This window comes from Indicator indicator, chromosome 1, assembly GCF_027791375.1.
Source record: "Indicator indicator isolate 239-I01 chromosome 1, UM_Iind_1.1, whole genome shotgun sequence".
Taxonomy (NCBI): Eukaryota; Metazoa; Chordata; class Aves; order Piciformes; family Indicatoridae; genus Indicator; species Indicator indicator.
Genome location: NC_072010.1, coordinates 45,990,895 through 46,062,983, shown reverse-complemented (window position 1 = coordinate 46,062,983; position 72,089 = coordinate 45,990,895). Strand labels below are relative to the sequence as shown.

Here is a 72,089-nt window from a genome sequence, read left to right as displayed (position 1 = left end):
CCAGGTGGGGGTTGGTCTCTTCTCCCAGGCAACCAGTGACAGAATGAGAGGACACAGTCTCAAGCTGCACCAGGGGAGGTTTAGGTTGGATGTTAGGAAGAAATTCTTCACAGAAAGAGTGATTGGCCATTGGAATGTGCTGCCCAGGGAGGTGGTGGAGTCACCATCCTTGGAAGTGTTTAAAATAAGACTGGATGAGGCACTTAAGTGCCAATGATTTGGTTGATTAGATGGTGTTGGGTGATAGGTTGGACTTGATGATCTCAAAGGTCTTTTCCAACCTGGTTAATTCTGTGATTCTGTAATTCAAAATCAGCCTGAAAAAAAGAGGACAAAGGAAAAGAGTGCTTTACTGTGAGCCTTCTTGAAAACAGCTCCACTGTGAAAAGCAGAGGGACATCCTGTTATTTCCCTGCAGCCGTCAGAAAGCTCAGATATAGACAGCCATTTCCTAAACAAGAAGAAGTCAATTAAAATCAGATTTGATGGAAAAAAAACCCCAGATGCAGGGTGGGTTGAGGCAGAGATGTAAAGGAACCTTCACAGCTCAGATACTCCCTCAGAAGCTAGATTTTGTGAAAAGGCTTTTACAGAGCTGTAATGTTGGCTTTGCTTTGAGCCATCTACAAAAAAAAGATTGGTTTCAAACAAGTAACATAGCCCTCGGTACTGTTAGTATCCTAACCTGGATAAGTATCCAACCTGGCCAAGAGGGCCAATGGTATCCTGGGGTGCATCAAGAAATGTGTGGCCAGCAGAGCTAGGGAGGTTCTTCTCCCCCTCTACTCTGTCCTGGTGGCACCACACCTGAAATACTGTGTCCAGCTTTGGGTACACCAATTCAAGAGAGACAGAGATCCAATGAAGAAAGTCCAATGGAGAGCCATGAGGGCATCTCCCCTGTGAAGAGAGACTGAGATCCCTGGGGCTGTTTGGTCTTGAGAAGAGAAGACTGAGAGGGCATCTGATCAACATCTACATATATTTGAGGGGTGGGTGTCAAGTGGAGGGTGATAATCTCTTTGCAGTGGTGCACACTAATAAGACAAGGAACAATGGATACAAACTTGAACATAGAAGGTTTCACCTCAATATGAGGAGAAACTTCTTTACAGCGAGGGTAATGGAGTACTGGAACAGGCTGACCAGGGGTGTTGTGGAGTCTCCTTCTCTGGCAATATTAAAAACCTGACTGGATGCATTCCTGTGCAGACTACTCTAGGTGATCCTATTTTTAGCAGGGGGTTGGACTCAATGACCTCTGGAGGCCCCTTCCAACCTCTAACATTTTGTGATTCTGCAATTCTAAGCTTTCTCAGGCACAGGGTCTGAAAACAAAACTGAACTAAACAAAATTCCAGCTAACCTTGATGTCTAAAATGAGCAAACTGATGGAAAGGAAGAAAACAAGCTGTCCACAGCCTGGAGAGTGAAGAGCTGTTATGGTATCATAAGTCTTACTGAAGTACAATGTTGATCTCAGTCTTACTCGAATCAGTGAAATGATTTGCATTGACTTTTAAGGAGCTGTGTGTTAAGACTTCCATTATTGTGGCATATCATCTAGTACAATTTTGTTTAGCAACAATTAGTAGCTTATTCATTAATTATCACATTCTTTAGGACAGGTTTATGTAAAAATAGGAAATTCAAATATCCTTCTAAAAACTTCACAGTAAATGCTGTTTTTTCATCTGGGATCTTTTTTTCAGATTTCTTTTGCCTTTTACCCAACACAGAATTTAAATACAAATCATATTTAATACCCGATTGAATTGCTTATTCAAAACATGAGGATTTAGGAAGCCAGGCTATTGATGAATAATATTACAAGATTACTAATAAGACATCTGGGAGGGAGGAAGGGAGAAAAGACAGAAAGAAAGACAAGGAAGGAAGGAAAAGAGAGGAAGGAAGGAAGGAAGGAAGGAAGGAAGGAAGGAAGGAAGGAGAGAGAGAAAGAGAGAAAGAGAGAAAGAGAGAAAGAGAGAAGGAGAGAAGGAGAGAAGGAGAGAAGGAGAGAAGGAGAGAAGGAGAGAAGGAGAGAAGGAGAGAAGGAGAGAAGGAGAGAAGGAGAGAAGGAGAGAAGGAGAGAAAGAAAGAAAGAAAGAAAGAAAGAAAGAAAGAAAGAAAGAAAGAAAGAAAGAAAGAAAGAAAGAAAGAAAGAAAGAAAGAAAGAAAGAAAGAAAGAAAGAAAGAAAGAAAGAAAGAAAGAAAGAAAGAAAGAAAGAAAGAAAGAAAGAAAGAAAGACAGAAAGAAAAGAAAGAAAGAAAGAAAGAAAGACAGAAAGACAGACAGAAAGAAAGAAAGAAAGAAAGAGTTAGTTCTGCCCTGAAGAGATCAGTTTGTTCAAACATGGACAAAGCAGTGTACACCAGATTCCTTTTGCCTGCAATCTCAGCATATTTACTGTGTTTCAAACCTTAACACCTAAGATCATGACAGGAAAAATAAGGAAAGAGATGGGGAATGAGGGAAACCAGGAGCCTGCAGGCAAAGCTGCAACTGCAAAGCTAAAAGAACAATATGAGCATTCCAACCTACTGCTGTAAGCTCATTCCCACAAATAGAGCAAATCCTTTAACGCTCTTCACCCCTTTTCAAGTTTCCTAACATAAATGCACTGCTTTGCAGTGATGTCCCTCACTTTACTGATGGGCTGTGCTATGACTGTGTTTACTTGAGGCTTTTTTCAACACTCTGTGCAAAAGGGGGAAATGAAACAGCAACAGTAAATGTTGCCTTTTAAGTTCTCATCCCAAGTGTATATTGAAAGAAATCTCTCCAAGGCGAAAAGGCATTTCTTTCAAATTCACTATGAGATGGAGTCTGAATAGCTAAGAATTCAATGTTGTGGATCACCCAAAAGTATTGAGACTCATTAAGGCTAGACCAGCTTTGACTTATATTTGACATGTAGGGGGAGGAGAGAGGGAAACCACATTCAGAGATTTCCAACTGGACATAGTGCCTGAATTCAGCTGGAACACAGACTGCCCTAACATCCAAAGTTGTCAGCTCTTTGAAATGGTCTGAAAAACATGTTTCTAAGCACAGGTGAAATACCAGACTTCAGAGATCTGTGTGATTAGGCTAAGCAGAAGGGAGCAGAGCAGCACTTAACAGTTCAGGGTACCTTATTATAGTGCTGTTTGGATACAACAATTGTACCTCTACCTTTCTCTGTCAGACAGACTTGCTTTTCACAGAGGCTTCAGACTTCATCTTCAGCAAATTCTGAAGTTACATGGACCACTTGAATGTAAAACACCTGTTGGTTGTGTCATCATCATGTCATGTACCACTCACATTTTCTGCTCCATTCACACATTGGTGGATATTGCATTGCTTTCTCACCCAGCTGTGAGGAGCAGGTCCCTCCAGCCTTTTTCCTGCAGAGGGAGCGGTTGCCCTGGGATTAGCCTATGTTCCCCTGAATCTCTTTCTCCTCCAGAGGTGGAGATTATAAAGCCTGTTATTTAAGGTATCTCACCCACTGAGTACCAAAAATAAAATTGGAGAGACATTCATAGTCTAGTCCTTTTCCAAAAGTCAGGCTAACTATTATTTTAATAATGAACAGCAATTTCCTTGTGTTACCCATACAGACACATGCCAGTTATTCTTCTCCTCTGCCCTATGTAAGAGAGAAAATTGCCAGAGCTAAAAATGGTGAAAACACATCCAATGATTGATTTGTTTGGAATACTTAAATGTCTCACCTCCTAACCTTCAGAGGATTGCCCTCTGACATTTGTTTATCGTATTTGATACCAAATGCTGGGAAAACCCCTGTACTTTCATTGTGAGAGAGCTCTCTGCTTGTCTGCTATCCCTGTTACAAACACTTCATACCAGAATTGTCCTGTGAAGAATTAGAAACCACAAAGCTTCCTAGGAACTACATCATACATAACAGCCATGGCAGCAGGATGCTGTTCTAGTTTTCTTTTTTTAAAACAATTGTCAAGATGCCCACTGATTTTGCTGGTGACAAGATTTCATTGCATGTACACAAAGACCATGTTTGAGTGCTGCTGAAGTCTCATTTTCATTCCTCATGAGAAAAATAGTAGGAATTTTTAAAATCCTAAAACCAGCTTTGATAATTCAGTGCTGTCTTATGTCCCTGGAAGAAAATGTTGTACATTCTTGTGGGGCGTTTTAATGGTGGTCATTAAAATCTTTTTCTCCTCATCTATACTCTGATACAGATTGTGGTAGCCTAACTTTTTTATGACAGATAAAAATGCTGAATGTGTCCATTATGCAGAGCATCTCCTGGATAACAAAGCAGGATGCAAATTCTATGGTTGTTAGAAAAAATTTGAGTGAAACCAATGCCAGAAAAACAGTAGTTCCAGCAAAAGGCAGAAGGCACAGAGAAACAGCAATAAATCTCAACTGAGACCACCAAAATAATGCTTAAGAGCAAAGTAGTTTATGTACAGGCTAGATGAGGCTCTGGCCAGCCTCATCTAGTGTGGGGTGTCCCTGCCCATGGCAGGGGGTTTGGAACTAAGTGATCCTTGTGGTCCCTTCCAACCCTGACTGATTCTATGATTCTATTCTACAGAACTGATCCATTTAAAGTCTCTCAGATGTGGCTCCTACCTGCATTGTCACAGTCTCTAAGTGCCCACATGGGAAGCTAATTAACTGCTCAGTGGAGCTCTTTACCATGACATTCATAGTATTTAATTTTCACAAACATCCAACTGTTACATAGGTATTGTTTAAAGCATTGGACTTACAGTATAAAGATAGTTTGAGACCTGCTTATTTGAGAACATCTTTTGTAGTCATACAATAGATATCATGACTATGGTGCAACTTCATTAAGCCCCAGGGTGGGGCACTGGGATTTGAATCTAGGAGTCAGCTCCAGAATCAGGTGTCTCAATGCAGAAACCTGCGGAAGCATCCACACTTGGTGTTAGTGAAGATCTAACCAATACAGCCAAAAGGATCAGAAAAGCAGATGGTGAGCAAAAGTGCCTACTTTGTTAACACAGATTATATATATGTGATATATATATACAGGTACTTTTAATAAAGGATAAAGTTACCTCAGCATTTGGAACACAGCCTTGAACACCTATTCAAATAAGTATTCCCATTCATGATTAAATGCTTTTAGCCTCTCTGCTTGACATCATCTGTGCTGTTACATTACCCAGCTAGTCACTGATACTTTCCAGACACTCCCTTGCAGAGTATTTGAAAAGGTTTTCATTTGCTTTTCACATTATCTCATCTGGCTTCAAGACTGTTTAAGGTGAAGCATGTGAAAACAATGTTCACAGCTGTAAACATGAACTTGGGTGAAAGGCAGGGAAAAACCCTGGGAAAAAAACCAAACCCCACGTGGGCAGCAAAGCATAAACAATGTGACAAGACTTTTCAATATACTGCAAAGCTCTGTACATGTCTGTTCAAAAATGACTGCTTCCTTGAGCAGCAGAAGGGTCCTGCCACTGACTGCCTATGGGTTTGTGGCCTCTGCCCCCAAAACATCTCCACTACCACATCTCCAGCTCTCCACAGTCCCTGTGATATCTCTGCGAAGAGCCTGGGATCGTCGAGAGACACCCAGTTGATGCATGTCAGTCAAGGCATGTAGCAGCTAATTCTGGATCTGTCTCAGCTTTTTATATATTCAAAGCTTTCAGTGTGGACAGTGATTTGGGCCTTTTCTGTCCACTCAGCATCTTCACAGAACCTCAAAATATGTAGTTACTGTGAGATTTCCACATCTGCCAGGTTAAGTGGATGTTAAGCAACAAATGCCTCATAGAAAAGCTATAACCCCACAAGCTTCAAGTGTATTTCTGGAGTCCCTGGGAAACACTTCCATGGGTTATGCCAATGACTAGAAGAATGACAGATGCTCCCTACTAACCTCTCTCTTCCAAAAGGGAAGAGAAAGGTGGTAAGGGAGAGGCTTAATGTGCTGGAAAAGAAAACTAAACCAGCTTTAATAAAAATAATAAAACCAGAATAAAATATATACAAAGCAAATATTGAACCTAACCACCCTGATGGCAATCACCTTCACCACTGATGCTGTGGGTAGGCATTGGGGAAATCCCAGACTGGATTCTGTGGACTCAGGAATTGGATTCAGGAGTTGGATTCTGGAGCTGGATTCCAGAGCACATGGAGTGGAATCAAAGACAGAACAGACAGGGTCCTCCTCAGATGTCAGTCATTGAAGAGCACAGCTTGACCATTGTGATCCTTCAGTTTTATATCAAATAACACATATATGGACTAGAATACCTTGTTGGTCAGCTTAGAGTCACCTGTCCTATAAGCTCCTCCCTGCAAATGAGGCCTTTCACATTCTATATCCTCAACATGGTACACAAGATCTAGCATTGACCTCAGTCTGCATACCAATCTCACAACTAACTATAAACTTCAAACATTATCACTTCTAGAAGCAGACACTGTCTGCAAAAATATGCTGTTAACTTCATAAAGTGCAATTCCTTAGAAAAGACTGAGCTGAAAAATAAAATCACTGAACAGATTAGTTCTATTCTAACTCAAACCAGAACATTTGCTCATCCTGAAGAAGGAGCACCTTGGGAGTTGACAGTTTTTGTGGTGAAAAGTATTTAATTTGTACAAAATCTGAAGGAAAAATTATGTGTGATGGTACATTTGCTAGAGGAGGAAAAGTCATATTAAAACAAATGGCTAAAACATAAATGCTGGGTTTTGTCTGCTAGACATTGCACAGGAAAGGTAAATCTTCATATTTCATGCAGGAGTTTCTGGATTTTTCCATGGGGAAAGGCAACAAGCATAGACTTGCCTGTGGATCCAAAAAATCAGAAAGCAAAAGAGAAAAACACAGAGAAGGAGAACAGAGGAATTATTCGATTCCTATTGAAGGCAGGAAGGTAAAATTTAAAGTGGAGTCAGAGTCAGTTTGAGGAAGTCAGTGTTAGCAGCCAGCTTTGCTATTTATTACAAAAGAAGAGAAGAGGCAGTTTCCCTGAACACAACAGGAGTCAGACAACAACAAGCAACAGCCTGGCTCATCAGAAAGCAATTCTTGATCAAGGGAAAGTTTGTTTTCTCAACATTTTTTCCATTCTAAGGGAGAATAGTGCCATGACCTCTAGAAAAATTGCAAGACTTAGCTACCATCATGAATATTCAGTGGCTCTGTGATCACAGTGCTTGTGTTGGATGAAGAAAACTCTAGGACTGGTAGCATTCTGGGATTCCTCTTACCACACCTCTGAGTCTACAAACTCTTCTGGGATTTACCTTTGTGTAGTTTTGCCCAACAGTGTAGACCTAAAGTGCTCCCGTTTGAAGTTTCACTGAAAGCCCTTTGGAAATTTGCTTTAAATAATTGATACATCTCTATTTATATTTCTTTTCCATTTCAGTTTTTTTTTTTTTTTTTTAAACGTGAGATTTCGCTACAGCTCCATCCCTCTTTTTTCACCTTGAGGAACTCTTTTCTAGGCTTTTCTGGAGACTACAAGCCTGGGTCTGGCTTTAAGATGTCTCTTTTCAGACACATTCACACCTTTGCTCATTATGCCAAACAAGACCTTTGTGTGCAAAGATCCTTAATATGCTAAAGAGAAAATGTGGCAGGAGGGAAAGGCTGACCGATGTAGTGGAAATGGAGGAAGAAGCAGAGTGAGGTAGGTGCTTTTCACCACATGAGTTAGAGATCTCTAAGCAAATGCCAAGAGCAGATTTTTTTTTTTTTTACATAGAATTGCACAAATTTTCAGCAAAAGCAGCAATTTTGACCCATATAAAACTTCTTTTGGTTTTGTGGGGTTTTGTCTGTTTGGTTGGTTGGTTTGTTTTTTTTTTTACCTGGGGCAGAAAAGGAAGGAAATTATTTTCACAGTTTTTTAATAACTTAAATGAAAATTTCCCCATCTCTTTATTTGCACTCCTTATACAAAAATGTCATGCTGTGATTTGCTTCTGTTAGGTTTGCTGTAAAGCTAAAATAAGACTTTTCCAAAATTAAATAAGCAACAAAGAATTTTTGCATTTATGAACACATTTTGCCTTCTCTTTCCCCACACACAACATACCCTGCATTGAGGCTATCATGTGATGTATTTTCACACCTAGAAAAAGGTTATTTGTTGGGGTGATCATTAATTTGTTATTTGTGAGATCTGTGAGGGTCTTTCTGTCAATGACCTTTTCATAAAACCTTTAAACAGAGAAGAAAATTAAACTCTCAAGCCCCATAATTTTGCTGCACCTCAACCCACACAACCATTCCAAGGAAGCAATCACCCAAGATGTGGTGAGCTGTACTTACTAGTGAGGTAATGGCTTTGTGAGGTGAGAATTTACTTTCAAGAGTAAGCAGTCAGCTGTTTGGGAGCATATAAATCAGGAGAGGAATCTGCTTCTTTCAAGTTATTGTTGTAACTCATCTTTATATGAAGAGAACCAGGTAGCGTTAGGTGGAGATACAACAGAGGTTAGCTGAATCAAATGGCTCTGTGCTTGCAGAGCTTTCCTTTTAGTTAATCACGATTTTGAGGGGATGTTGGCAGTGCTGATTGTATCCAGGAATGTCTGGATTTGCACAGCAAAGAGGCTTCTGGGCCTGTACTGCAGGCAGATAAACACTGAGAAAATGCAGTCGTGTTTAGTGAACAGATTAGTAGAGAAAAGACAGATGGCACTGAATGAACTAACAGCACTTTTTTCTTTTCCAGTAATGAAGAAATTACAGACTTTTCCAATCCAGTCCCTCTGAGAGGTTTCCCCTACACCCACGAAGACACCATGACTCTTATTTTCTAAGTCTCCATTCAGCACAATGTGTATGAATTTGTGCATGACAGCTGCAACCCACTGATGTCTTGTTGCTGGACTGGCAGAAGATTTCTGCCAGCAGAGAGGCTGAGAAGGAGATCTAGGCTAGAGACTCTTCATAGTATTCTTTCATCACTTACTATTTTACTGGAGTCTGGCATTTCTCCTCTAGAAAAACTGTCAGGTGGGTTTAATCTTTACTACTCCATGGAGAATAGCACTGAGCCATTCAAGCGATGACATTATGAGAAAGGCATTTTAGGCAGCTCACGGACATCAGTTATTAACATTAACAGGGATCTCCCATTAACAGGGATCTCCCATTAACAGGGAGAGTCCATACCTAAACACAATTGTAATAACTTCCTATGTACAGCTACAGGATAAAAGAAAGACTGGTAACACCTGAGGGTGCTGATCTTCTAGACATTATCAGCACAGCAGTTACACACTGTAAAGAAGTCAGCTCTTCTCTCCACAAGACTTAGAGAGATGCCATGTCATAAATCTGGGCATCACAAATGTTTACTTTGCCTGAAAGTCAAACAGCCAAATAAACTAAATTGTCCCACTCCCCAGTACATTTGTTTTCATTGCAGCTGTCTTCTCTACCTTGAAAGAGATTCCCTGTACCATATGGTAGGCAATGCTAAGAAAAAGGCTAGCAATAGAGACCCTTTATGACACAATGACTTTAAACAGTGAAGAAAGATCATCACTTTATTTACAGAGAAACCAAACAACCACACAAAATTTCAATCATCAGAAGATCACCATTTAAATGAAAGTAACTCCGCAACAGTCCCTGGCCCACGATAAAAATCACTGTACCATTATGATGAGAAATGTGCAAAAAATTTTCTCCACTGGAGTACCATGGTGCACTGAGATATTCACAGCAATACAAAAACACAGAGAGACTAACAACTTGATGATTTTTAAAGAAGAAAATCCAATAGTAGCTTAGGAGCTCTACAAGAGAAACAGAAAGACTCTGGCTTAGCACTGTCATTGAGCCTGAATCACAGGATGCAAAACTGAAAGGTTTTTAACAGAAACTAAGCATGCTTGTTAAATACTGCAAGTACCACAACTTTAACTAAATTCTAAAACATCTTATGTATTGGTGAACACTGTTCTACTCTACATATATCATATTCTAAACAGCAAGTACAACCTTGCATATTATTCCACTATTCTGATTTATGATTTCAAGACTGTGTCTTCAATTACAGTCCAGAACATGGGTCCATCACAATTCACTTGGAGGATTCTCCTGCTTTTCTACAATGGGTCCAGGGTCCTGCCCTGATTGACAAATTTGACTCTCTAAATGCTGAAATAATTTCATGAACACATTTCCAGGAAGCTATCCCCACTGCCTATTACCAGAAAGTAATTTTCAACATGCCATACTCTTGCCAAATAATTTTGAATGGATCTAAGCCTTTTTGCACCTTTGTGCACCCCTCAGAATTACAGTATTTGAATCATGCCATGTACAGTTAATTCATATCACCCTGAAACTATATATAGAACCTAATGACTAAAACCACATCGAGCTGTAAGAATTTTACTGCAAATATCTTACAGATGTGCAGTGCCTCTGCATAGTGGAGTGTGAAGGGAAGAGTGAGTGAATGGCTTCAAAAGAGATGCAGGGGATCTCAGTGAACATCACAAGCATCATCAAATAATAAGGAAGATAAAAAAAAAACATAGGGATTTGTACTTAAAATAACTTTCACAGGCAGACAAGAAGACTTAAAATAGTAATAATAGCCTTTCTATACATCGTTGATTAATTTACAGCCTCTGTCTGGCAAGTCCATTTGCAAAATTAGACATAAAACTTATGTATGATTTAACATATTACTCATAAGATCCCATAAAGTACAGCAGCATTCACTGCATTAAGACAGTAATCTACTTAACATGTACTTTAGGACACAGCAAATTAAAAGGTATTTCATGACAAAATTTTACAGAATAGGCTGCCACAGTAACTAATTTTAAAAAATCTCTGTCGATTATTAAACTTATTACTTACCAACTTACTAAAAATAAAAGGAGGAAAAAAAACCACTTTAGGTAGCTAGCATACTCTATGTTTAACAGCAGGAAAATGAAAATTATCAGGAAAATTGCTAACTTTTAGTTCATAGTTCACTTCATAATTGGAAATAAGTAACGAAAAGAAAAGAAGAAATGAAAAAACAAAATAAGAGAAAAGAAAATGAAAACAAAAGGGAGAGAGGAGAGGGAGAGGAGAGGGAGAGGAGAGGGAGAGGAGAGGGAGAGGAGAGGGAGAGGAGAGGGAGAGGAGAGGGAGAGGAGAGGGAGAGGAGAGGGAGAGGAGAGGGAGAGGAGAGGGAGAGGAGAGGGAGAGGAGAGGGAGAGGAGAGGGAGAGGGAGAGGAGAGGGAGAGGAGAGGGAGAGGAGAGGGAGAGGAGAGGGAGAGGAGAGGGAGAGGAGAGGGAGAGGAGAGGGAGAGGAGAGGGAGAGGAGAGGGAGAGGAGAGGGAGATAATGAAAGGAGACTTACTTTTAGAAGCAGACGATGCCCTTTAATTTGGGACAACAGGGAAAAGAAAAGCTTTTCTTTGTTGTTGATAAGGACTTCTCTGCTTCTGTCTTTGAGATGTACATGAAAAAATTACAAGGACATTTTTTTAGGAAACTGCATTTAAGTGTTTCCTGACATTGGTTCCGTGACATCACACATGAAGAACAAATCTTAGCGATGAACTAAAAGAAGTCTTCATTATGTACACTGCCCAATTTTAAGAGGAAATGACAAAGTAAAAGAACAAGTAGTTTATTTTTAATACATGTTCATTGCCAGTTAACCCTGATATAACAAATAAGTAAATTTGAATTATTGAGTTAATTCCCTAAGGCTGAGAAACGGTCACTATCCTTCACTTTCAAAGACGTTAAGAAGCAAGCTGAGGATTTGGGCCAGGCATTTCACTAATATGGCACATCAGTAAGATTGAAGAGTATACTTGTGCAGGTATCCAGAGTTTACTGACTCATATCTCTGATGTTATTTGCCAGCCTGGATTACATTTTGAAAAGAAAACATTAAGTCTGATGTACTCAGAAGTGACCATTAGAAGGCAGGTAGAGGCAATACAGGCTTCATAAAGTATAATGCTTTGGTAAAACTCAAAATATTGCACCTTACCATCACATCTGAAGAATTAATTCATATGGAATCTCTGCTATAAACTGAATGACTGGAAGAATTTCCTTCTCAGACTATTTTGGGGCAAGATCTGTAATGACCTGGAAAACAGAATATACTCAATCTGAGCACAGTCACACATATTTTGGAGGGGTATTCTTGTGACTTCATGTAATGAAAGGAAATAGTAACTGAACGTTCTTGGAAAACTCAGATCAGCATGGGACATAACTGTGTTACAAAGAGGCCAGCAAAACTGTGGGAGTGAGGTGGAGCTGTGAGAAAACTGAATACCAGATGTAGGCCTCAACTAGATAGGAATATGATAAACACCAACCTGTACTTGTACAGAGAGAAGAAGTCCTAATGCATAAGCATCTGACACAAATATGGCCAAAAGCTGAATTTTTATAACATGCCATAGAAATAGATGGGGAAGGATCAAGAACATTCCCACTATCCTTAATCCTGCCAAAAATGAGGGAATTTGCCTTGTAAAGTCCCCTTTTTCTCCCAGCGCATCCCACACATTGGCAAATCCCACAGTCATCCTGCCTGGGAAGAGCTCTGCCCCAGTCCCAAAAATGGCTATCCAATCAATCCTGTGAATCCTTACTTGAAACTGCCTTTTTTTCACCTTTTCTTTTTTTTTTTTTTTTTTTTTTTACTTTTTTTACTTTCCTGCTCTGGCAGGGGGATTGGCCCTGATGATCTCTTGAGGTCCCTTCCAACCTCTGCTATACTGTGATACTGTCATAATTCCTTTGCTCCCCTGAATACATTTAGACATGAATCACCGTATTTTCTTTCAACCCTTTGCTAGGCCAAACAACTCTAAGAACAATGGGACAGTCATGCACAGAGAAATTTGAATGACTCAAAAAATATTGATGTGAGAGTCAGACAGCCTCCTACAGCACCTGCATGTATTATAACAACCATGCAAGGTGTATAACTACCTAAGATCTACAATAGCTTGATTGTTGAATATAATTTAGAAGACTTATATGCTTCTCTTCCATTTATTAGGATTCCAAGTGTACGCAAAGGAAATACAATTGATGGTTATCTGAAGTCAATCTAAAAGCAAACAAAAAAAAACCCCAACCCTCAATCTCAACAAATGAGACTGGTAGAAAGTAAAATAGAAAGTAGCATGTTCATCTAATTGAATACTATACTGAGCTATGAAATCAGTTCATTAACTCCAATAAAGTTTCTCAGCACAATAAGGCAATTAAGTATAGTATTTTTAAAAAAAATCTTAACACTTGTTCACTAAATATATTTAAATGGCATTTATGGAAAAGAACATGACCTTTTATTAAATGGTCTGAAGGAATTTAACCTGAGCAGATTAGAATCATGCTGGCTGACAAGACTTTTGAGGTGAAAGAAGGTTATTAGGTTGTGTCAAAAAATGTGTAGCCATTTGTGCTAACAGGTGCAGCCTTGTAAAATTATTTTTATATTAAATATTTCCATAAGTGGCCAGTGTGGTCTGTGAACCTCACGGCTTGGAATTCTGATCCATGGCCTCTGAGTTTAGGATCAAACTAGAGCACACAAGGACAACAGAGAACTCAATGTTTGGATGTACTTTGCATGAAAACATCCACTTACCCTGGGCAGTTCTTAAGCAAACTAGAAAGACTGAATCAGTTGTAGTCATCAAACAGAACAGCAGCCGAAGCCAACTCAGAGCAGAACAAAGGTTTCAGCTTTTTAGTACTGTCTCCTTTTTTCTTTTCCACTTCCTTCATTTTAATTAAAAATTAATTAAAAGGCATATCTAACTCTTTAATCACTGTATGGATCTGCAAAGCTAGAGGCTTTGCCTCAAAAGCCACAAGGGAAGCAAGGTCAAACCTACAACGAGCTTGGATACGAAAACTCAGAGAAAATCTACCATCTAAGCAAGAAAGTGTCAATTATAGATAGTCTAAGGCCAACATTGTTTTCATGAAACAGAAAAAAATTCCAGATAAAAGTCCCTAAAGGTCAGCTTTTTCATCATTCTAGTGCCAGTGGATCAGCTACTATTGTCAATGAGTCAGTCCCAAACAAATTATCCAAAGACAGGTCTATAGAAAAGTGGCTATTGATTGAAATACAAAAAGAAGGGTTTATTCCAGCCTAAACCCCAAGAATTCAAACCTATGAGATCCTCTGTTGATGTATATAGTTTTGCATCCAGTTGTCCATTGTGTTATGCAAGCCATATTTCTATCACATAGTTCTCCAGTAAAGTGAGGGGTTTGCTAAGCTAGTTGTATCATCTTTGAGAGAGGAATTAAATGAATCTGTTAGAAAATGCCAAAAATTGGTTTATGTCATATTATTATTTTTTAAGTTCTATTTGTTTATTTTTTTTTAACCATCCAGGTCATAGCTCCAGGTATGATAAGGAAAACAGTTTTCAATGACTGCTAGCAGTAAAGACAGAGAGCTGCCTTTCTCTGTTCTGGGTCCAGCCCTTTCTTGCTGTGATTTGCCTTCATTCAAATTTCTGCAGTCAGCATTTACCATCACACTCCTCGCAGTTCCACCTAAAGCAACACACTCATCACAGAACCACCTAAAGACAGGACAGAACCCTGTCTTCTTGAGGATAGGATACAAGAGATGACCAACTCCCTTGCTAAACAGCTCATGATTGTACTTCTTTTACCTCAAATTTATATTGTTCCTCTACTACCTGATTTAGACAGTCAAAGGGTCAAAATGTACTGCTCCCTGGGAGTCTCTGACAGGAGAGGTAGCTTCTGCTGAAAATAAATAACGTCCGTGCTTTGCATGGTGACAAAGAGATACACAGCTGATAGAAATCAGGAAACTCCAAGAATGCTTTGCATTTAAAGCAGGTGATTTATGAAACCTACAAATTGATGTGGTTACAAGGTCAATAGGGAAGAGTTCTCCTCAGCATACTGATTGCAGAAAAGTAACTTGACCCGTACCTGAATCTGTAAAGTGCTGCTGAAGCAGGGCTGAAGGGAAGAAATAATAACTTAAGTATCAAGTCACATGTAGGCTAGCTGCCAAAGAGACATCTCTCCTCCTGCCAGCAACACAACTCTCGGTAGGTAATAGCTGAGCCAGCCTGACAGTGCAGTAGAAAAATGAGGCAACAGCCACCCTTTGCCATCCAGTATGGCTGCGAGAAGCCCAATGCCTCCTGCTTGGCAAGTGAAACGCGACAGTTAATTACTGGCATTATAGGGAGAGGTTGATAGAAGCCGAACATCAGTTTTCCTCCTATTTCAGCTGTCTGTAATGCAAAAAAAATTACTTTATTGATGGAATGTGAGCATGGAGAAGATAAAGCCAGCAGCCATGGTATAGCAGAGCATCCAACCCACTTGCCCAAAACTGCTAGTGAAGAAAATGCACCAGAAAGTGCTGTTCTGCTCAGAAGAGCGACTGGGTGAACATCACACTCTGCCCAATGAAACCCACGGGGCAAACACTGTACTAGCAGAAAGAAGATATTCCATTCTCTAAAGCTGGAGGAAGTGGGACAGTAGAACTTGCCTGGGATTTATCTGTCCTGGCTGTTATCTGCCCATTCCTTCATTGAACAGTTGGTGTAGCAACTGTTCAATGATGAAAGCAATTTCGATCTTTTACAGCTTCTAAGTGTTAAACCAGCTCTCAGAAGTTTGGGGTTTAATATCTGAGCAGAGAAATGAAACAAATACTACTCCTCCTAATCTGACACAATGCAGCAGAGAACTTGTCTGGCAAGAAATTTGAGTTCCAAAACCTACCACTGCTGGAGATAACATACTGCAGTACAATCTCCCCATCCACATAGTGAGTGTCCTCAAATCAGAAAAAGTGTGCAAAGAGGAAAAATTTTAGATCTTGGCCAAACTTAAACAGAAGCACTTATTTATCATCCTTCTGAGCAGTTTCCTTACAAGTTGGTTAGTTGACTACTCAAACCTACTAACAGCTAATGGGTGCTACATCCAAAAAATTTAAGTCCTCATATGGAAAATAATAATCATACAGCTACACAGATTCATATTATCAGTATCTAGTAAAAAAGTAGAAAAAGTAGAAAATATTGCTCACAGACTACTTTTTGAAGTAGTGAGGGATCACAAACCCATCACTCAAGAGTCTTGAAACACAGGTTGTCTCAGATTAATTTTATAATTTAAGAAAGAATTCATCCTTGGCATTTCTTCTGGTGAAACAGCTATCTGTCAAGAGTTCTTCATGCTCTATTAGCTGAAGAAATGACAACAGAAGTTAACTTTTTATTGAACCATCCAGTTTGCTTTTTGTTTTTTCTTGAAGGGGAGTAAAGGTCACCTGGTTTATAAAAATTACCGATTAGACAGTTTGAAATCAGAGGCTTCAAGAACATCACAGAGGAGACATATAGTCCAACAAAATAAGTGAGCACTCAATACCTTCACAGAATCACAGTATATTGTTTCAAACACTCAGATCTCTAGCTACTCTCAAGCTTACAAAAAAACCCCAAACCAACCAACCCTGGTGATACTTGTACAAGACTGCTACAGAACCTATACAAAAGCCTTAGTGATGAGAATTACAAGGTAGTAGTAATTTAATCTGCACTGCACATACATGTCCAGCTGAGGCAAACTGGTGCAGTTCTGCTCACAACAGATTTTTCTAATGCCATTCAGCAATACAGCCTTTAGCATTTAGCTCAGTCAAGGTTCTCACTTCACAGTTCCACTAACGGGCCTTGCTGATCCAAGGCATATTCTTGTTCTAACTGGACAGGAATGCAGTAAATCTCCAGTGGTGCAGGTTCTTCTTTCATGCAATCCACTGGATTTTATTGAACAGCAGAACACACCCATGGGTTTCATAGGGAAATCTTTTTCCCAGGAGAGAGAATGGCAGAGCTGTTGCAAAGAGTCTGTTCCATCACAGGAGGCAAAAGGCAGGAAGACAAATCCCAGCCTCTCTTTTGTTGAGTGCTCTGCTTAAAACCAATCAGGCACTGTGGGAATCAGAGAGCTGCAACTGATCTACATGTATTAGAACATCATTGTAAATGCATTTGTTTTGCTGCTTCAGCATGAAGCCTGATCAAGAGATAAATATATTAGCTGAAAAGTATAACTGTTATTATTATCATGGAAAAGGAAAACATTCAGGCTGGAGAGAGGAAAAAAAAAACAATACTTGGACTATGAAAATCAGTGAACTTGGGGGACAGACCCAGGAATATTTTTACTGTTGTGTATTTATGCTTTTATAGACATACTTCCAAGGTTATAGCCTGGAGACATTGAAGGAAAGAATTCAAATGTTTTCTAGTGCTAGGTCATAAGATACTTTGGTTTTAAAAGATTAATGAAGTTAGCACCTCCAGTTAGTATTTTATTCACAATTCAGTTTTATAAGTAATTCATGATCTGGCAACAATATAATGACTAAATGATCATGTGAAGAGAGCTTCTGAATAGGCAGGTTTCTTGGCTTTGAGTCTAAGATGTTGTAGAGAAATAAGATTTAAAACAACATCAGTGCATGTGACACCAAGAATACACTACATAATAAGGTATCTCCCAAGTGCAATAGGAAAGAGACCATTAGCATAGCTGGGGTAAATGGATTTTGAAGCCTGTATACATCCTTTTGTTTTCTATCTACTCATCTTTCCAGTACCAAACTGGTGTTTATATGCTTACTTTTTGTTTTCCATTTACCACTACATCACTAGAAGCAACAGATTAAATGAAGACGGTTAGGTGATGGTGAAACCAAGCCACTTATGTAACACAGAATGTTCTGGACAACCTGAATACCTTTTCACATTGACAATTATTACCATCAGTCAGGATTTACCTTTCCTTTATTGCTAAGTTCACACAGTGCTCAGAGAGAGGAAAAAAGAAAATCCTGAGGGTTGAAGATGTCAGACGTGCTATGAACTATCGTGGGCAACAGAAAATTCCAAAGGATACTGAGTCAGACAGTCCAAAGCCAAAAGCATCCAATTAGCCCAACAGTAAAGGGCAAAGAAATGATTTGTAACTTCTTTCTTTTACTTGCTGATGTCCAAAAGTACTTGTAAGCATTCAAACTGTTGATAGAGACTTGTGCTTGTTCATAACATGATCTTTGCATAAAATGTGCTGACTAGCATAGCTTGTGGCTGCCATTCTGCAGCATGCTGTGCTAGATGGCCAGGGTTTACTAACAGACAGTACTGTGCCTAGATGAAGGCTTTACAGGCTTCAATATGGCTTTTCCTAAACTGTTTTGGAGTTCTCTGATTTGGGCATACAGGAGAACGCTGTTAAAGTTGCTGGCATTAATAATGAGGTGGAGCACATACCTATCTCATAAATACGATACTTAGTAGGAATGAGATTTACCTGAAATACAGCATCACATGCAAGTAAAAAATTATGTTTCTCTGCAGGAATCTTATTTATGTAGGCATCAAGACAGTAACTCTTATCTCTACAGAGCTAGTGTGAGGAAAGTTGGATCCTTCCTATCAATACACACCAAACACAGCAGGAACTAATTGCATTTTTGCAGCTGACAGATCATACCGAGAAATAAAAATGGAATGTGATCTTGTCCCCTTTTTAACTAAGACATGTCAGACAGGAATCTCTGACATGTGCTTCCCCAGGACTGAAAATTTAGCAGGAGCCACACAAGAATTTTTGCCACAAGTGCAATTCAATGCCTTACTAATTATGCCACAAGATTTATAGAGCCAAATTCCCTTGTGGATATAAGCTCTCATTTGAATCTGCACATTACACAAAGAAATTCTTAGGGAGCTTCAGATTTTTAACACTCTTAATGATTATTTCCCCTCTGTTCTAGATATTCGCATGGGAGAGTTTTGTGTTGCAATTCACTGGAAGAGGGCCAGTCTATACACATGATCCTCCCATGGAGGTAACTTTGCATTTTCTGACCGATGCGAGCAATAAGACTTTACGTAAAGGTATAAGAGTGGAGATTTTATCAGTCACATGTACAATCTAAGACAGAAAAAGAAAAAAAAAAATAAGAAGTTAATCCTGTGCTAAGAGCCTAAATCAATTTAAACGAATGGAAATCAAATCATAAGCCAGAAATCTCATTAAAATAGCTAAAAATAAAATTAACATTTTTAAGAGTGCTCATTAACCACTGGAACAATTTATGTTGACATGCGATAGATTTTCCATCATTTGCATACCTCAGATCTACACAGAGCTTCTTTCTAACAAAGAACACTACTGTGCACACAGAAGTTGTGTGTTCAATCAGGAACTATGGGGTTAGAGCTTCTGGTCTTTGTAGTGGTATAGGAAGATTAAATGATTGCTGTAGTCTCATCTGACCCTGAAATCTGTGAATTTTCATCCTGTAAGGGCCACATGCAATTGATGCACCAATAAATGCCACATCTGGTTGACTGCCTAGGGGCAAAAGAAAATTCCAGTTCAGGGAATCAGAAACACTTGCTCTGGCACAACTACTTGGAAAAGGCTATTTAAGATGGCACCATACTGTGCTGACTGCAATCTGCCTCTGACTAGAGTGTGTTTATGAACTGCCCATTCAACTCCACTATCTTTTCCTTTCTTTCATTACAATAAACAAAGAGAATCTGTGTGCACACACACCCTTCCACATATCTTTTTGTTTGCTTGGTTGTTTTTTCAGGGTCGTTTTGGTTTTCTGGTTGGTTTTGTTTCTTTGTTTTTTGGGGGTTTTTTAAGTGCTTTGTACAATGTTAACTGTGAAGTCAAACCTACAGAAGCCAATGATTCCCACTGCATGACATCTCTTTTGAGTGTTTGTTGCTACTTAACTGGCAAGTTGGGGTTTTTTCAGTAGGTTGAACCAATTAAAAATATTCTTCACGTTTAATAAACTGATACCCTACCACTCACCTCAGAACAATCCTTCTGTGAGCAAGAGCTCTACCTAATCATCCTGTGTTGGTTTACGCCAGTGCTGAAGAGCTTCCAGCACGAAGCTGCTCTTTCATGTAATTTTGCCTGCTGCTAATAGCCTTCCCTTACAGCCATGGCACAGGTTTTGCTAATCCATTACAAATGGTTGGTTGGAATTGAAAAAAAATGCTGCAAGCAGAACAATTTTCACATTGGGCTCAAATTGTCAGATTTTAAACTCTCTTACCCTCTGTAATTGATAAGGTGGGCCATGTTGCATCAGCTATTACCAAAGAGAAGCGCTGAACTTATCACTTGGACCCTCCTCAGGGTTCACCTGTGCAGTACTTTCCTGAAAAATGAGATTGGCTCTGTCCATTTCTGGTATCAGCATGAGTTCTGAATTCACACACCGGGCTCTAACAAGGAGCTTGCCTCATAAATCTCACTGCTAACCAGCATTGCCTGCAGTACTAACAGCTTGCCTGAAGAGATGAATGCATAGGTAATTGAGCTTGAAATTTTCTGAGAAATCTTCTATAAAAACCAAATTCTTATTGAAATATTGACAAAATTCAGAGTATATGCAGTTCCTTGAATTTCACTCTGAGATGTTTGATTTTTTTTTTGTTGTTATTGTTCTTATGGAATAAGCCCACAGTGAGTTCATACTTAAAGTTACAGAAAGTATTTTCTATTTTTGAAGTACCCTTTCATTTAAACATCATCCTGTGCCACAACCACTGTCCATCGCCCACTAAGTTATAAATCCATATTCAAATGTGCACTCCAATTAATTATCTGATAGCCTGCAAGTTTAGACTTGCAGGCTATCAGATAATTAATAAACAAATGAAGGATAATTAATAATCAATATAATTAATAATCAGATAATTAATAAACAAATGAAGGATTTAGCTGAATCAGTTTCTGAGACATTTTTGGAAGAATTCAGTCAGTAGTAAGATAGGTAAGGACAGGCATGTAAAAAAACAGATGAGCTAGGGTCCATATGCCTGTTAAAGTCAGTGAAGCTTAGACAAGCAAATATCTCACCCAACAGTGAACACCTACTTAATAGCCCATGAAATACCACCTTTGCCCCAGCCTATAGGGAGTTGACCTTGATTTAGTTGCTTGCTCATAAATCTCTGCTGCCCTCTGAGATGTTCTAAAGCATCCCATGACACCTGCCCTGGGAGCTGCATGAGTATCTCTTAGACTTGTACCAGCCCCAGCCCTGGGTGGATATCCTAGACACTTGACAACATCCTAAGCAGCACAAGATACCTGAGAATAAAGAACGTGGCAGATTACTAAATCCAGTCAGACTTTAATAGCAGTGCAGAGGCCTAGATCATCTGTAGATGAGACCTGTATTTAAGAGTTTTAACCTTAAATAGAGTGTCTGAAACTGATGAACTGACAGAGACCTCAGCGTCTTCCTTGAAGAGCAGCTTAAAAATGAATTCAACAAAATCACAGAATGTTAGGGGCAGGAAGGGATCTCAAAAGTTCGTCTAGTCCAACCCTCCTCTGCCTGAGCAGGATCACCTAGGGTAGTCCGCACAGGAACACGTCCAGGCAGGTTTTGAATATCTCCACAGAAGGAGACTCCACAACCCCCCTGGGCAGCCTGTTCCAGTGTTCTGCCACCCTCACAGTGAAAAAATTTTTCTTCCTTTTTCCATGGAACTTCCTATGCCTCAACTTCCACCCATTGTCCCTTGTCCTGTCATTGGGCATCACCAAGAAGAGCCTGGCTCCATCCTCTTGGCACTCACCCTTCACATATTTATAACCATTAATGAGGTCACCCCTCAGTCTCCTCCCAGCTAAAGAGACTCAGCTTCCTCAGTCTCTCGTCATAAGGGAGATGTTCCATTCCCCTAATCATTTTTGTGGCTTTGTGCTGGACTCTTTCAAGCAGTTCCTGTCTTTCTTGAACTAAAGGGCCCAGAACTGGACACAATATTCAAGATGCAGCCTCCCCAGTGCAGAGTAGAGGGGGAGGAGATCCTCTCTCCACCTACTAACTACATGCCTTGTAATACACCCCAGGATGGCATTAGCCTTCTTGGCCACCAGAGTACATTGCTGGCTCATGGTCATCCTTCCATCCACTAGAATCCCCAGGTCCTTTTCCCCTTCACTGCTCTCCAGCAGGTCAGTCCCCAACCTATACTGATATCTGGGGTTGTTCTTTCCCAGGTGCGAGACTCTACATTTGCCCTTGTTGATTTTCACTCAATTTCTCCCTGCCGAGCTCTCCAGCCTGTCCAAGTCCCCCTGAATGAAAGCACAACCCTCTGCTGTGTCAGCCACTCCACCCAGTTTGGGGTCATCAGCAAACTTGCTGACAGCACTCTCTGTTCCCTCATTCAAGGTCGTTGATAATATACTGAATAGTACTGGTCCCAGTATTGACCCCTGATGGACCCCACTAGATACAGGCCTCCAACTAGACTCTGTCCCATTGATGACAATTCTCTGACTTCTTCCCTTCAACCAGTTCACAGTCCAACTCACTACCATACTTCCTCAGTTTAATTGCAAGGATGCTGTGGGAGACAGTGTCAAATGCTTTACTGAAATAAAGATAAACCACATCCACTGCTCTACCATCATCTATCCACCTGATTATGTTCTCATAAAAGACTAACAGGTTGGTCAAATATGACTCCCTTTGGTAAAACCATGTGGACTGCCCCTAATGACCCTCTTGTCTTTGGTATGCTTGAGAACAGCACCAAGGCTAAGTTGCTCCATTACCTTTCCAAGGATGGAGGCAAGGCTGACCAGTCTATAGTTACTTGGGTCCTCCTTACCCTTTTTGAAGACTGGAGTGACGTTTGCCTTCCTCCATTCCAGCAAACCCCTCCACTAGAAGTCACCTAGTTTATTTTTCCTCACAGGGAATGTTCTCTTTACCTCTATCCCTACTTAGTGCTGGTTTAAGTAGCAGTTAATTAATGAATCGGCAAACAATCAAATTAGTCTGCTCACATTCAGTTGCACATGACACTACTCCCACGAAGCTAGGTGGAGAGAAAGGCCCAAGAGAAGTTAAGAGAAAGTTCTCTCTATAACTCTCATTACACTGAAACTTTAGTATCATTTAGCAAAAGCAACCCTTTTTATACAAGACTTTTAACAACTAGGGAAAAGGCTTTTTATTCTGCAAGTTGCACTCACACACTGCCATCTTGTGTTGCCAGTGAATAATCTGCTTTGCTGAGCTTCAAAGCCCAACATGCTTCAAACACTGTAGCAAGGATCAAAATACCCGAATAAAACAACATTCATAGAGGTTTTCTCGATCCTACTTCCCTCCAGGGGAAAGAAAGGAGGAAGGTGTTTTCATTACTCACATTTGCCAACTCAAATTATCAAGTGCAGATTTGAAGGAGCCTTGTTAAACCAGGCCTTTAACAAGTGTGAGAAACTCAGCAAGAGTTTCAACTTCAACTCTTCGTGCCCCACTAAATCCAAAGATCCATTTATGGTTTGCTCCCAGGCAATCCATTTGGTACAAGCTAATGAAATAACCCAGTTTTTCACAGACATTTTGTGGGAAAATGAAATTGGAGCTTGCATGGAAATTCTTGACATCATTCAGGAAAAGTCAGCCTGGCGCAGAGAACACTCCAGGCTGTGGAACAGCAATCAGGCAGCTCTAGCAGCATTGCAGACCACAGCTGCTATGTTTTGTTTTCTACCTCCATTCTTAACCCCAAGGTGATTTCCCTGCCCAAACAATTTCCAGGGATAGGGATGTGCTCGATGCAAAAGATGGCATAGCCATCCCTGACTTTTCCGACAGCTTTGCTGCAAAACACAATGCCAGGAGAGGTGAAATCATGGATAGGCTAGGAAAAATTCACTAGTGCCTTAGAGGTTGAGAAATTTTGACCTGTGGCAAAAGAAGTTGGGGGTCTGATACTTGCCTATTATAAAAGAAGAATGAAAACTAGACAATGTAGAGAGGCATCTGTACCATCTCCACTAGGTAAGTGCCTTAACCAGGAGCCTGATCTGCACAGCATCTTAGTGGGCTCCTATTCTGAACAGTTCTTAGGGAAGCTTCTTCCACAAGCAGTAGAGAGGACCTCAGGCTCCCAGATACGTGCATGGACAGGCAGTACGAATATCCTTCTATCATCTGCATTTGAGAACTAGGGTCTTCATACTCCAGAACTCTCACCTGCAGCTTGCTGTGGAATTAGTTACCACAACAGTGGAAACACATGAAGTATCTTTACCAGCCCACTTCATGGAAGACGATATGAATACCAAAAGTCAAGGCCAGATTACAAAGGTGGTTGAACAAGGAGATGGGCAACTGTAGGTTGATAAAGAACTCTAGATTTGGGGGTTTTAAAGCAAAATTTGAAACTAATGTTTGGCACTTTGCAGTTCAGCATTTATTAGCAATAAGTTCCTCAGTGTGAGGCAGAAACCATCTGTTCAGAGAAAAGATCAATAAACCAAGACAAACTATGATACAGCAAGAGTTTATATAAGCAGAAGTTACAGGAGGGCCTGAGAGGTGAAGTTTCCCTATCACACCAAAACAGCATAATCTTCTCTTGCTACCCTCAGCTATCATAGCCATGAGTTTTCTCCTCAGTCTCTTACTGGTCCCTGACATCTCCTAAGAGGAAGGAGTGCTCTTAGCTGCTTTGGCAGTCTCACTGCGGCTACTGCCACTGCCATATACAAGCTTGAACTCAGAGCCCCATTGTCTTCCTACACCTCCCAGCTGTCCTCTTCAACAGTTTCATCCACAAAATGCTCCTCTGAATTCTTCTGATCCACTCCACATCCCGTTTTTAATTCTCTGCCTCCAAGGACACAGACGGGTACATAACTAGGGATGAAATGATCTGGGGAAGCCACTGACCAAAGCAATTTTGGAGCCACCACTGAACAGCACCGTATTGCACATTCCAGCTGCATTTTAAGGAGGAGCAGAATCTAGTCCAGAATATTTTCAGCTAGTTCTGAAAATTTCTACTCCTGGCAAAGAAGCTTTGGGGAACTTCCACCTCTTCCAATTGTCACACTCCAGCGATGAGAGTACAGGACAGAGTCAGTCTCACCACTTGTATTAAATGCTGAAGGGAAAAAGCATGACGAGTTTGACAAGAGAACTATATACAAAGTGTGATGTCAATTGTAAAGGAAAAGAGAAAAGCACTATTGTTCTTGCCCATGTTTAGGTGGACATCTTAATGCTTCCACACACAGAAAAAAATTCCCAAGATGAAACTTAAACTATTATATATTTCAGCAAATAATCTTAGACACGTTTAGCTGGACAGAAAGAAAAAACAAACCAAACCACATAAATGCAACATCAGAAATTTTATTTACAAATATACTGTAATTCAACAGCCATTCTCCATTCAGTTTGTGGAGGAAAAAGTGATAGTTACATTTTTCCAAGTGGGAAAACTCTCCCCTTAAATGCATTCCACAGAATATTATGCCAACACCACTGAGCAAACAGATTATTCTTCGTATTTAAGTTTTGGAAAAGCACATAATTTTAGAAACCAGCATATGGAAAGCAAACACATTTGTGTGCATTTAAATGTAGCTTCATATTAACCTAGAGAATTCACTTTCAGCATATGTCAAAATATAAAGACAGCAATTGCAAATATATATTTATATTAGCTATTTCTCTAATGCTCATTTGAAGAGCTTAGAAACAAAATACTCTCTTTTTATACCATTGGAAAGTCAACTAGTTGATTATAAGCCTCAAAAATATTAGGAAGTTATTACTGAAAATATACTTATTCTCCCTTGTGCTCTCTGTACTTGAAGCTGAAAAAGTGAAAGCATTTTCCCAGATACTTCCTTAATGCAATTACTTTCTTATAAATAAAAATAGTTATATGAAGAATACAATGCATTGCTATGAAGACTAGACAAGCAAGAGTTACTCTTAGAAAAAACACACACACAATACATATATTTATAGATCTACATCAGCAGCAATCACCTCTTCTTTTATCTGCAACAGTGGTTTCATATCTTCACTTGCTTCACATGGAGGTTGGTTGTCCAGCTGTTAGCGAGAGACAGAAGAGACTGTCATTGAAGTGCAGCTACTGAAGAATCTTTATGATGAAAATTAATATTTTCAATTCAAAAGCAGTCAGATAACGGTATTTCCAATACCTATTGATAATGTTAACATGAACTAAGGTACACATTCTGAATCTAACACCCCAAATTTAATGAACAATACAAATTTTAGTTTAATCCAATTACAGCACTGCAAGTAGTTCAGGCCAATACTCCACAGAAACATGCACCTTACCAAAACTGTAAGAATTATTTTTGCTATTAGCATAGAGACAGGGTGATAGTTTTTCTAAATTTATCCTTCAGTGGTCAAATTAGAATTTGCTAAATAACAGTAACAATATTTAAAAAGAACTTTTTGTCCTCCCTCTGTGCGTATTTGTGGGCATCTGCCAATACGTTGGTGTTTCTCTGCAACGTTCCACGTCTAAACCACAAAACGAACATAAAAAATGCAAAAATATCACATCATAGAATTACACAGTGAATACTAATAATCCTACAGTTTATCAAACCTTTTAGCCAAGATGTTCACGTTCCAAACTAACAAATAATTAGCCAGGTTGATGTCAAATGCCAGCTCCAAATAAAGTAATTTGCATCACAGACCAGTGCTGTGTCATGAGTGTATGTTCCTGCAGTCATCACCCAGCTGGGTTTTTTTTTTTTTATTATTCAAATAGCTAATTTCAATTACTAATTTCAATATTTTATTATGTACCTAGAAGTCCTTACAATTCCTGATTTATTCATATCTCATACAGTTATTTTTGAGGTGCCCATTGGCCAAAGTAGATGCAATCTGAAGGGAAGAGGATATAGTAACTTCCTTATAGATCAACTCTGCTTCTGAAAGGCATTGCTGTGGCTTTCTGGGCTGTAATATCAAAAAGAGACTAAACAGCAATTTATCCATGGTACAATTTTTTGTTAGTACCAAATCACTGAATTCCTGAATACTGTCTTGGCAGAGGATAATAAAGCCCAGATTTTTTTCAGTATTAGTCTCATCCAACTCATCCGGCATTTTTCCCTCCAAAAGAAAAGACAAAGACAAAATAACATGAGCAGGGCTCCATATTGAATCTCCCACACATCTGGGTGCTTTGAATGGGAACACTGCCACTTTTGTGTAGTCTTGTAGTCAAAACAGAGATAAATAGGTTGGACTTGATAAGCTTGAAGGTCTTCTGCAACCTGGTTAATTCTGTGATTCTGTGAAATTCTCTGAACATGAAATCAGACAGATGGAAGGGGGTGATCTCTTCTTCCTTCCACAGTGGCATCCTTGCACCTAACGTTAGTCTACGTGAAAGTAGCGTTAGCATCAAGGAGAGGTGTGGGATTTGTAGCTCATGCACCACACAAGCATTTCTGTGGGACAGGCAGCTTTTCCTCTTTCCCTAAGCCAAAAAGAGCCTGAAAACAGCAACAGTATCAAATGCAGAGCTTCTCTTTTTCTGAGCTAGGCTTCTCAGCCAAGCAGATACCCAAGTGCTATTGCACAAGTATCCTGTTCCCTTCACTGCCTTCTGATTCACCACGGGAAACACGTGCTGGGCTCATGAAGAAACGCAGACATGTTTCCCAGGAAGTAATTCATAAATGCTTTCCCTTAGCTGAATTTTATCATTCTAGAGAATTCTGTATTTGTTTTATAAAAACAGAGCCACATAAAACACCTGAGAGTTGTCAAAATTAGGAGGTTGTCTACCATCATCTATGACAGCAGAAGAAAAACCAACTCAACACCATTATTCAAAGCCTTAACATCATGCTCCAGTAAATCAGAATTCTGCAAACCATAAAAAAAAAGGAAAAAGAATTATACTGCACCTTTTAATTAAGATCTGTAAGTAAATCAATTCCTCCTGAACTTGTACCTAAATGAATAACCAATCACAGACCTATAATTCAAATAATAATAGCATCACAAAAAGAAACCAGCATTTGTGCCACGTGCACAGGACAGACTAATAGCTTTCCAGGTATGTGTTAGGATGGAATTAAGTATGTGCTTAGACTACTTTCTTTAAAAATGTAGGCAATTTTTCAAAAAGAGTTCTCTGTTACCAAGAAAAGTGTGTTCAACAACTGACAACTCCTTGACATCCCCTTCTTGGATCTATGAAGAAAGAAGGATGACTATACCACGTTGCTGCTTAATGACAAAGTGGCAAAATCAGCTACCAGAGAGTTAGAAATTGGGAGTGACTAGCCTACAAAAGACAGAAACTGGCAATGAAACGTTGCTGAACCTATTTGCTAATGTACCAGCTTAAAGCTAAACATGAGAGCTATCAAAGTGGTTCAGCTGTGCAAACACTCGAGGCTGTAGAGCAGAGAGAAGCACTACGGTCATGCACACTGCAGTTGGACTGCCTTACTTTTAAATCTGATATAGCAGTCGTTGCAGAAGAGTTTATTGTTTCGGATCCTGACTTCAGCTCCTGCTCTGGATCCCCCAAGGTCGCATCCACAGGCAACACACTGTGTGACAGAAGAGTAATTAGCAACTCTGAACAAAATATTAAGGAATTAAAACGCTGTTCAAAAGCAACTTGGAATAAGCTCAACGAAGCTTGAACCATAGACCCACAATCACTAGAAGCAAATGTGTAACGATTAGTAGATCAAAATGCAACCAACCCTGAGAAAGTATTTTAAGGCAATGACTGGACAATGAATAGCTGATACACCAATGAAGCAAACAGAGAGCAGACAGTTTTTAGAAATTAGTTCATTAAATCTAACCTGAACTTTGGTTTCTCTGAAAACAAAAAACTGACTCACCACAATAAAGACAAAAAAAAATTTGTGGTCTAGATGGCAACAGCAATTTTGGCACAGAACACCTGGGTGTGCTCCTTGCAGATTTCCATGTGGCACTGTATGCTACCTATATCCTCAGCACTTTAGCACTCAAAGCAGCAAATACTCAGGAACTCCCAATTTTCTGGGTTTGCATCACAGAAACAAGTCCTTACTTGGAGAGAGGGGGAACAATTTTTAATTTATTTTGTTTTTTAAATAAAAACATGAATAAGGGGCTTGTTAGCTTTTACACTGACAAACTCTTTATAGTGGTTGAATGTGACTTTGCTGTGAATATGACCCCCCTGGAGGGAATGTAACCCAAAATGTAACACTCTCCTCCCTGAATTTATGAAGCAACATATTCATCTAACTACAGCGGGACAGAAAGTTTGCCTGCTTAAATGAGTAATGACTCTTTTGGATGGCAGCCTGTTTAACAGCTCATTAATTTTCAGAGATTTGAAAAATTATTTGAAATTTGGTATTTTCTTATAGAACCATAAAATGGTTTGGATTGGAAGCGACCTCCAAAGGTGATCTAGTCCAAAGGCCCTGCAGTGAGCAGGGACATCCTCCATTAGATCAGGTTGTCCAGAGCCCGGTTGAGCCTGACTGTGAATAGCTCCAAGGACACGGCCTCAATTACCTCCCTGGGCAACCTGATCCAGAACTTCCTTCTAATGTCCAACCTAAATCTACTCTTCTCTAATTTAAAACCATTGCTTCTTTTCCTATCAAAGAGACGTTATAAACAGTCCCTTTCCAGCCTTCTTGTAGGCCACTTTCAGGTACTGGAAAGCCTCTACTAGGTCTCCTCAGAGTCGTCTTTTCTCCAGGCTGAACAACTCCAGCTTCTTCAGCCTGTCTTCAGTGGACTCCCTTGCACAAAACACACGTTCTGGAGAAAGGGAATGATGACCATTCCCCATGGATTACTCCTGTCAGGTTCAGGCAGATAGGACCAGAAAGATCTTTGAGTCAATACCTTTTAGGATTCCAGACAATGCATTTGAGCTGGGCACAGAAGTGCTCTGAATCAGACACAGAAGTCTTTTTCTTAAAGCCATGTGAAAATAAGCATCTCCAAATCAGACTAATTCCTCATTTTTTTCCTAAGGCAGGGGAACTAGGGAGTGCTTTTACATCTTTTTCAGGAAGGTGTTTATTCTTTCAGCTCTGCATATGGCCTAAACTGACTGGAAGTCACATAACCAAGTCTCAGCGCTGAGCAGGACCTAACATACCTAGCTTCTGGCTAGGTATAATCAATTTACTAGTACTAAACACAGCTTCTGTGCAGTGATGGGCTTTATCCTGCCAAGCTGACCACTGCCTACATGCCTTTGCCTGAAAACACCACATGAACACTGTCTGTTAGGATTAGCTTAGATGTGATGGGTCATCTCAAATGATTCAATTGCCAAGGTCCAGGCTGGGATGTTTGGTTTTTGGTTGGTTGGTTTTTTCAAGGAGCTGTTTTCTCTGGGATTTTTTTGCTGCCTATTCAAAGAAGGAAGAACTTCAATCTCACATGCCCATCTTACTTGTCAAAGTCCTACTAGTTAGCTCTGGTGTCAACGAAATACTTCTAGAGTTGAGTGCTAAATGCCTGCAGATAGGCCTGCCTCATGGAAATATGCATGCAGCACGCTATCAAGAGTAGAAGGCAAAGCAGCTGATTAGTAGAGCCCCTGTGACCATAACATTGAGTAGCCATGCGTGCTCCTGATTAGTTCCTGTTTCTTCATGATGTAACTCCCAGCTCTCACCTTAAAGCACTGTAAATGATAACAAAGACCAAGAGACTCAATGATCATGGCTGCTCCTTTGCCCAGAACGTTATTACAGTATGAACAGATTTTCTTCCCACTGACTGACCTAAATATAGAATGAAAATCTTTAAAATGAGCTTGAAAAGGTTTAAAAGACAAAGAAAAGTTATCAAAGACTTTTTCAGATTAAGAATACAAACACACTGGTAAAAAGTGGAGTTTAGGGTTTCTTGAGAAAAATAAACTGAAAATTAGTATTTTTTTAGAGTAGATATGAAAACTAGGGGAAGCTGAAGTGTTATAATTTAGATCAAAGTTATATAGGAACAAATGAAGAAATTTTGTCACATTCTTGGGAAATATTTCATTGTATAAAATACTTCACAAAAATAAAAAAATATTAAGTCTGCAGAGTAGGAATATAGGTTTTGTGCTCCTGCTTCATTTGTGGGGAATTATGCTGAAGGCTAAAAGTTTTAGCAAGCACCCCTGCCAAGTCCCACCATCTGCACCTTGTTAGATAACAGAAGGCTAGTCCTGGACACATAATATTAAGTATCTGAACATAAGTCATATCGAGGTCAGTTTCCATAGATTTACTGAGATGTTAGCAAATAGAAGTGAAAATGAGATAAGCCAACACCATTATGAAAGTAACTTTCTTACATTCTAAAGGATGTAGGAGCCTAGCTTGGAGGGGGGGGGAAGGAAAGGAAAAGAAAAAAAATAGAAAAAAAACAGGGAAAGAAATACAAAAAAGGTTAATTTATCACTAAATATCTGAGAGTTCAAGAGCTAGGGAAGCAATGTTCACACTGCTGCTATTAAATGTATTGTATCTACACATTGGGATGATTCTTTATAGTATTATCCCAAGGTATTTTTCAAATGTTTCAAGCACATAAAAGAGCAGAGTTATCTACCCCACCATAACTGATTTCTGTTTTGTTTCAAAGCATGTTGCAATTCTTGCTTTCTCCTCCTAGATTAAAATCAACATTCTACTCTGTAATTCTCCAGGGTCATGGGTTATGAGCATTCCTGAGTGCTCCTTGAGATGATATTGACCACATGCCAGGAAGGGGGGAGAAGAGACCAAGATGAGGGCCATAAAGCGTGGGTTTCAGGAATCTTTTGTTAAAACAAACCTAAGAAAATAAATGTCAGAAATGCCATCTGGACTAGACTTTTACTAATCATTTTAGTAACCAGCACACAGCTTGGAGACTGGAGATTTATCATTTCCAGTCTCTTTGGGTTTATTTTAATCGATGTCAAGCAGCAGTGACAAACCCAGGGAATTTTCTGAATGACTGGAGCAGGGAAGTAACATCAGCCCTTGTTTCCATCGTCCCATCCAGTCAGAAAACTCCAGGTACTTTTCAGACTTAATCAATGTTAATCAAGAACACTGCTGTAGACCACCATACATACAAAGTCCACTCTTTAGTACAGCCCAAGATTTCTACTTTCACAGTAGAAAGGAATCCACTGACCTGCTTCGTGTCTGGGACCCTGGCTGGGAAGCAGAGAGGGGAGATTGAGCCCGGGGAGCTGTCTGGGACATAGAGGGGGCTCTTGCAGAGGTGGTCACAGGAGGTACTTTGCTGGAGGAAGGAGTGCACATGTAGGCTCGGTTTGAAGTGGACACCGGGCGACTGAAATCTTGACTAGAGGACAGAGATGAAGAGGAAGCAGACTGGTTCAGCCATGAGTGGTGCCTCCAGGAACTTGTTCTTGAAGAATCAAGATTGTCCAAAGACTCCCCTCTGTAAAAGAGGTACACACAAAAACATAAATGGCAGTATGGCTGGAGCTACATTCTGACTTTTTGAAAAATGAAACCATTATCCTATCATCTAAAAAATGTAGCAGCACAAATATGATCACCCTGAAAAATATCCTTCACATACTTATATAACATGTTTGAGCATCCTTTGTGCCCAAGTTCTAGTGTCATGGGAAAAAAAGCAGGTGAGGCAAGAGAGGTGGCACTTAACCACTACAGAACAGAAGGAAAACTGTCTTCACTGCAGCCTTATCAGAGTGAACTCTATTATCAAAATCTGCTGTACAGAACCGGACCTCAGCTACCAGGTTTGGTTTTGTTTTCTCCAAGGGATACCAGATTGAAAATAACAATCCACCCAGACTGCATAGCATCGTCTAGGTACAAGGTGTTGGCCCAGTAACTAAACATACTCCTAACTGATAATTCAGCTGTTTCCTAAGTGACAAATCAAACACTCATACATGACCTAAAGCAAGAAACAAACTCCAGACTTTCTGACTATTTCTATGTTAAAGAAAAAAAATAAGTACACTCCTTAAATTCCACAATAAATTGTCATGCTGAAGTTCTTAAGCACATCTGTCAATGACAAGGCACAATGCTGATATCCATTATGGGCATACCAACCAAAAAATAAGCAGCTGAGTTATCTATAGGTCACATCCACATTCTTTATATACAAAAAAAACCCAAACCATTTAATCCCAGCTGCAATACAGCTGCTTCCTTCTATCTGTGCTGCTGTGCAGTTCACCTTACAGCATTTCACAGGCTTGATTCGTTTATGTGCCCTGTAATACAAGCTGCAGTTTAGAATAACCAAACAAAAATATTTGATGAGAGACAAAGTAAATTTTTAACGTGATTCCTACCTCCTCATACTATTGCTGTATAGACTAACAGGCTCTTTATGTATACTGGAACTGCGCTGCCTAATCCAGCTGCTGTCCGTGTGTAGAGATGTTTTCTTTCTCATTTCCTGAAGGATTTGCTGTCTCTCCAACTCTGCTGCAGAAAGGTTGTGCTCCTTCTGAGCCTTCTTCTGTGACTCACTTGTGGTCCAGAACCTCTCTGAATGCTTGCTCTGGGTACCTGTTTGGACAACATGTGCAAACTTCAGCTAGACGCCTTAAGGCACAAAAGCAGTGGTCATGAATTCAGCACTCTGGCTGTAACTCCAAAAGCAGGCAAATATCACCACATTCACAAGCCTCTCCAGTTCCCTTTCACAGCTGAATGCCCAGTGTCATGCCCAGTAGCAGGAGGGGGTTGGACCTGATGATCTCTGGAGGTCCCTTCCAACCTCCAATGTACTGTGATGTGCAAATAACACTGCCAATCTGCCATATATCCTCTAACACACCATTTACTTTTCAATGATTAATTGGATTACTGTATTTAACCATGTGTGAGACATAGGAATAGCTTTTGGGCATCTTCTACTGTAACGTGTCTAATAAATCCAGTTTCTTTACTTGCTTTAGACACATTACTCTAAAAACACCGTAACATAATTGAAGAACATCTCAAGAAAGGCAGCAATGAACTGGAGTCCAGGAAACCAGCTACGGCAACAGTATCAAGAGCTGGCTTCTAGCTACGTTACTTCTACACTAGTAGAAGTTAAGAAAGAGCAAACAGTAAATACAAAATGCATCAATTATGTCAGCATCTTGGTATGGGCAGCTTTTTTTATTGATAGAGTCAACGTATAAAGAACACATACATCTTCAATGATACACCTACATATCCTGTTTAATCCCATAAATATCAGTGTCTTTAAGAGAGTAGCTAATCATATTTGTCATAGGCTTATCTGTTGACTGTATGACATCTTGCTGGTTGCAACTTCATTAAATTGTTGCATGGTATGAATTTGAATTACAAATGCAGCTATCAAAAAGCACTTTGACAATTGTCTTAGGATGACCACATCTGATACAACTTTTTCCAAAACAATACATTAAAAAAATAATGGAAATTAATCAGTACTTACCATTTCGCATTGTGTTGAATTCATTGAGTTCTGAAGTTGACTTGGACTTATTCCTAAGGATATAGAAAACACTAATTTTTCTATTTCAACTAGGAGACCTCATCTTACACAAAGATCTTATTGTAAACTACAGATACACTGTCCATTTTTCTACCATCAACACTTTATGTTGTACTTAAAGCAACAGGCAAAATTACCCAAAACCCAACAGGATATTAAGCAGGGGGAGGAGGGGGGAGGGGGCAATATTTAGATGTCAAGAGGTAATTGCTGACTAACAGTTAAAATTGTGTGCTAAAAGCTTTCAGTGCTTCAGATGTAAGGAACTGATCATTGCATTTGCTTCAACAAAATAATGTGAAAACCAAAGTCCTTCCCTCTGGAAGCTTTGTGAAGACTATAGCCAGACAGTCAAAGAAGTGATAACTTTCAAAGCAGGTTTATAAATTACTTAACTTCCTGAGTAACTTAAATCATATTTCAGCCACCTTACTAGATGGTAAACAAAACACCTCCCCAAACACTGCATGTAGATTGTTCTCAGAAAATATATCATTCACTCTTTGTCCCCAGTGGCATAACTTTTTAATGAGTTTTAGCAAAGAAATGTCATTCAATATACATGAAGACAGATGTCAAAAAGATGTTTTTCTGACAGTACAGAGCAGGAGCTTTATAAACAATGATGCAATAATTTCACAGTTGCTTGTAGTAAACAGAAGCTCCAAAGAGCAGGTCAGCCTTGCCTGAGATGCTTTTAGCACCTGAGTGTCCTCCTCAAGCTGCACCAGGGAAGACTTAGATTGGATATTAGAATAAAGTTCTTCATTGAATGGGTTATCAAACCCTGCAATATGCTCCCCACAGAGGTGCTTGAATCATTATCCCTGGAAGTGTTTAAAAGATGCATATATTGGTGCTAAGGGATGTGGTTAAGTACCAGGCTTGGCAGTTAGATAATGGTTGGGCTTGATGACCTTTAAAGGCGTTTTCCAACTGAAACAAGTCTATGATTTTACAATTCAAGATGTAACTATTTAGAGCAGGCACCTTCTGAAAGTTAGATTTTCCGTTAGTAACAGCTCCACTAGTAGCACCATGTAAGTTTTTGGTTCATTTTAATCTAAAAAAAACAGGTAAGCTTACTATATAAGAACTGATTAAATAAGCAACAGAGGTGATCACCAGAAGTCCTATGGGATACCACCTAAGACAAAGGCTTGATACAAAACATTCTGGATTTAGTTAACTTCAGCATTTTTAAATCATAGTTCAGTTAATAAAAGGCAGAAGAAAAAGCTGTCTATTCAAAAAACCCAAGCCTGCAGTGGCTAATATAACCTACTGAAATAAAAACAAGCAAACAAAACAATGAACCCCCCCAAATAAATCAAGCAAAACAAAACAGAAAATAGCCAAAGTAAGAGAGCATAACTTAACAAGTGGCACATCTACTACTTTCGTGATATATAAGTGCTGCTGCTTCTCACTCACTTCCCTCCCTGTTTACTTTCTCTCGAGTTGCACAATCCTGATTGGGATGACTGCACCTTAGTTTGTGCAGAACGTTACGACACAACCACAATATTATCTGAAATTGTTTTCTAGCCAGGTAAGTCTACTTCCACCCACATATTTACTTCTTTATAATTCTGCTTCTCCCAGTAAAATTCTACTGACTAACTGTTGTTTACAGCACAGCATATAATCTGCCAAAAGCTTGGCTGCTTGTTTTATTAATATGAAAACAAGCTAGAAAAACTGCAAAACACAGCAGCAATATGAAGCATACACTTAGCTGCCATGGCTGAAGTTTAGTAGAAGCTTCAAAGCTTTGTGACACAGAAACAGCATTGTTATGGTCTATGCTAAGATTCAATTTCACACATACCTGTCAACAAATGACTGGCTAGGATGCTCCTCAGTGGTTTTGGAAACTTCGTAACGTTCATAATGCCTATTAAAAAAAAAACCAAAAAAACCCCAAACCAAAGACAGATTATGTTCATATCCCAAAAAAGACATAAGTATTTCCCTTAAAAATATTCAAACCAAATGCTTAAGGCAGCAAAACAGAGAAACCCCCAAACAGTAAAAGTTCTAAGGAGGTGTTATTTTATCAGTGAGAAACACAACTCACTAAAGGGAAAAAAAGAGAGGTTGTTAGAAAAACTGTCTGAAATTACATTTTTTGTAAGTATTAACCATTTTGGCATGCTGGTATTTATTTATGAAGATTATCCATTCAATTTCTATTACCTGTCAATAAGAGGATGGCCACCACGTTCCTCTATTGTTTTAGATACTTCATATCGTTCATAATGTCTAGAAGAAAAACACAGATATAAAAGAAAACACATATTAAACAAACAAACAATGAAAAACAACAAAACCCCAACATTTTCTAGAAATTGAGTGAACAGTAAGTACAGGTAGAGAAAACTGAGGAAGTTCAGGTGTGCTAGAAACATGAAAATGCACAAGAAAGCTCCAAAGACTTAAGGTGCTGCAAGAATTGCAAGTATCAGTACCTGACAGTGATTATCTCCTTCATTTCAAAGCCAGTAGGTAAGCTTTCACAGAATCATAGAATGTTAGGGATTGGAAGGGACCTCTAGATATCATCTAGTCCAACTGCCCTGCTAACACAGGTATGCCTAGATCAGGTTGCACAGGAACACATCCAGGTGGGTTTTGTTCAAACACAGCAGTTCTCTGAAAGTCACATGTGTACTCTAGGAAACTGTGTAGGCACAGACTGCAGCTCATAGAGAAACGCTCACAACTTCCACTGACAAAACTCTTCCAGCTGCCTGTGACCAACCTCAGTGCTCTTTCCAGCAAATATCATGATTCCAGAGGTGTTTCTATAACATTTCAGATTTCAAGTCATATCTCTGCATATCATCATAATGCAAACATGTAAGACTAGATATTTAAAAACTCTTTTTCACTGAACTTGCTCCTTTTATTAAGCAAAGCCATTCTTGTTAGCAAAACACATCCTTTGGCAGAAACCTCAGAAGCAATGAAATCCCCTGGGAGTAAAGCATGTATCATGAATTTAGATATGCAGATATTACAGAAGCTTAATAAGTTACCACACAAAGTCCTATTATCTTGCAACTGGGGCAAGCTAAAACTGTAGAGATACCCTGGGCTCAGCTGCCAAGAAGAACCTGTTTAGCTGTTGTAACTGTGCCCCTGCTTTTCTCAGCAGGGATCTCAAGCAGTAGTCATTTCCAATGAGATAAAGTAACTCCAAGTCTCACAATCTCCCCTGCAAATATATGTAATTTTATAACCATATTTTCTTCTCCTAAGAATTAAGTTGATACCATGCATTATACTCAGTCATCTCTTATTACTCATACGAGAGAAAAATCCTCAAAAGAAACATCAAAGCTAGTCTAACATAAGGCAATAAACTAAAAGCACATGAAATAAGGGAAAGTTACTGTTTTGATGTGCTCCAGACAGATTAATCTCATCAGACAGATTAATCTCCCATGATGCCTGTAATAATAGTCTGAAAAATTCTGGGCAAGAACATGAACTTGTAAACTAATACTGAGAGGGGTTTCTTGTTTGTTTAGGTGTGTGGTTTGGGTTTATTTTGTTGGGTTCTTTTGGTGGATTGTTGGGGGGGGGGGTTGGCTGTTTGTTTATGGGTTTTTTGGTGGTGGTGGTCTTGTAGGTTGAGAGTTTTTCTTTGGTTTGTTTGGTGTTTTTTTTTTTTGGGGGGGGGGGAGAGGGAGGTTGTTTGTTTGTTTTGTTTTTTGTTTGGTGTTGTGTTGTTTTGTTGTTTTTTTTTCCAAACCAAGGTGCTGAGGAAGGTAATGAAATAAACTTTTTCTTGCTGCACAGTATCCTCAGTGGGTATTTCTATCAGGCGACAATATCTAAGCCAATATCTGTTCTCTCATATATCACAATATCCCTCATCAACAAACCAACCCAGCGGTGCAATTAAAATTTATTCTTGTATTGTCAAACTAAAATGAAAGAGGAGTCTGGAAAATCCATCACGCATTTGCTGAAAAAGAGTTAACTTGGTATTTTTTCTGAAAGTCCTGTATGCTGAGCCACTGGCTCTCAATTTAAAGGCTTATGCAGGGTGCTTACAAAAAGTCTTGACACTATGCGCCTGAGATCTTCTTTGATTTGGCTGTAACTGCTGTATTGACACTTCCTGATTAAAAATGAGCTTAAGTAGGTTAATAGATCACTTGATCCTTTGGATAAGACTGTCATATGTCTGATCCTTCTATCTTTATAAAGAAAGGCTATACTGTGGTATCTTGCACTGAGTGATTATGGTACGAGTCTTACATTAATACCTATATTTAGGACACACACTCTCATTAAAAAAATCTATTGGAGTTTTTAATGCAAAAGGAAGAAAGAGTACATCCCAGGTGCACACCTTTGGTACTGAGGCATCTCCACTGATACCTCCCTCTCCCTCTGTCTTTCAGCCTGCCGCCTCTGCTCCTCCATCTCCGCCTGCCGCCTCTGCTCCTCCATCTCCGCCTGCCGCCTCTGCTCCTCCATCTCCGCCTGCCGCCTCTGCTCCTCCATCTCCGCCTGCCGCCTCTGCTCCTCAGCATACTGCTCTTCCCTCTCTTTACGTTGCCTCTCAAACTCTTGGAGTTGCCTTTCTTGCTCAAAACGCTGGGCTGCTTCTTCCCGGATCCTCCATTCCTCCCGATGCCTCCTTTCTTCTTCTTCGTGCAGCAACTGCACTGCCATCTGACTTCCTCCACTGTCTCTTGGCTCTTCAGTATTCACTTCAGGGCTTGCTCTCCAGCTAGACACAGAGGGAGCCCGTGCAGGGACAGATGATGTGTTTAAGGTCAGAACAGTTTGCTCCTGCAGCAAAGAAAAATTACAAAAAAAAAAAAGGTTTTTAGGTAAGGAAGATGTTTTTTAAACAGGCTGCTTGCTTAGAAAATCTCACTTACTCTGTGAGGGGAGACTGTGTGAAATCATCCCAAACACTCTCAACGCAAGACTCAAGGTGTACTTTCATGTTTTGAGTGCCTGTTAGCACATTCTCCTAATGCAAGAGCTTCATTCCATGCAGCAGCCTTAGCAAGAATCACAGGCAGTGTGGCCACAACTATGCGAAACATTCTGCTTTCTAAAGTATCACTTACATTGCAAGCCATCCCATTCCCACTTAAATACCCATGGAAAACAAGACTCTTTCATGATACTCAGCATTCTCCCTACTGTTTTGACTTCGAAACCTGAGAGCTTCCTAAGAGCATATACACTGCAAGTGGATAACAGACCAATGCGTTTCACATGAATCGTCCTATGGAGGAAACCTCCACCCTCCTTCATTTGGAAATCAAGCTTCATACCTACCACTCTGACTCCTCTCTCAAACATGAGAAAAGGTCTTTCAGTGGTCAAAAGATATTTTAGTTGCAGAGTACAAACACTGTTTGTGGGTCCACCCAAACCTCTAATGACAGAAAGATATATGAAATGGTTTACATTCTTGCGCAGCAAAGTCCTCTAACAGCTCAAAGAGCTTTCTTATTGAAGTCCTAAGCCTTAAATTACAGTCTACTTATTCATCACTGTATAAACACAACTGATCTAGTTAGAATGGCCTGAAGCAGTGCTCACATAGCAATAAAGAAGAGATATCTGAAACATCTCCCACACTTGGAAGAAAACCTGTTCATCATCCCATATGCAAAAGCCACAGAAGTCAACACCTACAGAAACCACACACATTCAGAGTTCTGAAGCATAATGATTGCAAGTCTGAAGTTGATCTGATAAGTAAGTTTATCAGAAATAGGATGAACTTGTTGCCAGCACACTTACAAGCAGACCTCATGCTGAAGGATTGATGCAGAATTCCAACAAATAGCATCAGGGGGTAAATACACAGCAAAGGTAACCATTTCATTCTGGTCATAATAATTAGCACATGCTTTAACTTTTTGCCAATGTATTCCTGGTATTAGTCAAGTCCTAAAATACCCCATATATTGTTTCCTTCCCATTTTTGTACCCTCTTCCTACTGAGTCACAGACAACGATTTGTTTTCCAAAACAAGAAGATAAATGACATAGCAAAAACCCAAACCAAACCAACACAAACTTATTTAATCACTTGCATGACTCCATTGTAAGGGAAAAAAGCCATCGTGAAACTAAACAGGCAAAGGTGAAACCATGTTCATAGCCTACCTCATCAAAATACTTGGAGCTTTCTTTTTCTGCTTCTTGCTTAGCTCGTAGCCATTCTTCCCTCAGTTTTTCTTGTTCCCGTTGGTACTTCTCCTGTTAGGATAGATAGAAGTTACACACACAAATAAGAAACATGGTGGGGTTTATTTGCATTATTGCTGGTATTTAATGTGCTTTTCTTAACAGACTAGCCTAGTAAAAACATGCTGGAGCTCCACTAGGACAGTAGGAATGAAATCCTGTCTTGAATACAATCCACAGGGGTTCTGCAACTGATTTCAGGGAATCCAGGCTTATTACATGCTAAGTTTTGTAACAACTGACCTCACATCTGTTAAATTCTCTGTCTTGCAGTTTATTTACTATTTGAACAAAAATCAGACATCTAAGGTATTTCTTGAAAGATGGAGTGATTATATTTGATTTAGAATTGTTTGCCATATTAATGTGCCCAAAGTAATCATTAAGTGAAATATGAGGCAGTAACCTTGGTCTTTTGGAGTGTTATCTAAACAAAACCCAATTTCTGTTATCTAAAAAGCCAAATTTGTCCTCTGAGTGGATTTGCTATGAAATCAATGTAATGTCTTAAGGCATCACTCAAGGTAGATAATGTTTTGGTGGTTTTGTCAGCCACCCTTTACATCTTCTGAAAAGCAAAATATTTAATGATGTCAAAAGCATTCCAAGATGTTGAAAATATGCAAAGAAAGACTTAGCTTCCTTTCTCTGTTATTTAAATATTCATTGGTGAAGAGGAAAAAAAAAAATATTGTTTGGTCAAATTTACTTGCTTCAGGACTAAAAAAGGAGAAGCAAAGGAAAAAAAAGTGATAGCAGAGGGTTAAGACTGCCCTCAGGAAAGGGAAGTCAAAGCTCAGTCTTTATATCCATCTCTTGAAGCAACAAATGGAGCACCTAAACCATTACATAAATCATAAATGTGTTTAGAGAGGTACTGCTTCCCTTGCAGAGTTTGCATGCCAAAAGGAATGCTAAAAGATAAAACATCCAAAAACCAACAGAGTTACTATGCTGTACTTTGACATCACAGTGTCCTGCTGAATGCACCAATTTTATTCTGCATAAACCCTCTTGGTAAATGATGTTCACTGATATCTCTCCTAGCCAACAGACTTTAGATGACTTTAATTTGAAGAAAAGTATCTTGGTGAATTTGGTTGAATGGGCTTATGCTTCATTGAGCTGAGATCTTTGCAGAGTATTTTTGTGCTAACCTAAGATGACAAAACTTCTGCAACACCTCTCCATCTCTAGCAACTTATCAAAGTGGTTTTGCATTAGTAAGCTCAGCTTCCTGACTCATAGAGATCCTGGGAACCAGATTGATTCTGATTAGCTGATTGCTTAATGGCAGAATGCTAGCAGGAATCTAACCATGGCACTGGCTGCCTTCTCTTCATCTCTGGTGAAGATAAAACAGAGACAATTTTCTAAAGGGTTAAAAAAAACCCTCATATTCCAAAGTGAAGACTACTGCCCCTCAGGTCTTTGTTTATCCTTTAAATGCTGTTACCATTAAGAGCATATCAGCCTCGTGAAGACGAGAACTTCTAGATGTAGTGAACACTAAGTCTGGGTTTGATTTTATGAAGCTCAGTAATGCGTTGTCCTGTTTTTGCTAAATAATTGTTAGTTTGCAGTCCAACAAACATATCTGAAAGTCCTCTTAGGCCATCAACGAGAAGAGTTGTAGGAGTCACACGTTATTTTTTTGTCCCTAACAGCTGCTATGCCTAAGGGATTGCCGACCTATGCTTATGAGGACAAGTTATACCTGCAATAAACGGTCCTGCTCCTTTTGCCATTTTTCCTGTCGTTTTCGTTCTTCTTCTTGATCCCAAACCCGACGACTAGGAGCACTAATGGACGGGACTGGGAGCTAATACAGCACAGAAATGAAATATTATGTTCTCCCATGCAATCAAGTGTCTACAATTTAAAACATTTGTTTGTGAAGTGAGAAATAAAAGCCACTACAAACACTACAGCTTCACAGTGACAAGGATCTAAATTAGTCTTTTCTTCAAAGGGACGGAACGCAACCATTCCATTACATATTAGAAGATCTTAGTCAGTATAAAGCAATAGAAAGCTGTGGGCTGCTTGAAATGACCAGTATTAAAAAACTAATTAGTGGTTTGTGAATAGTACTTACATCAGGCATTGCAGGCTCTGGGCCTCCTGTGAGATTTGGAAGACAAAAAACAAAAATAATTAGAATCATACATACTCAACTACTGCAAGAGTTGTGTATATGTGGAAACTCTGAACTTCAGACCAATTTTTGCTTCCTTAGTAAGCCATGCTTGCATTTTGCCCTACTGAACTTACTTGATGTGCTTTCAACTACCATGTGCAATTGTTCAAAAGCTTTACATGCTTACAAGTGCCATCAGCAATTGCTTGAAGTAGCAGTACATCTCCCACTGTGGTGACACAGAGATTCTTTCTATGCCTCTCCTATTATTCTGAAATGTTAACTGTTTAGCATGCCCAATACCCAGAACACTTCTCCAAAGCAGAAAAGCTGCTCACCTACTGCCCTAGATGTGAAATAAGAGCAAATGCTCTACCACAAAATCATGCATTGTTTTCCCTTTACAACTGTCCTCTTCACCTACTCCCGAAGCACATGAAGTTGGTAAGCCAAATTCACCACAAACCTTATGCTATTTGAGGCTGTTTTGTCTGGTCTTAGAGTGTGCCAGGATGATTATTACAGAGAGACATAGATATTTTTAAAATGCAAAAAAACCCACAAGTAAAGTCCTTTTCCAAGCATCTTCTTCATTTTGGTTTGCTACCAATAATTGATACTTAGTTTTCCACCTTTCAGTTAATAAAATGCAAAAAAGCCAGATGTCCTAGCAGTTTTCTGAAGTGTGACCGCGTGAAGTGGAGAAAAGGTCAAACTTGGGATACAAAAGGTATCTAATGAGTCACAGAATACTGTCCAATACCATAACTGGACAATTCTGTCTTCTTGATCAGATCACAATAGCCACAGCGACAATGAAATAAAGAGACTTTATCTTCTGCAATTGCCCCAGGAGATGCTAAAGGGATGCACAGGCAGCATCCATTTTTGCTTCCCTTTTCTTTCAGCCTCGAAACCTTATGCTGGCCTGAGCAAACTTAGGAAGATGAATCTCCTGTGTCATTGTAATGCTAAAGTCTCAAAAGTTTGAAATGAACAAAGCTTTACTGAGTATACACTCTGGAAATACACCCTTCTCTTCCCTCTCAAGCACAAGTTAAATACTTCGGATATTGCTATCAAATTTATTAAAATAAAAATGAAACTTCATAGCCAGCCTTAAAAAGCAAAACCAAAACAAAGTAATAGTAAAAAAAAGAAAGCCAAAAAACAGAACCCCCCAAAACAACCAGCAACCAAATAATACCATATTGCAGATACAATGCATCAGAAATATTTAGAAGCAAATAGAACCACAAACACAGATTTATGCTCTGGCACTTCACATATCACTTTCTGGAAAAAATACAGAAGCCATCATCACTGAAAGCAAAGTCCTGGCCCCACTAAAGTCATTGGCAAAATTAATGCTGAGCTTTCAGTGAGCCAGAATTTTACTCTTCAGGGTACAGCAAAACAGCAAGGCATACACAGTCTGAAGACAGCATAAGACACACAACATTAGTGGAAGTATGTGAGTTGTGACATGCAAAATGCTAAAAAGCAACCTACAAAACCAAAATTGAGTGCCTTGGTTTTTGCCTTTAAAAGCTAGCATGGTCAATTCAAAATTTATATTGGCCATCTTGGGACCTTGTACATCACCACATGGTGGAAAGACAGTGGCTCAGCTGCCTTTTTCCACCGTTTCAAATGAAAGCACAGAGCTGCAATCCAAGAAAAACTTAAATTCAGAGTCAAGCATTTTATCAACAGCTCTTTGAGTTCTGCACTAAGCCTCTGCTGGAATATTCAACATTTTTCTTGTTTTGTAGGTAGTAGCAAACCTGAACAGAGTGTGCTATCCTTCTTACTCCTACCCAGTGAAAGAAAAAAAAAAAACAAAACAAGAAAAAACAAAGTATGAAAAACACAGAAGAGATTTAAACAGCTATAGATATAAAAGAACACACAAAGACCCATTACCACAAAGGTAGACCCATGAATTGTAAGAATAACCTGATGACCCTGGGAAAAGAAGGGAAATTAATTATGTTGCTTCCTTATAACTGCAACAAACAATGCTGAAGAGGTATAGTGCCCAGCACCAGACTTGTTAGGAAGAGTGTGCAGCAGGAACAATTTCATGGAAGTACATGAAATGTTAGCACTTTGGTTTACCTTGTTCAAAAAATTGAGACCGTCTTTTAAAGTTTTTCAAAGAAATAGGTTCAGATGCTATTTGAAAAATACAAAGAATACGAACAGATCAACAAGGTGCTGTCTTTTTTTTCCCCTCCTCTACATGACTGACACCACTGGATAAGAAACTTTCATTAGACCTTCAATTTACAGCAATGTCACTTCAGAAGAATAAAAAGCCTTTGAAACACAGAGAAAACCTAGTCTTCCATAATAACAAACACAGTTTTTAGTAGGTTACGTCATATAATGATTAGTATTTCATTTTATCACTAAGAATGTCCAACTATAACAACAGCATAAGTGTCAAATTTGGACTCAAATTCTCCCTGTCTAATTAAAGCTCTCCAACTGAGATGCCAAATTGGACTGCAGAGACTAATAACCATTTAAGGTCATCAGAAAGGTATCTCCAGAGGGCAACTGATCTCTTGAGCGAGTTCTTTTATCATTATGTGCATTCAAGATAAAATGAAATACAAAGTTCCTATTTAAGGATTACTTCTCCATTAGGAAGTTTACGTACCTGGTTTCTCTCACTGTCATCAAGTAAGGCTATAACTGTTCATAGCATCATAAGTAATTATTATTCATACCATAATCATCAATATCATTCTCCAGGAATAATTAAAAAAATAAATAAATACTGCCCCCCAAACCTCACCTCTTTACACTGCTCCTGGGCAGGGAAATAAATCAGTGCTCATACTCTCTCCACACAATGCATTACCAATTACGATGCACTGTGCACCTTCTCTCTTTTCTCCCCTACTACAGTAAGTTTACAGCCACTAATTCAGAGACAAGTTTGTTGCTGCTTTGTTTTCATTTCTCCAACTGCTTAGCACTTCGTGGAAGCAAACTACACCCAGTTTGGATGCAACTAATTCTCTGTGATCCAGCTTTCAGTACATTAAGGTCTCACTTTGCCCACTGTATAAAGCTGTGATGCTTACAAGTGTCTGTGCTCACTCCAAACCCAGACAACTACCAGATGAAAAGCAATAATGGTTTACCTCTTTGTTCGTTAGAGCCAAGATCTCCTTGCATTCCGTTTATCAATTTTGTTTCTGTATCCTAAATAAATGAACAGATAAAAAAATAGGGCTTAGGTTCCTTAGATTTGTGGAAGTTTATACAATTACGTACCTCCCCTGACAGTAACTTTCTGGCACTAAACACGTCAGAACACTATCCACAGAAAGGTACAAAACTATCAAAAACTTCCTGACTGTATTATATGATAAAATGACTGCAGGCACTTGAGGGGATCAATAACCAGCTATGAATTGGTGGCTGAAGTGAAAGCCATCAGTTTGCAAGAAAACGCCAGAAGCAAAGATCTTTCTGTTTCAGCTCCTTGGTAGGCAAGGTATTATTTGCAAGTAATTTGAAAGCATATATACACTTGTTCTTTGGGGATGAAACACTCATTAATAACGGAGGTAAACATCTTTTCTAAAGAATAAACACCCTGTAGATTTTGCTTACAATACAGTCTGAAAATATTTTAACACTTAGTAGTGTCCACTCATGAATGGATTAAAGAAGCAAACCTTTAAACCATCTTATTTGCAGAATCCTATATGCGTTCCCTAAGCCATACAAGTAAAAATCAGATTTCAAGGGTCTGTCCTCCCTCCTATCAAGGCACTACAGCACTGTATTTTTACTTTCTTCCTCCCTCCAAATCCCATGACCTTTCAAAAACATACTCACAGAGCTTTGAAGGCTGCTGGAGAAATCTCTTTTTGTTGATATGGTGGAAACATTTGAAATGTGTTCTCCAGAAGTTGCATCGATCCATTTATTTTCAGAGGTACCTATAATGTTGGTAGCCATACTGGTGAGATTGAGGATTTTATGCCTTACATGTGGCAGGGAAGGCTGGTCTTTGCCCCAATCTTTTTGGTATGTGCAGGATCAAGAAATTAATGTAGACAGTAATGTCAAAGAACAGAACAAGAGTCAGTGAAAACACATTAAAATAACACCAAAAACACATAACAGAAGAGGGAGACACAAATCATGTGGAATTTGTGAAGACAGAAGAAAGAGCTTTCATGAGCAGACCGCCTTCCCCAAAAAATGTGTTAGTGATAAGCCAGGTACAAATTTAACAGAGGTTTTCCTAACATGGACTACAGTACTCAACATTACAGAGTAATTAGTATTAATTAGAAACTATTTCATTATCATTAGTAAGAATTGAGAAAATTCTTCCAGCTCTACTCACACAAGGTGCAGTTTGACTCACACACTATCCAGAGGAGTGTCATTTTTCACATCCGTGTTCCTCAGGAAACACACGGAGGACAAAAAGAAGGCAGCCTAAACTAAACTAGCAAAATTGATGAGGTGAAGACAAATCATAATCTTCACTCAGACTCCATCATTTCTCCCATCAACTCTCTAAAATTTATTCAATTACCTCTTCTCCACTAATTTCACTCTTCATTTGTGCTAGGCCCTGTATAAGTTGTGATTTGTTTCATTCCTCTTACCCATTCCACTACTTCATCCCCTTACTTGCTAGCAACTTATTCAAACTAGGTTCCCACTAAAAGAATGTTTTGTCTTTAAAATGTGAAAGAAGTCATTGGTGACAATTTCAACCCTGGAACTTCAAAGGGTACCCATGGCAAGTCCAGAGACTTTCCAGGATGAAAATCCTCACTAGCTAGAACAGGTAGTACCGTTCTGGGATGATCTCAGCATATTTGACACAATGGTCCAAAAATGCAGCACAGAGGTGTTATAAAACCCACAAGTGCCTATGTCACCCAAAACATTCCCTGAAAAAAACCCCAAACAATCAAAAACCACAACAAAAAACCCAACAAAACCAAACAAACATAAGATCCTCTCTTCCCTGAGGGGAAAAGGAGCTGATGACTGAAGGAAAGATGCTCTAAAAATTACTATTGTCTAGAGATCACTCCCTCTGGTTTTGTGGTATGGCAGGAATGAAAACGTTGTATTCCCTTGTCTGGTGGTTACATGCTTTTTCACCTGTACATCCCCTCAGAAACAGGACAGAGCACAAGAGAGGTCAGTAGTTCAATGCTTTGCAAACTTGCTTTTCAAGACAGTTCTATTGCAAGGGCAGTTAAAAAAAGCCAAGTCGTGTTAAAATGCAACCAACATGGTAGCAAACTACTTAAGCTTAAGTACGGATTACTACTTTAAGGCTAATAAGAACTCTCAGCTGTCAGGTACAGCAGAGGCAAAGCTTATTTGCCTTACAGAGCGTTTTGTATACACCTGATGAAACAACTCACCATTCTTTCCGTATCGTCTGACATCCAGGACTAGGTTTCCAGTTTCTAGTGCTCTGCCGATGGCTTCTTCCCACTGACTAGAGTCCATACATGAAACCTTTGTGCCATTGATAGCAATGATCTCATCATTTACATGCAACTGACAAAGAGCTGCAGGGCTACCTGCAGAGAACAGAAGAAAAACAGCTTTATATCTCCATTCACAGTTAGTTTTTTAGTGCAGTTGTGATTGAATGATTTAATTTTTTTTCCCCAAAGAAATGCTTATTGATGGATGTTTAGAAATTCTTTGGAAAAAAAATCTACTTCACTGTGAATATAAACTCAGTTAAAACAAAACAAACAAACAAAAACAATGTAGTGTTTCAGTTTGAAATTTATGAAAGGGACAAAGGGCATCAGTTTTTTCAACCTACAAGTGCTCCCACTCTGGCTAGCCCATTTAATAAATCTCTGGGGCCACTCCTGCCTTCAGTAACTCACCTTTCTCCTCTGGGATAGTGAGAGAGGCAGCACCACAGTGCCTGTAGCAAACAATTTGCTGAAATTCAGCCAGTGTTTGGGTAATACTCTTATTTGCTTAAAAAAAAAATTCCACTTAGTTATTTCTAGCAGAAGCTGCCTTTCTCATAGTCTTATTTGCTTTTCTTGGGCTCTGCTGACAACAATATGCTGCTTTATTGCTTTGCTAAAAGAGTTTGCTAAATCTGAATTGAATGGCAACTGAAATCAAGATATTACTGGGTCCTGTCCTGTTAGATTTCTCTGGATACTACTTATTTTGTCAATTAAGCACGAATTTTATTGCAGCGTGGACTTTGAATTCTACTGACACTCTGCAAGACAGGCTGCACTTTATACTCTTTTTCATCTACTAAACACTGACAGGTGATCCCACTAGCCTAAGGACAGAGGACACATGGGACTGCCTAATAAACTTTTCCCTGTTTAATTCAGAGGATAGATGATCTGACTAACTCAGACTTACCCAAGTAAGATTTTAATAATTGCATCTGAATGTTTCTTTCATTAACACTTACTCTCTTGGCAGAAAAGAAAGTGAAAAAGCTAAGTGAACACAGTTAAAGATTTCACAATAAATCCTCACATTAATAAAACAAATTTGAATTACACAATGAGAGCATTTTCCAAAGTAATGAAATCCACACATCTTGTTTAAAACATAACAAAAATAATGCTACATATAAAAACATGACAGAAGAATTTAGACATTCTATGTTTCATCATGACCTCCTTCTGACTCACCAGTATAATGCCGCTTGAGGTCTGGATCACTCACTAAGGATTCAGATATTTTTTAACATTCCTGGCACTCAGGGAAGTTAAGAAATTTAGCAAGGCTATGCTTCCTCATACTATACCAACCAGTGATTCATCACTGTTCACCAAAATAAAAAACCAAACTCACAACACTACCTACTATATTGGAAGAGCATAGCTCCATGTTCTGTTTTTCTGCATTCTTCTCAAAGTATGGACTAAAAAAATCCTTTAAATCAGCTACCAGCTGTAACATTTTTAAAAGACAACCTTTACTTTTTAACATTATAAAATAAAAAATAAATATGCTTTTCATTTGGCAGGGGGGGGGGGGAGCAACAGAGGTGGCAATTTAAAACAGAAAAATATGCATTTCCTTAGAACCAAGAAAATGTTAAAGAAGAAATAAATTTTCAAATCTATTAATTGAAGATACTATTAAGGATATTATTGAAGATAGTACTACTGAAGTTACTATTTTCAACATCACGTAACACTTTGAATTGCAGAAGCTGGAGCAGCAGGAGCCACACGAATCTCTTTAGTTTGTGGCAGTGCTGTGGCTTGGAGAGAAGGAGCATTTTGCTGTTCCCAGGTGTTTTGGTCCTAAGAACCAGCCCAGAAGGACACTAACAGGGACTGTGAATGGGTCACTGCCCAGCAGCTGCAGGACTTGGGCTGCAGGCTCTGCCCTGAGCTCCCTGCACAGCCACGGAGCAGAATGGTGCAGTAGCTGCTTTCCTGTGGCAGAGGTTTTCTCCAGAATGAGCTACAGAAAGGGATGTCAAGGCGTGAGGCAGGCTGTCCAGGGCAGTGGTGGAGTCCCCATGCCTGGAGGGGTTTCAAAGCTGCATAAAAGTGGTTCTGAGGGCCAAGGTTTAGAGTTGACGTGGCAGTGCTGGGTTCATGGTTGGACTGGATGATCTGAAAGGTCTTTTTCAACCAGACCAGTTCTGTGACTATGACTCTGTGAGACTCTGTGATATCAAAACTTAAGATCTTTAGCGTTACACAGCTTGACCATGTATAGACTGAACATTGTGCTCATGGTACAGAGAATGCTTTATGCACAAGGATAGTCATCAGAACTGATAATTTCACCATTTTCTGTGGTGACAAAACAAAAAAGGTGGTCATTTTAGTTAGACAAGTTGACCAGGATGAGACCCAGCTCAGAGGTGAGAGTTCTGTTATTGCAAACAGGTGAAGTGAGAAGTGGGCTACCATTTCAGGTTTTAGGAAAAGAAGATTGAAGATTGCATAGTTCCTCCTACAACATGACCAGAAAATCACATCCAGACCGTACCCCAAACATACAGATATGAATGCACAGCAGCAGTTTCTAGATTGCATGTGTAAATCTACCACAACCAGGACAACCTAACTGCTCATTTTTTGGCATATAACTTTGCCAGCTGCTCTTTCTCTATTGCCTCTACAGCCTGGCTTCTCAAGAGTACGAAACAGAGCTCCTACATTGGGTTTCTGCTCCTATTCATCTCCAGGGAAGCCTAAAGGCATAAGCTGGCAATTAAGGAGTCTAACGTTGTACAGTACCAGTTGGCTTTGTCCAGCTCCTCCAAGACTATAGGGTTTATAGATAATGTCTTCATACCATTGTAGAGGATTTAGTTTGTATTACATAAAACATGCATTTCTGTTCCTCAGTTTTCCCTGAAGCTAGAAGAGTTTTCTTTTTTACTACCCCAAATGAAAACAAAGCCAACAAAACTGCTCACTCAATTACCCATATGTATTTAGTTATCTCTGATCTGTCGCCATCTGTTGTTATTACAGCAGATAAATACTAGATCAGTCACACAAAAACATTAAGACTTGAAGGAAGTTGGTCAAATTTACTTTGTCCTACAGGCCTGCAAACATTTGACCACAGACGTGCACTCCTACACCAACACCATCTCAAAAAACACAATCATGAATAGGGTGGATGAAAGGCCAAGGACTGAAACAATAAAGATTACACAGCAGAGGGGAAGCTGGCAGAACAATGTCTAGATTAATGACTTCAAGGATTTCTGTTTACCAAATTTTTAGCAAAAAGGTTGAAAATTCTAGTAAAAAGTGAGCATTATCTTCTTTTATATGTAGTAAATAGGCCTCACACAAACATGTTATAAGCTTAATTGTTACGATTGAGAACACTTGTAAGAAATGAGCCTGATTTTGCTGGCCAAGTATCTGTCTTAATTTTTTTAAAGGAAAAACATATGTAGAATACTGAGTCATTTAGAAGTAGTTAAAAGATAAATACAAGTCATCACCTGAAAAAAAAAAATCATATAGCTAGTTAGGATGATGAGTATGTCAAGACAAGCAGAAAGTCTTCAAAGACAGTATTTCTGAGCTCACAAAAGAGAACAAGGTAACTGGAAGCAGTTGGTATGGACTTCTCAAGCCTCAGTCATGCTTGATCAAAACGCTTGTCTTCAGTGATCAGAGTGGTGGGTACCATTAACCTTGTATTTACAAGACTTTTGACATGATCTTCCTCAGTATCCTGGTATCAAAGTTGGGAGGGTACTGTCTACAGGGCAGAAAGACGAGATGGGTATAGTCAGGCTCTAGGGGTAGCAGTTAACAGCTCACACTCAACCTGGAGGTGGTTACAAGTGGACCTCTTTATGGACATATCCTGACACCTGTCCTCTCCAACATGTGCACCAATAACCAGGAGAAGAAACAACCCTGGCAGCTGTGGAGCTATACGAACACTAGTATGAGCAGCAGATCAAGAATTCCCTCCTCTTGATCCCTTCACTCGTCATTTATTATGCCTTACCAACATGACATCAGTAAACTGAGGCAAGTTCACAGGAGGCCATTGGAATGGTCAAGGCTGGAACACTTACCCTGAGAAGAGGCTGAGGGACAGGGGCTTGTTCAGCTTGGAGAAGAGAAGCTGCATGGGGATGTAACAGCAGTCCTCCCAATACCTACAGAAGGTCGTTGAGAAGTCTGCCCTTTACTGAAACTTACATCAGGAGAACACAGCACAGTGGTTATAAAACTGAGGCAAAGCTTGGGCTGACTGGGTATGTGCAGAAATTTTCTCTGAGAGGATAATTATGCAATGCCCAGAGAGGCTGTGCAGTTTCCATTCTTGGAGACTCCCAAACCCACCTAAGTAAGGCCCTAGGCAACCAGGTATGAATTCAGTCTTGTCATTTTTTTTAGCAGAGGTTTACTTTAGTTACAAGATGTTACAAGTCACAGAACGGAATCATGGAATGCTTGGGTTCTAAAGGATCTTTAAAGGTCATCTAGTCCCAACTCCTCTGCAGTGCAGGCCATCTTCAATGGGAGCAGGTTGCTCAGAAGCCCCCCTCCAACATGACTTGGAGTACTTACAGGGATGGGGCTTCTATTACCTCTGGGGAACTCGTGCTGGTGTTTCAGTACCATCATTGGAAAAAATCTCTTCCTTCTACCTAGTCTTAAGCTCCATCTTTTAGTTTAAAATCACTCCTTGTCCTGTTTCAACAGGCCATGATAAAAAGCGTGTTCCCATCTTTCTGATTGGCCCCTTTAAGTACTGAAAGATCACAACAAGGTCTCACCAGAGTCTTTCTCTTCTCCAAGCTGAACACCTTCAACTCCTTCAAGCCTGTCCTCACAGCAGAGGTGTTATAGCCCTCTGATTAGTTTTGTCTCCTTCTCTGGACCTGCTTCAACAGGTCTATATCTTTTCTGTGATGTCCTTTCCAAGCTGAATTATCCTATGACTTCCAAAGTAGGAAATCCAGCATTCAGAAGTGTCTAGGTGAAACCACATCTCAGTCTTTCAATGTGCTGTTCACCTCTTTCGTTCCTTTAAAGGAAGGTATAACTATTGAGCAAGATACTGCATGGGACGGTTCTTGGGTGAAAACAAAACAAAACGAAACAACAAAAAAACCCACAAAACCAAACAAAACCAAAAACTAAACCAAACCAAAAAAGTTAAACAGGTTATAAATGAGAATACCAAGATGCACAGTCCATGATCCATTCAATCTTTATACTTTGCACTCTTCTTTGTGAGAACGCTAATAAAGCACAAGCAAGATAAGAGAAACAAGACCTTCACCTTTTCCTTGCCTACAAAGTTTGGAATAGAGTCCACGTGGACTTTTTGAATGACCAACAGGCACGTTTGCTACCCTCAGGTTTCTCACTGGCACACAAAGAGGTAGTCCTCTGACTCCTCAAGTAACAAAATTAAACCAGAAGTCCAGCAGCAGGGAAAACAAACAGAAAGTTGTTCCTTATGCCAACCAAATATTAACGATTACAATCTAATTACGAGAAGTACCCAGCTATAGTAAAGAGAGCTCTAAAAAACAACAACAAAAAAAAAAGTAAAAATCAAGGCTGCTCAGTAAGTGCTGTTGAACAGTATTTTTCCCCCTCTCTGAAAAGCATAATGAAGGGCTAACTAAAACAGCAGTTTCCAACTCTTTCTCCATTCTCAGGAGAATGTATGAAAGGGCACAATTCAATATTCCTCAAGTAGTATGTCAATGGGAAAGATCACTGTTCAGAATAAAAACGAATTACAGATGATTTGCTTGGGATTTTCTGTTGTGTTTTGTTGCTTTTTTTAATTAAAGAAGTTGAGCTTGTCTGCAAAAGACTGCTCCAGCTTCGAAAGAAAATGTGTGTGCTTCACTTCAAGACAAAAAAACGTTTGCTTTTTCTCCGTATTAAGACATCCATTAAGAAAAACCCCAAACAAACATCAAACTGCGCTGGAACCCAATCTAGAAGTTTCAACTGCCTAAAAATATTAACTTTTTCCAGCACTTAAGATGACTAGGAAAGGGGAAACTAAAATAAAAATACTAACTCCTAAGTAAACTTCTTCTGCATGTGTTTACAAACCAAATGAAGTAAAATCTGCACCGAAAACAGTCTGGATATTGGAAGTCTCTATGTGCCCCTTACTACTATTCTATGAGGGGCTTGGTGAATGAGGGGCTTAGTCAAGGACTAATCATATTTATGCCTTTTCAGCACTCAAAGAAGTGTCCTTGATCAGGAAAATGGGGTTTTGGTATTTCTGAATTCAACTTGTTTTAAGAGATAAGGATTCAGACAAATACATTAGCAAACTGAACACCTGATGTTTCAATTCTTCAGCTGATTTAAATAAATAATAATTGAAAAAAATGCAGCATTTATAACAACAAATGCCTTAATTTAGAAGTCTCTGTAAATTAAAAACAAGAACACAGAACTTGTGGACTTCATACATATTTACCTTCTTCAACTGTCTGCACAAAGGCCCCTGAAGTACTCCAATTTGTTGTAAACCCAAAGCTGCGACTGTGGCCCGGTCTCTGGTTTATACTGATTCTCATTTCACTGTACTGTTCCTGAAAAATAAAACATGACACTACAGTATCTGGTATCACAGGAATCTAAATGAGGGAAAGTTTATCCTCCAAATAAGCAAGGCTGCTCACACTGCGCACTTTAATCATCTATTATTAGCATCACAGACAAAGGAAAGAGCATTGAAGGCAGTTAAGTACCTAATTTGTTTTTTATTCAAACAGGCACCTTTTCAGTTGACATTTGTATTGTCCCTACACATATAATTAGCTGTATATTTATTTTAATGTTTCCTAACATGGTGCTACAAAAGGTAAGAAATTTGAGTAAATTAGAACCCTAAATGGGTGATCACAGTGTTGTGAATCCGTGGAATGCACTGCCTCCTGAGAGAATGTCACTCAGAGATGTGAAAAAGCTACATAAGCGTAGTTTCACATAAAAAAGCTGCCTAACAGCAACTCATCATATTTTTTTCTTGCCCACCCTACAGCAGGCATCACCAGTTTCCTTTAAATTCAATGGTGCAACTATAATCATTTGTGTGAACAATCATCTTTTTGATTTGGTATTAAATACTACTAGCTTGTTATGGATTTTGAAACAGAGATCTTAGATAACAAAATTAATCTCAGCATCATCTAGAATCCAGATCTTCCATTCTAGGAGACTTTCAAGATGCTTTTAAAACCTGAATGAAAACCCAACATTACCATTTTTAAATTAGAGAAATATCTGACAAGGGAAGTAATTTGGAACACGTGTGTTCAATCCCACAGTATATTATGAACATGTGTCACACGCATTAACACTTCAATGTGAACTCGTTTGAAAAAACACAACTAAAACACATGCTATTCACTTAATTATTATGGAACTGGCATTGTTATAAAAGGATTTTAAAAAGAAAAAAACAAAAGGGTTTTAATTCTTTTTTTTCCAAATGCTGTCAAAAGAGATATATTTCGACCACACATGCATTAAGGAGACTCTGCATGCTTATATGCATGCACTAAAGGTACACCTACATTTTACTTGCCTAGCAACTCAGCCTTCCTAAAGGATGGGATTAATTTTCCCTAACTTAAAATATTTAGAAGTCTAGGTATCTAAGTCAATTTCCCAGTGCTCCTATGTCAGTTGGATGCAACAGGCAGCTGCAAGGGAGTACTAGGTAGTCAGATGTAGTTAGCCAGAATCTCCTGTCAGGATGCAGCCTGGGGAGGCTTCAGCAGTACCCAAGCGTTAGGTGCAGAAGACGAAACATTGCAAGGCAACATCCTGAGGTTCCGCTTTGTGTTACAGGACTGTTCCTAGCAAAACACTCCCAGTAATAGCCCAGGGTAGAAAATAAGCTCACTCTTCTAACCACAGCTGCTAGCTTGCCAGTGCTCCCATGTAAACCAAGTAATCAGGTGAGTACATTAAAAGTAAATCTATTAATAGGCAGGTTAGCAAGCTGGGCTAGAGTACATATAAAACCTTGAGTGTGCTCCTGAAAACTACTGTTATAATTATTTTTATTTCCTCCACTCCATCCTAGCTCTTCTTCAAATCTAGCTCTGAGTAATCTGACTTCAGACACTGAACTTCATCATTTGGACAGGTTGTCTCCATAGTGCCCCACAAACCTGGTGTTTCTGCCCTGATGACTAATGAACTATATCAATCTCCCAGCTCTGGCAATGATTTACAAACATGCCAAACGAACTTGCATTCCTTAAGTTGTAGCTTGGCTTGAGGCACCATATAAGCTTATTTTTTATTTTTAATTTTAACTTTAAACCTAAACACATTACCCATTTGCAGGAAGGGCAATTAATCATCTCGTAACTGAAGTTGTGGTAGGGGGGGGCAAAACCAAAAGGAAACCAAAAATGACCTAGTACATTTCATTTTCGTTTAGCTTCCTTAAAGTGATAGAAAGAACCCGTATCTATGTTTTCACTGACTAGAACAGCAATTCCTCTGCCTGGTTTTGCTACAACATAGGAAAAGGAAATAAAGATCATGATCTCTTTCCTTACACAACAATCAAAGTTTCAAAAATTATGATAATTTCATTGCAATGGCCAAGTGGTACCAGGAGTATTAAACTGAAAGTTCATCATTTTCCATAAGTGATTATGAAGCAGAATTGTTCAGGGGTGACTGAATTTATAGAAAGCTGGTGTGGGAAGTGATTTCATAAATCAGCATACAATCCTCACCCAAAATAAACAGCACAATTAACTTTTACAGAACAAGAGGAATGCAGATAATTAATCTTCTAATCTGACAAGGGGTATGAACAACATCATGAGGTATTACAGAAAGGTATCAACAATTAAAGCTATTGCTGGTTACTTTTCACACGAAACACTAACAATTGGAGGAAATAGCACTTGAAGATACACATTCCAAAATAAATCAAATTTCAAGACCCAGTTCTTGGATAAGCACAAACAGATGGTGATTTGCTTTAAAACTCATCAATGTGAACATTGCTTAGGTTAATTTCAAGTGACTATTTTAAAAGAACGGAAGGACTCAAGCCACAACACATGGAAAAAAAGGATAGTGATGTTTAAGGCTAGCCTTTGAAAAGCTCATCTTTATTTTCCACCACCAGTTTAAAAGTGCAAATGAATGCTACAGGCAGCTCAGATCATTCATCTAACTGCCATACTTGATTATGCACACGATGTGCTAATTTGCAGAATAACAAAAACTCTGCAAGCTGCAAACAACATTTAGAATAAGTCTTTTTAATTAGAATTAAAAATAAAATTAAGCACAAGACACAAAGGATAAGGAAAAAAAATGTAGCAAAAGAACCAATTATTTTCTTTCCAAATATTCTCTTTCCCCTGAATTAAATCAAAGGAAACAGCAGATCTCTGAGAATTTTTCTTACTACTCAAAATATCCTTGCATGAGATGTAAGTTTTTTCTTTTACTCTGCTGTAGCATTCAGTCACACTAAGTAATCATATTCTTTACACACTTACCAGGGACTTTGAAGCCTCAGGCTCTGGCAGACTCACATTTTCTGCAGGGGATGCAAGTGAAAGTGAATCAGGAGGAGAGCAATACTCTGGTTTAAGAATACTGCTTCCAGCATCTTGGTCTTGGGATTTTACAGGTAATGCCAAACTAGATGGAGGTGTTGAGTGAACACCTTCTTTTTCCTCCTCCTCACCTCTGTTTCTGAATGTACCAGTGGAGAGAGGGTGTGCAGAGTCTGGTTGTGAAAATGAACTGCTAGTGAACAAAGTTTGGGTTCTTTTAGCTTTTTCTACTTCTCCGTTGTATTTCTGGGCATCATCCATCTAGGACAAAAATCACAGTTCAGTGAATATGTGCTTTAAAATAAAGGGGAAAAAAGTCTAATCTAGCAATTTAAATATTTAACAAAACAACCTCCTCTTCATTTCATGCAAATAGTCTAGACTTTAAAAGATAAACTTAAAATCATCTGCTTAGAATTATTTGCATTCTTGCTTTTTTTTTTTAAAAAAAAAACAACACTGAGTTTCAATGCTTTACTGAACAGGAAATATTTAGGTTAGCACAAAATTTAAATTTCATCATGTCAGCAGAGCAAAGGAAACATATCACCTGAAATATTTGTCTTTAACACTTAATTATGTTAACTCAGCTTCAGACAATTACATCTGACAAAGGCAAGTTTGCTGATAAGGAACACTAAGGAGACTTACTACAGGTAATAAAAAGATTACTCTACCAAACATATTTATCAGTCTTATTTTTAGGAGTTCCTTTAAGTACAGAAACATGAGTAAACGTCTAAAGCCATGACAGAAATGCATGCTCTATTAACACAGCCTTCAGTTAGCATACAATTTAAAAAAAACCCTAACAAATATTAAAACTCTACTGTTCCCCCAACTATCCCCCAATATTTACAAAGTACAGGAATGAAGTGGAATTTTACCGTGAATGACCGTGGAAGTGATGAGATTCCTCTAGAGTGGACACCAAAAGGTCTTGGTGTAACCACGGATGTTAACCTAGAGGTGTCAGTTTTCTGGTAACTTCTGGGGAGAGAAGCTGAAACCTGAGCTGACCCAGTTTGAGCATTCACCGAGTAGCGAGTAGACAAAAGAGACGAGCTCTGCTCCTCTGCCAGGCTCTTTGATGGAGCAGGAGCTTCTCGAGCAGCAGAGCTCTCCGGCAGGTTCTCTGTGCGCGGCTGTGCGGCATATGCATTGTTGTTGTCCTTAGTGTTGTAGAAGGTGTCTTCTTCCAGGAGGTAATCTTTCGCTGCTGCTGACTGTGTGGAAGGTGTTTTTTCTTCACTAAACACATCATCGTTCAGTGAATACGTCCATCTGCGGTCATGTTTTCTCTGCTCGCCGGAGTCCTGATCCCTGTCTTCCCTATGGGGGCACAGAACATGTTAAAATACCAACGTGATCTGACAAAAAGGCAGGACCCAAGTCTTTCAAATACTGAATGTTCAAAGCAGAACATAAACTGAGAAAGACTTCTCTAATAAGAGAAAATTAATAGCATTTATTCTTTTAATACATTTTAAAATCTACCACCTTCTCCCCATTTCAAAACTCCCATATTATTCAGGCATTAGCAGGTTACCACCATGGCAGAAATCTTTTTGCCAAGAAAATTATTTAGATTTTCAGGTTACATACTCTCAGAAATTCAGATGTCATTGAAAAATAAATGGGCAGAAGGTAATCCCGTAACAGTATGTGAACTGTATAGCTCTGCCGATGCCTCTGCTCTCTAAAACTGCTATACCAAACATTAGATAACAAAATAAGATGGGTGTCCTGAAATTCAGGTTTTTTTCCTGCTATTCATTCCTCTGTCATAAAGGAACAATCACCACAGGGAAAATTTTTACCACATCATTTGAAAGATTCTGCACGTTCAATACAATTAGCATGAATGTTTTTATTCAAGAGACTACATTTTTTTACCTCACAGATAAATAATCTAGAAACTCAAAACATTCTGTTTTAATAAGTATTCAAGTTTCATTTATGAATACATGAAATGTGCATATTTTCCTCATATGCATATCTAAAAACCAAACAAAGAAAACCAACAACACCACAAACAAAAAGGGAGATTGTCACCAGTAGAAACAGTACTGTGCTACACAGTTTACACTTTTTACTCTTTGGATAGGGTTTTGTTCTGTAAATACACAGAGGAACAATTGGGGACAGAGGGGAATTCGAATAAAAGTTTACAGCTCTCTGATACAAATTAAAATCCTAGCTGTATTTATCCACAGGGGCTAAAAAAATAATAAATGCAGTGGTAGAGGAAAAAGAAAAAGTTAAGATGATCCAAGAATAAAAAGGCAATTATCCAGTTCAATGCCATTGTTTCAACCTTTACAAAGCAGATGCAAATACTGACTTCTCAATATGGATAGCAGAGTAAAACACCATTTATAGAGAAGAAGTGTTCAACATTCTGTGAAAACAGTTTGTTAGCACAGCATATTCTGTCCTGCAATTGTCTAGATTGCTACACTATAATTTGCAACAAAAATTGTTGAGATCTTTGCAGAATCAATTGCAACTTGCCCATAAAAGCCACTCTAGAATTTGAGGGAATAAAAATGCTTAGATTTAAGTTCTTAAACGTAATACTCCCATTAGGGTTCATTACCTCTCCTGCTGCATTTCTTTCAGTGACTTGGTACTCCTTTCAGACACTTCAGAGGCTCTCCTTTCTATTTCTTCTCTCTCTTCCTTTTTCTTTTGCAATTCAGAAGTGAAGGTCTTCCTACGATTCTTCCATTTTGCTAGATCCTGTTAGAATAATATGAATGTACACAATCAGATTTTCTCAAGACATTATATATCTAACAGAGGCATCCCATCACATGCTACCTACAGCCCAGATTCTGCTTGCATGTCTGCAACGAGGCCACATTTTCATGCACCTTCCCCTAAATAATAAAGGGGTCCCTCATATTTCAGTAAGGGTTACCAAACTCACTGCCTCTTAAAGTTAATTGTAATTCCTGCACTGTAAGTGGAAAAAGTGGTTTAGCCTTCCTTTTCCCTTGTCATTATCAATTTCATCCTAGAGTACTCTACCCAGTGCCATATAGCTGAAAAATGAAGCAAAGAAATAGAGATGGCATTTCTATTAGAGTTTGGGATATTGGTTTTTTTCCCAAATCATGAGTACATTAGATTGACAGATTAGCCTGAGAATAAACATGCCTTAAATTCCAAATTTAAAACATATACTTCTATATTTTCTTTATTTCTGTAAAACCACAATGTAAAACTGGCAATATTCTCCATGAAATACCAGAGGTGGGTTAAGAGACACACTGAATATTAAAATTGAGACGCATTAAACAGACAACTATGGACCGCTTGCTTGGTGCCCTGTTCTTAATTTCATCTTCTGGTTGGTAATTGTTGCAAACACAGATTTTAATAAAAAAAGAAAAGGCCTTCAGATGGCCAAAGCTACCATATCAGTTTACAAGCTGGATTTTAAACAGAATTACTGAGGGATGGGTACCTAAGCAATTAGCACAAGGAAATACTATTGCCCTCCCTTCTCCCAAAGAATCAAATATTCAGATGTTCCAATTGTTTCACCAAAAGGTATTCATAAATTTCAGATAACACATGAAAGCGTGCCCTGACTTTTCTTTACATCCACAGAAATCAAGCCTGAAGGCTTTATTACAATACATACAAGTCTTATCCTGAAGCATTAATCAGATACTTAGGATTTTAAATATAATTTCAGTTCTGCATTAAACAGACATTGTCAAAATCATTGGTAGTTTTATAAGATGGATTGGTTTAGAACATGACCCCACAGATTGCTGTGTACATGCCAAAACCTGTTTTCTAGGTACACTGAAGGTAGGCAGCATCCAGTCTTTCAGCAGGACATGAAAAGGAATGAAAAGGAGTATTTACTTCTTGCCATTTTAGATCTTGTTCTTGTAGTTGCTCTTTTATCTTTTGTAGCTCTTCATAACGGATTTTGCGCAATGACTGCAGCTCATCTGCGCTGACATCATTTAGTGATTTACTCCTAGGAAGAAAAACAATACTCAGCTTTATCACATCTTAGTCACCATTTATGCAAGTGAAGCCTTTGAGAGAAAGATTCATATTAGTATGGCTGAGTGCTCTCCAGTGTTACTTCAAATAGAGCAGAAACACACAGGTAGAGGAACGAGCAAGGCTGGGGCATGCTCTAGGGACAACACTCAAGTCAGTAAATGTACATTTGAGCAAATACTATCAGATTAAGGGAATAAGCAGCTCTCTAGCAGCTCTGCATTGATCACTCACATGGAACTCCTCCTAACCTCCTGCTACTTCTGTTTGTCACTTGTTCCTCTCTTTTATTGAGCTTTCCTTGATCTAAAAGGCATGTCCTCCCCTCCTTAAGTCCAAATTCCCATCCTTTCACTTCCCTCCAGCAACAGCCCCAGCATCACCTCCACCTTCTTTAGGATAATCATAAAATCAAATCAGTTATTAATGTACCCTTTTAAATGGTAAGTTATTTACTGATAATGGTCAGTTCACACATGTCATGAGCTCTAAGTTCTCCTCAAGCCTCCCTGATGTTTTCCATCCAGGTTGGGATGGCTAAGACAGCCATCTTCTCACTAATTTCTTTAACACAGCTGCAAGTTCTGCCCATGAACTCCTACTGATTAGCTCCCTTTTACTAAATAACTCAAAGCTCACTTATCATGCTTTTTTTCCCCACCTTTCTCCAATGCTATTTTCTCCTTTATTCTTTCACACTGCAGTGATAAACATAACAGGACTTTTAGTTTAGATACAGGAGGGGAGGACTGCTTAGTGCCAACCACAAGCCCCTGAGATATCAAGCAAACTGCGGGCGTTTCATCATAAGGTTGAATGCTGTAGTACAAAAGGAAAGCTAGATTTCTGTTTGATTTGGCTTTCTTGTTGTTGAGGTTTGTTTGCTTGGTTTTTTTCCAAAAATACTTTTGTTTGCATTTATCCAAACAAAACTAGATTGACAGAGGGGTATAACCAAGTTCTAACTCAACTTTAAAATGGAGCACTTCATGGATACAACAGAAAACCAGGTTAAAACCAAAACTCATTCAGCACAGGGCCTTGCTCTAATCTATTACATACCAAGAGAGCTCTGAACTAACAAACCAGACTATCTCATTTCCTCTCAAGAGGCCCAACTCAACTTTCGTTGGTAGCATAAGACTTTGAACTTTGGCCTCTAAAAATAAAGGCTGGAGCATTAACTCATTATACCTGTTTGCTTATTTTCTGAATGGGAAGTATGCCAAAAATTAATAGTCTCCTGGTCACAACTGCTGAGGCTCTTTTCTTGTACAGTTCTCTCTCTTCTCCTTTATGTTTTTTTCCTATGGTTAAGTTCTATTACATATTGAAATGGTTTGGGGTAACCAAGGTATACATAAGTACACAAAATAATTTCAGATTCAGTAAAGAAAACATACATGACTCGGGCTTCTGTATTTCCTTGCAACAAAATAGGAGAATCTAGACCTAAATACAACACATCCTAAGAAAGGGTATATTCCTACCAAGGAAGAAGATATTAGTTCTAATTCTAGTCTTAGATTTTGAAGTAGTAATTTTACCCTTCTGAGTCTCCCTCCCCTAACATCTAACTTCTGAAACATTTGTTTTGTTGTTTTGGGGGTTTTGTTTGTTTGGTTTTAGCCTTCTGTAAGTGCTTACCAAGTAGTCATTTACCATGTTTTGCCTCAGGGTGAAAAAAAAAAATATGTAAATAAATAAATATAAATGTAAAAATTTAGAACATCATGCATAAACCAAATACTTAACACGCCACTACACTAGGTGGAAAAGTAACGCTTATTTCAGTCACATTACATCATAAGCAAGGCCTTAAGTTTATATGGCACTAGACAATACATTTATCACTGAGGATTCAATAACGTGGAGTATATAAAATAACCACAGAACATTCATCACTCCCATGATAAGCATCATGCCATTAATTATTTTCAGATTCTATCTATACCACCTGTGAAATAAAATATCTCCTTTCCTTTGTATTTCTGAACGTTTTAAAGCCTGATTTAAATACAGAACACCAAGTACTTCACTTCGGCAGCCATATATCAGAGCTGATTTTCAAAACGCTTGATAACCACGACTCGGATGCCCGAGGTGCCAGTCAGAACTTTTGCCAGGTGCGTAGGTTTTAGTCTTACATTCATTACCTAAATTGCCCAAGCACAAACAACAAAGCAGCATGCACAAGTTGCTTTCAGCATGAGTTTCTAGCTACTGTGCATGCATGCAAATTTAAGTAAGAGGATAACGCAGCGTTTCAAGCTTTTATAAAACTTACCCTTGCTCATCAGAAAGCTTTTGAAACAGTCTGAGAAATCAGAAACCAAAAAAGAAAAGATTCAGTGTCTTGATATTCATAACAACATTAACACCATCAGTACACCAGCGCTCTAAGTGAAGGGGAAACTGAAAGCTTGAGGATCGGCCAGCATGGAATAACACATTGCACATTTGATGCTAGTCAAAAAAACCCCCAACCCACAAAACAAAAAACCCCTAACATATCAGGCCTTGCATGATGTGTAAGTTGGGCAGAAAACTGACAGAACAAGGCATCTCACAAGATTCCAAAGCTTGTGATTTACCAATACTGCACCAATAAGGCCTCGTGTTAATTCTGCATCACTTATTCCAGTGATGCTGAATAGCACAATGCTCAAAAGATACTCATTCCAAGAAATAAAAGTTAATACTAACTTGCATCCCAACAAGAAGGCTCACTTACAGAGACTGTTTCCTTCAATTATTTCTGACACTGAAGTCATACCAGGAATGGTTAAGAATAAAAAGCCCTACATATAAGTTTAGCATGTGAAGTGTAGAACAAAATTAATCTAGTGCAATTCAAGAAAATTTTTAGTATTCTTGAGTATGACTATTTTACTGTATTGAGTTAAATCTTAAAATGTGAAATATTTTCAAACACTTCAGAATATTCCTCAGTAAAGTTTGCATTCTGTTAACAGTATTAAGCTTAAAAATTAAATGCAGCAACATCGAAGTACCAACTAGAACATGGAAGTGTCTTAGTCACAAAGTAATGATGCACAGCTGGGAGAACTGCAACTTGCAATGCCGTATTTTCAGAGCTAAGGAAACATTTGAAACCCCTTTCCCCCAGTAAGTACAAAACCCAAAGGAGAGCTAAGAAGTCATTAAAACAGTGCTCAGTCAGAGAAGAGAAATTTTGAGTATACCAGGAAAGGACTAGAGAAAAGTATTAAATAAGGACTGTATGAAAGCAGGGGGGAAATAACGGCAGAATAAAATACGTCACAGTGTAATTTAGTATTATATGGACACACAACTTGCATGCACCATGACTTGGGGTGGGCAAAACATTACTAATTTTCTTTTTTCACCTGATCTAATCATCTGAAATCTGTGACAGGACAGTTTACAAGTATTTTCAAACTTGGGTGCAAGCAAGAATATCAGAATGTCCATTTCCAGAATTCACCATCAAAGCATTCACATGTTTCAGAAAGATTTCTATCAATTATAATGGGGGGGGGGAGGGGAAATTATATATTTGTAGTGTCCATAGTGTTTTTAATAATCACTGGATTTAATAATAATATTCCTGTTCAACCATGGAAAGAAATTTATGCAGAACTTTGTGCCAGAAGTAGTGATAATGTATTTTTCCTAAAATAGCATCCTAAAACTGGAAAACGTTGTAATTTTTTGTTGAAAATATGGTATTGCAGTCATTAGCTTCTATTCAAAGCAAATAAAAAGCTTGTCCAGGATGGCACGAACAAATAGCAGATTGGCATTCTACAAATGGTTCAACACAAGATGATGCTTTTCTGAACGGAAAGGGTTCAACTGCACTCAAGCACAATCCGTGCAGGACACAATCTGACCTCTCCACCATCTGCCGTTTCTTGTGTCTAACTTTGCTGGCCTCCCTGATCGCTTCCCACTTCTTCCAGTCTTCCTCACTGCACGGACCTGGGATGAAATTTACCGGCTGGACGTTGCTTCCCACCTTCCAAGATTCAATCTTCCGAGTCAGCATATCATCCTTCTTATGGTGGGAAGACGGCGACAGAACTCTACCGTTGCTCGTTTTTTCCTCTGGCATTGTATTTTTTTCAAGTAAACATAGAAATTTGGACCGGATCTCCTCCGGAAGACTCCACGGATCAGGAAAAAGCGCTGGGTGATACGTGTCTGGAGCGCCTGATAAAGGTACCTCTTTTTTCTGAGAGAGGATTTTACGAATAATCATGTCATCCTTTTCCAAATCTGGAATCACAGTTTGTCCCTCCCTGGGTTGCAGAATTATCTCACCCTCTAGGGGAGGCTCCTGCTCAGAAAACCTTTTTAAATACCGAGGGTCTTGGAGAACAACTTGATTCACATGGAAAGCCCCAGTTTTCCGAACAAACAAGTCATCATTTTCTAAATCTGGATACAGGTATCCATTTTCTGCATCTCCTTGCTTGCATCCTGGTACAAAGGAAATATTCTTTCTACATTTTATGAGCCTAGGGCCAGAAGTAGGATCAATTTTAGTCTTCGTTTCAGAAGACAAGTAGTCAGAGTATTTTTGCAGGGCCTGAAGTAACGAAAACTGACTGAAGCATATAAAACAAGAGGAGGGAAGTAAAAATATCATTAACTAGTAAGAAACAAGCAGATCACAATGCACTGTGATACACAATTGGTTTAGACTTGCAATATCCCAAGCAGTACAGCTACATCATTTGGCATTCACCACCGCTAACTGTAGCACAGCACACTTCAACCATTGTAAAGGTATCACAACATACTAACCTGCTCAGAAACAGCACACTGACATGCTCACACACGAAGCCAGTAGCTCTATAGCTCTATGCAGCATGTCACACTTGTACATTTACATTTTAGAAGACCAGCAACTTACAGCTACACAGAAAAAAACCAAAACCAAACAAAAACCAAGAAAACCCCACAACCCTCCTCCTCCAAAAAAACCACATCAAAACCCCCAAAACAGTCCCAAACAAACCCCTCCAAAAAACTCCAAACAAGTCCCCCAACAAAGCAAAACAAAACACCACATCTAAACCCAAAACAGTAATAACCAAAAAAGCACAACATGACAGGACGCAGTTTAATTTCATTTAGCTTTTGCATATCCAGTCATTTCTTTTTGATGCAGCAAGAGTATAGCTCATGCAGCAGTATCAACCTGGGCTGATCAGAAGCCTCCAAGATTTTTCCTTCTGCAATCTGTGACAGTGAGCTTCCCATATATTCAGCAGTTGGCTTATAGTTCTGATCCCTTCTGCAACTGCTGTTCCAGTCAAAAGTTGATCTTGGTTTATTAGCAACAGTGGCAAAACTTTTTTTGTAAGCAAATTCCTCATCCTCAGAATCTGATTTCTTTCTACTGTGCAGCAGCACAAAGAATGAGCAAAGAGAAAGAAAAAAAAGAACACATGAAGTGTACTCACTGAGTAAAATGCACAGTGGCAACACTGCAATTAATTTTTTGTTATTTTTTGTTTTAGAAAATAAGAAAGCATACCCCACTGCTCCACTAGCAACAAAACTGAAAAACAAAGTCATATCACTGCACTTCATTTACAGGTTTTGCACACAGAAGAGAAACAGGGGCATGCACGAAAACGCACCTGAACCCTTGAATCTCTTTATACCAGGGTTTGAAAGAGGATTTCTTGATTTTTTTCCATAGCAATTCTTCTTCTGGAGTCCAAAACTTAGGAAGAAATTTGTCAAAAGCAACAACTGTACTTGCTGCTGAAGCACTTAGCTTGCGAAAATAGAGATCATCTTTCTCAATGTTTGGGATGCCTATTTCTTCTTCCTCGTCCTCATCAAAATACCCAGATAATTCTGAAGGAATGTTAACTCTTGATTTGTTTTCCGCTTTAGTATCCAACTGCCTCTGCCTCCTCTGGTTACTGTTCAAAATACCCAACCAGTTAAGATATTTTAAGAGCAACTTGACATAAAGAATGCAAAAAGACATGCTTTTTGGCTCAAGAGTTCAACCTCGTGAATGAAGCAAATTAGTTCTCAATTCCATCACTGCAGCACCAGAAACAACAAAACATATTAAAAAAAAATAGTTAAATGGTTATATCAGCATCCTATTGCCTCCAACAACAAAAAAAAAAAAACCAAAGTTTGACAGAAAAAGCATTACAAATTATCAGCTGTGTTAAAATGCCGATTAAAAGGCCAACTCTATGGAGTTATTTATGGACTGCAATTTAGGTAACACAGTAGTTACTGGATCTTGGATTAGTATCTCTGACCTCAGTGGTTCAAGCTTTGCAGCTAGTGGACCAGCTGGATAACTTTCTCGTGAGCAAGGTTTAGGAGAGTCTTTGTGCAACATGAAATGATGTCCAGGTGCAGCAGAGCTCACAGGGCTCTTTTTGACTAGAAATCTACGATTTGCTAAGTCATCCATAACCAGGTCAGGTAGCCTTCTTTCATCTTCTGATTCAGAGCCACTGTCATACTCATAGATCATCTGGAGAGAGGCTGGATTTGTGAGCTCACACTCTGCTCTCCTATCTTGGCAGGAAGCTACAGGGTTCCTTTCACATCCACTGAGGTTGACCAAAGAAGGAATAGAATGAAGACAGTGAAGTCATGAAGGCAATGATGAAGCTCAAGAGCTGCCCACTAATCTTATCTGTACGCACCAAGAAGCTGGACAACCAAAATTCATCACCATATTATTGAAGGCTTTAACGAGAAACTACAATCACAGTTCTGTCTCTTGTGAACTTGCGTTTAACATCACTTTAATTCCCTTTATCTGGATAAAGAATTTGAACAGCATCAAAATGCTACTCAAACACCAGAAAACTAATCATGAGGGAGGAAAAGGAAAGTTTAAAAAAAAAAAAATTCAAACCCAAAGCAAACACACAACCACACCAAAACATCCCCCTGAATAAATTACGGAACCTCACATACTGTACTTCGTATTGCAGAAACAGCAGCTTTTCTTTAACCAATTAAGAAATAATTTATTTTTAAAGAAACCAAAATCTGTTTTATTAAGGCCACACACTGGTACCTTGAAAATGTTCCATCTGATTCGGTGACAGGACTTGCCCAGCTCCTCCTGTTGTCTTCATTCTTCTCTGTCCTCCTCTTCCTCAAGGGTGCTGGCACATATGCTGTCTGCTTGTTTTTGTTGGGTAAGAAGCGGTTGAAGTCAGTAGTGGGTTTCGGTTCAATCACAGAAATCCTGCGGTAAGACCTGTCATCTTTATGGGAGTCATGCATTTTGAAAGGTAGTTCCAAGTCTGTGTCACTGTCACAACCTTAGAAGAACAGGGAAAGCACAAACGTTACTCTCTTGATGTGAGATTTTATCTAAAACATACTGCAAAAATCTTCTAAAATCAATTGAATTCCATATTCAGGATGTTCTTCCAAATTTGCTGAGCTACTGAGGGGACAATCAGGTCCATTAAGCTGAGCTTGGTTTGCATGACCCTGGTACATTTGTTCCATTCTTTCATTATCACTGCTCCCTGCAGGAAACAGTGCAAACGGACTGAAGACATAAAACAGCACAGAAGTTTTTGATTAAAAAAAAAAAAATACTTGCCACTGAAATTTGCTAACAGCAAATAGTATAGCAATGTATTTATCTTACCAGCCCAGTAGAAGCCCAGGGTATGTCACATATATAATATAGCTACACGTTGCTTTGCTCAATCAGAAATGCTCCATGTGTCCTCAAGCCCAATGATTTTATGTTATTTGCATGGAACAAAATCCAAAATCTCACTACTTTTATAGCTTTAAGTTAGTCTGCAAGTTTGTACTGAATCTTAAAACTGAGAGAGAAATGCAGGTTAGCATACAGCTGTAGGGATCCAATGTCACAAACTTCATACTACCCTTCTTTCCCTGCCTATCAAAGGTAATAACTACTATTCATGTTTTAACATAGGTGGGAAAAAACCCTTCAGAATACTCACAAATGGAGCAAAGACAGAGGTTTGACACACGCATGCTAGGCACAATGCAAGAGACTTTTGCAACTGTTGAATTTTAGGTGATCCTATTAGGGTCTGAATTGTAGCAATTTCCCTTCCTGAACATGGGAAAATAACCTGTCCATATCACACATGCTCAAATGTGTCAGTGAGAGAAGGAGTTCCAGCAAACTCCTCCTAGGAAAATTCATGTGAGTATCTCTTTGTTTCTATCCACGGTTAAAGGTCAATATTTACTTAGGCAAAACACATCTGCAGCAGTTTCAAAACTAAGAGTTGTCTTTCAAGCCAATTTAATTATGGGAGCCCAAAGTGCTAGATTCACACACTGTCTTCCCCCACAGTCATAAGATGTATGTCCACAAAAGATTTAAAGGGGAAAACGTACCTTCACTGCCACCTTTCAAAGTTATATCTGATGAAAAGCTTGTAGAGGATCTTGAGCCAAGAGAGTCCAAGCTATCGAAGGAATCGTCTCTTTTATGGCTAGCTGAAGATGAAAAGGGCTCCCCCCGGTCAACGTACCAAATATCACCGTAGCCACTATCTCTGCCACTTCTGTTCAGGTGGCTGGACTCTTCAAGTGCCTACGAGAGGAAATTTTGCATGACCTTTTACAATAGCTTAAGATGCAAATGCTACTCTTGAGTTTTCACTCACCTTTTTCTTTTTTATTAAACGTATTTTGAGTGCATAAACTTTAACAAAGACTACTGTAAGCCCTCCAAAACATATACTGCAGCTTGGATAGGAGATTCAACACAAGATCTTAAATTTCACTTAGCCAAAGTGAATCAAGACAGGGTTCTTCAAAATCTACTACATCAATCAGAGCAAGTGGATTCTGAATTTCATGATTATATGGGTCACATAAGAATCAGTGAAAACTCAAAATGATTCTCTTCACATGGACATTGAGAGCAAGCAGAAGAAACAAAACAAATTATTATGTACTCCAAACAAAGAATAAAATTAAACACCCAAGATATTGCTTAGAGTTGATGCTAGAATGTATAACAAACTATACAAATCAAGCTGTTAATTCACTATTTTTTTTTTATTCCTTACCTTAGTCAATGCTTGCCCTAATAACTTCTCAAATGCCTTAAGATTGAGGTAGGGACCATTATAATGAGGGTTACATTGAGCTTTTCTCCCAAGCCAGTACAATGTAATCAAAACCTAAAAAAAAAAACACAAAAAAAAAAACAAGTTTAATTACTTTCACCCCATACTATTTTCCAGCATGAAGAATCTCAAATGAGATTTTTCCACTATGCATTGTAAGATCTTGTTTATAGCTATGATCTCCATCAAAACAAATTAAAGAGTGTTATGATGCACCTCATGTATCTCAAGTAAGTAGAAATAAATAGTGTTTCAAATTAGTAGATTTATTTGGGAATGCAAGCTCTATACAGAACATTGTAAGATGGCACTAATTTGCATCAGATAAACGAACAGCTGAAGAATAAGGTAAAAATGACAATGCCATAAACAGCAATGTTTTTAAAAATACTTAATCAGAATTACTAGAAAATTGTTTCAGAAAGCATTGAAATAGATGAGTCTTACATTTTTCACTCTTCTGTTGGTCTCCTCCGGTCTGAAGCAGGGCGGGGAGTGAGAAAAACAAAATAAAGAAGTTTTAAAATATCTGACTTAAAATTTAACTATTATTCAAGATTTAAAAGGTTTCAAGTCCAATTAGTTGTGTATTTTATACTGGCCTCTATGACTATTACAAAAGAAATAAAAACATTTAGCATTGCATTGATAGTCATAACTCTGTACTATTTCAGTCATTACAAAGAAAGTAAGAAACAAGCTCATCTGGTATAGTTTCTGATTTCAGATGTGTTCAGAAAGGCTCCAGGCTTTTTTTGATTAGCTAAGGTTCTTAGTTATCAACAAAATAAAAGGGGAAAAAATGATAATGACTTGGAGAAATATAGCCTCTAGTAGCCAGGAAGATCTTCAGTTCCATATGAAAGCAGACTCTATTACTTTTTCCCTGAGGGTATTATGTTTTCTAAAATATTCTCTTCAGCCTAGAGAGAATCTCTATGACAAAAAAAAAAAAAAAGAAAGAAAAAAAGAAAGAAAAGGAGAACTGAGATAGAAGGAAAACAAACTCACTTACTAACACGA

The 72,089-nt window shown here is 38.9% G+C and overlaps 1 protein-coding gene across 1 annotated transcript; it reads right to left on the bottom strand.

Annotated features, from left to right (window-relative positions):
* Positions 1-25,973: 25,973 nt before the first annotated feature.
* On the bottom strand, positions 25,974-69,231 carry LMO7 (LIM domain 7). Its single transcript, XM_054400328.1, has 28 exons — positions 69,005-69,231; positions 68,229-68,528; positions 67,581-67,871; positions 67,136-67,336; positions 65,823-66,539; positions 64,232-64,261; positions 61,798-61,915; positions 60,515-60,657; positions 59,356-59,359; positions 58,803-59,216; positions 57,856-58,176; positions 54,792-54,906; positions 48,251-48,412; positions 46,689-46,873; positions 45,986-46,046; positions 44,949-45,005; positions 42,786-42,811; positions 42,405-42,509; positions 40,607-40,699; positions 38,820-39,265; positions 36,653-36,718; positions 36,285-36,350; positions 34,394-34,446; positions 33,270-33,489; positions 32,102-32,374; positions 30,603-30,711; positions 28,404-28,506; positions 25,974-25,996 (listed from the first exon to the last, which is right to left on the bottom strand). Exons 1-28 carry the CDS (start codon positions 69,214-69,216, stop codon positions 25,974-25,976), a joined length of 4,914 nt encoding a protein of 1,637 aa, XP_054256303.1. The 5' UTR covers positions 69,217-69,231.
* Between the last annotated feature and the right edge of the window lie 2,858 nt (positions 69,232-72,089).

Bases quoted from the DNA above. Each gene is read 5' to 3' on its own strand.
- LMO7 (XM_054400328.1), bottom strand. From the start codon at position 69,216: ATGCATGACTCCCATAAAGATGACAGGTCTTACCGCAGGATTTCTGTG. The intron at 60,658-61,797 runs GTAAATACTCCT...TTATTCTAACAG, and splicing joins AAGATCTAAAATGGCAAGAA to GATCTAGCAAAATGGAAGAA. The intron at 42,812-44,948 runs GTAAACCAAAGT...CAAATCTCACAG, and splicing joins GTCTCAATTTTTTGAACAAG to GAGGCCCAGAGCCTGCAATG.